The sequence below is a fragment of the Hetaerina americana genome, unplaced genomic scaffold, assembly GCF_022747635.1.
Source record: "Hetaerina americana unplaced genomic scaffold, ioHetAmer1.1.p SCAF_2, whole genome shotgun sequence".
NCBI classification, from domain to species: domain Eukaryota; kingdom Metazoa; phylum Arthropoda; class Insecta; order Odonata; family Calopterygidae; genus Hetaerina; species Hetaerina americana.
Window position 1 is genome coordinate 53,853,534 of NW_027286763.1, and position 72,089 is coordinate 53,925,622.

The 72,089-nt window shown below is 36.0% G+C and overlaps 3 protein-coding genes across 5 annotated transcripts; 1 reads left to right on the plus strand and 2 right to left on the minus strand.

Annotated features, from left to right (window-relative positions):
* Positions 1-8,021: 8,021 nt before the first annotated feature.
* Positions 8,022-26,259, minus strand: pdgy (acyl-CoA synthetase family member pudgy). 3 transcript variants are annotated; one of them, XM_071584963.1, is made up of 9 exons: positions 26,169-26,259; positions 24,924-25,234; positions 24,468-24,684; positions 22,401-22,760; positions 18,820-18,974; positions 15,120-15,294; positions 12,827-13,008; positions 11,251-11,406; positions 8,022-8,899 (listed from the first exon to the last, which is right to left on the minus strand). In XM_071584963.1, exons 2-9 carry the CDS (start codon positions 25,188-25,190, stop codon positions 8,546-8,548), a joined length of 1,866 nt encoding a protein of 621 aa, XP_071441064.1. In that variant the 5' UTR covers positions 25,191-25,234; positions 26,169-26,259; the 3' UTR covers positions 8,022-8,545. The 3 variants fall into 3 exon arrangements, with proteins under 3 accessions (XP_071441064.1, XP_071441063.1, XP_071441062.1); XM_071584962.1 differs by lacking the exon at positions 26,169-26,259 and adding an exon at positions 26,073-26,161; XM_071584961.1 differs by lacking the exon at positions 26,169-26,259 and adding an exon at positions 25,877-26,157.
* A 4,243-nt stretch (positions 26,260-30,502) lies between these two features.
* Brms1 (breast cancer metastasis-suppressor 1-like protein) lies at positions 30,503-36,260 on the plus strand. The gene is made up of 5 exons (XM_071585107.1): positions 30,503-30,666; positions 30,823-30,973; positions 31,048-31,138; positions 31,315-31,522; positions 35,512-36,260. Exons 1-5 carry the CDS (start codon positions 30,655-30,657, stop codon positions 35,890-35,892), a joined length of 843 nt encoding a protein of 280 aa, XP_071441208.1. The 5' UTR covers positions 30,503-30,654; the 3' UTR covers positions 35,893-36,260.
* Positions 36,261-36,351: 91 nt separating this feature from the next.
* Positions 36,352-52,173, minus strand: LOC139687550 (ADP-dependent glucokinase). The gene is made up of 9 exons (XM_071584762.1): positions 51,839-52,173; positions 51,566-51,756; positions 51,342-51,438; positions 44,845-44,981; positions 42,523-42,686; positions 42,252-42,358; positions 41,994-42,162; positions 37,118-37,390; positions 36,352-37,071 (listed from the first exon to the last, which is right to left on the minus strand). The coding sequence occupies exons 1-8, from the start codon at positions 52,162-52,164 to the stop codon at positions 37,142-37,144; spliced, it is 1,440 nt and encodes a 479-aa protein (XP_071440863.1). The 5' UTR covers positions 52,165-52,173; the 3' UTR covers positions 36,352-37,071; positions 37,118-37,141.
* Positions 52,174-72,089: the final 19,916 nt, after the last annotated feature.

Consider the following 72,089-nt stretch of genomic DNA (forward strand, 5'->3'; position numbering starts at 1 on the left):
GACTGATGTCGAAGATCGTCATGACAACATCATGATGCTGAAAGATGTTCTTCAATTTCCAACATGCTGAACGTTTTCTCAACTCACTAGAGAGTACGCTATTCAATTCGAACTACCAGCTTCTCAAATACATCAGCTACAAACGCAAATAATTTGACGGAATACTTAGAGGCTGAAGAAACCACTACTTTACTCTATGCTTAACACTAGCAGTATAGTACTCATAGAATACGATGAACCAGATGGATTATTATTGTTGGCACTCTATGGGTTATCGACCCACATACACCCACACTTCAACAACCCACAATCCATGCCCATCATCTTGTGTCAACAATCAGGTTTCCAAGCCAATAAAAACCAAGCCCCTCACCAAATTTTTCGCTATTCTTTTCTAAACACCCTTAATTAACATCCCTGTCATCAATACCTTCCTCCTTGTGAATGCTTATTTGCCTAATGCAATTCTTCTTGTAATATTCTACTACTGTGACCACCTTAGTTCAAGGCAATTCATAGATATGAAACTGTTCCATTTGCTCTAGTTTTTGCCCTCCAATTTTAATGTTTAAGTTAGCATTCCTTTTCTTTGAAAACCACAATCTTTACATTGCTTCCATTGTTCATGTCCTTTACCAATCACATCAGTTTTCTAATGCTGACTAATGATGGTGGTCCCTTGGTTGACTGGCTAACTAAAACTTAATGATCCATAAGCTTAATTTTATGCATTCCCCAGATTTTCATTCTGATTCTCAGTTCCTCCATACCTTTTAACCATTTCCTCTAAACATAAGTCGAAAAACGTAAGTGATAATGGCCATCCCAGTCCTATTCCTCTTCTTTACATTGCCCACCCTGACTTGCCTCCTGCCACATACATATCAACAGTGTGACACATGTACAGGTTACGGATGTTGCCTATCACTCCAATCAACTCCTACCTATTGTAATACATCAATAAATTCTTATAATTGCCTAAATAATAACGATTACAAAAATAAGGTCTGGTTTAGCCATAGAAATAATTCACAAAATCTGGGAATCAGTCCCTGGCCACCTCATCCTCATTTTTATAATGAGGTATTGACTGGCATGTGACTGTTAAAGAAATTAAACCAATAAGTTAATGAATACAGAGATGGTCATTCAGGTAGGCATGGCAGTCCCGTCAGATTTTCATAAGTGTCAAAATCAATGGTCAATTAGTGCCACATCAAATATATTTTCATATCAAAGTATGTAATCACTACAATGTAGGGAGAAACAAGTTTTTAAATATATATTTTGTCCATTGAGATTTAGATAATTTAATAGCATGACATGTATTTTCAATATGAGTAAATTATAGCTACAAATTTTTTTTTAAGAGATGCAACTTTTTCACAGAGTCTTCGGGGATCAAATTCTAGACAAGGTCCTGGGTCTACACTGACATTTGTTCTGTCTTGCAACACTCAGTATTTATTCCCCTCCTTCAGGAGCAGTTTCCTGCTAAGAAAAGAGTTGCGCTAACCCTAACAGAAGAGAAAACACAAGCCCTTTCTGCCTATTCTCAATGTGTGATGTGGAATTCTACTGTTGGACAACTCCAGGTGATAGAGGACACTGAAACATCACATTTTCAGCCAAGAAGGTAACATGGAATTAGAACTAGCTGGGAAGGTCCTTCATTTGGGTTCATTTTTGCTCTGGATGCGCAGAGTAAATATCATTAAACTGGTAGAAGACAAGGAGTTTAGCAATCCCTAATTTGAGAAGAATGTCAAGCAGAACGCACCTCAGAAGTCATACCCTAGTACAGCTTGAGCTTCAGTGGTCATACCGTTGCTTCTACTTCAAATTTAAAACTGCACAAAAACTAACTGTGCAACGTGCTCCCTAGTTAACCCTCTCTTGAAATGTGCATATTTCCAGGTTTTCACCATGTTTCACTTGGATAGATAGTTTGGTTAGCATTTCAGCTGACATCATCAAGTTGAAGGTTGACCTCAAGATGCAAGTGAAAATTCTCATCATAGAAACTTTCAAATGACCATTAATTTTCTGTCGAATGTGAATTTTGCCACTCACAGGGTTATTGGGATCAACTGACCAAGGAAGCCTTTGAGATCTGGCTCCAAAGCAATAATTTACATTAGGATTCTACTAACCAACACAGTGGCAGTGGATACTTACACATATTGAAATGTATCCAAATAAACAGACAGCAAACTAAGAGGTAAATAAGTGATAAACACTATGTAGCCCTATCAGAGGGAACTTCTTGAAGGGAACTCTTGCACAGAGAGAGAGGGTATACTGAGCTGACATTTTTCAGCAAAATACCAAATAAATCAAGAACTGAGGTATCCTAATGGAAAGTGTTTTCTTATTCTCATGTTGAGAATTTGACTAAAAGCTTTATGGTATTTATGGACTTAGGGATCATATATTTGCAAAATGTTATTCATTTCCATAAAATTACAGCAAATTTTTCTTGAGTAAGCTTCTATTCAGATATATGGTACCAAAGTCTTGGACTAAGCTTGAGGGTTTCAGCCAGAACTACTATACAAGTATTTTTGTTTGAATGGAATTATATGCATACATTTTTCCCTTCCAGTTCAGGCTTAAATGAAAAAATCCTGATTTTATTTATACCAGGGGTTTATTCCCTTCCACATATTCCCTCCATACTGCACTGCCCTGGCATACATCTTTTATGTCTAACGCATTCATACCTTGTGAAATACATGCTCTTCTCAATTCCTAGTAATAGTATTTAAGGGAGATGACCAACATCCGTCATTTGCACCATAGGGGATGGACAGGAAAGGATGAAGGGTGGAGAGAAACCCAGCGTCGGCATCAGCCTACTCTTAACAAAATGCCCCAAGGGGTCCACAGCTTAACGTCCCATCCAACGGACGGTGTACTCACTCAAAGTACCCTCCAAAATGCACCTCGAGAAGGGATCGAGATACCTCTGAAAAATATTCAACACTGCTGGGATTTGAACCCGGGCCCTCTGGGTGGAAGCCAGTACGATAGCCACCGCACCATTTTGATCCCCCTCAATTCCTCCTCCTGCTGATAATAAAAAAGATAAACTTCTGATATTTATTTTTCTGAGAAACTCATCAACTACATTCTCCCAAGATGTTAACAGTCCAATCATTTCCCAGTCAACCTCTCTAACCATTTACCCTTCTTTCTTGTGTTTAATTATTTCACTCTCATACATTCTCCCAACAGGACCAAATCAGTGCAATGCACTCTCATTTACTGATTCACATTCATAGCATCCAACATCCAATCCACATTCTTTCATTCACTCATATCTTTATCTCCACCTCTCCCTATCTCTCCTTTTATTCATGAGTTATGGTTGTCTTAGCATATCACTTACATTTCACTCCTTAGCAATTACATGGAAAGGAGTTCACTTATATGAAATTACAACCAGCTGCCTCACAGTAAACATTCATTTCTTGATGCAATTCACAATCTTAATAGAAGAGCAGCATGAAGATGATGACCCAAGAGAGTAGTGCCTAAGAGTATAGCAACAAGATCACAAGACTTAAAAAGACAATGAAGCAAGTATAAGGTAATGCAATAGCCTCATTCTATTGAATGTGCCTACTGTCAGTGTAAGAGGACATAATTTGGAGCTTGAAAAAAAGATAAATAAGAACTGTACACAAGAGAGGTATAAGCCAAGTTTTCATTTGAGGAAAAAAAATCAAGTATCATGCATAGAAGCATGTGATAGACATCGCAAGCCAAAAATCACAAAGAAACCAAGAAAGAAGAATTTGAAATTGAGGAAAGGTTAGAAAAAAAGAGGGTAATTGAAGTTTTGGTCAACAATATTGCCATCAAGAAGAGACCTGTGCTTTACCTGTGAATAAAAGGGGCTAAATTTCTAAATACGAGGGTAGGCTGAAAACTAATGCACACATGTTTGTAGACCACAAACAAAAACAAATAGCAAGATCGGGCAAAAAACACCTTAAGGTATAATTGCTAAACTACAAAACTATACATTTATTTTTCAACATAGTCGCCTTTAAGGCTAACACATTTCTCCTAACGTATATCAAGTTTTTTCCAGTCCATCACTGAAAACTCTTCTGACTTTTCTCAAATCCAGGACTTGACAGCTGCCTTCACCACATCGTCTGAGGTGTAATGATTACCCTAGGGGTGTTTCTTGAGTCGGGGAAAAAAATAAAAATTGCAAGGCACAAGATCGGGGGATTAAGGAGGGTGTGAAATCGGTCCAAATTTCAGATTTCACTGAGCCTCTCCAGTTGCACGCGAGTTGTATGGACGAGCGTTGACATGTTGCAAGATTATTGACGCCAGGCTGCCTTCAACACAACAAACTTGACGTCAGAGGAGCTTTAGAGTCTGTATATATTGAGAAGGATTGCCCATTGCCCCTCGTTCCGGAAAATCAGTCACATAAGCTCCATGTACATCCCAAAACACAGTCAAATAAAGTTTCATCAACACTTATGGCTTTACCAGGTTCACAACCATGAAATTTTACTACCCATCAATTTACAGTAGACCTATCAACAGTATCTTCACCATAAACAGCATTTAAATGACTATGAATCTCTCTAGGAGTCGCTTATTCAGCTGTTAAAAACTCGATAACAGCACGCTGTTTAACTTGCACTGAGATAGCACTAGAACACCTCCATATTTCCACTTCTCAAAATACACTGGATGAATGAAACGACCTCAAACCTGCACATGCATGTTGAGGAGGAATGTTACTTCCACATACCACCAGGAGTGCTTCTGAAGGTCATTTTGTTTGAGATCTACAAGCATGTGTGCATTAGTTTTCAGCCTACCCTCATACTATTGAAAAGCAGCAGAGGGGAAATAAGACAAAAAACTGAAGAGAGCATTGATGACATCGGCTACCATGGTAAAAATTGTATACAAATGTCTGTATGCAAAGGCAACTAAGAGTGTAGTTGTTGTATGGCTTCCCAACTTGGTTACCTAATATCATATGATGCCACATGAGGACCTTATCCAGATATTCATACCATTAGAGCAGCAACAGTCAGGTGATAGAGCACAGCTTGCTAAAGAAGGGAAAGGTATTCTACTATTGCATTTATTTGAAGAATGTGGTGGATGGGAGGTAGATTCCAAAGATTTTCCGTAGATGCTCAAACTATAGGGCAATCTAATATCTGTGACTGTTTAAGGGGAAAGGTCTGCAAATAATAACTTACAGTGGTACATCATAGATATTGGAAAGTGCATAATGTTTACCTTCTCTCATAATGATTATATTTTATCAAAATGAGGCAATGAAATGAATGGAACCTTAAAGAGAACATCCATTAAGAACAAAAAGATGGCATTGCATGGGACTTTCTCCAACTGTCAAAATAGGTAACATTACCCACATTACACACTTTGAAAAAGATTACCTCGCCAACTGCAGATGGATAACAACACCTGAATGAACATTGAATTCTATGCAAACTGAGTAAAATGAAACTATTTTCATTTCCAGATCATGGCGGGAAAAAGAGAAACAATAAATTGACGAAGTCATCAAGAAGTGGTTGACCCCATCTCCCTTAGCTCACTGGGTGATTTGACTAGATTGTCATGGTAATATGTTAAATATATTCCAATCTGGAGGAAGAGAAACATGTTTGGTAGACCCAAAAACTAAATTGTTCTGAGGGAGTACGAGACTAGGTGAATTTTTAAAACATTTTGGAATTAAATTAAAACTGATTAATTTACCCTAATTTCATTCTTTCCATTGCTTCATTAAACCACCCAACGCTCCCAGTAGAACTACTGGGCTTTCAGTCAGCAATACTAGAGATGGACAGGTTCATTCATACCCTCAATACTCGCTAATAATAAGCAAATTTGTTTCACACCATGGGTTTTTTAAAATGTATCACCCAATGTCCCAGTTAATTTTATGCCCACTGTACAATTTTCATCCATCACTTAATAGCATTCAATAACTGTAAATTCCTTTCATATTTTCTAAAACACTTCCACAACTTCCCTCTTCGTACCTTATTGTATGCCATTATGCTTTCTCCAATTAATATGATTAATTTTCTCTTCCGCATCAATAAAAAATTTCTTCATATGAACCTCCTTGCATTCATTTTTTCCATATAATGAATTTAATTACGAACTCCACAGCACTATTACATACAGTATATCCTCAAAATACTCTGTCTACTCCCCTCTAACTCCGTATTCATCTCATTCAGCATCACCACTCATTCTTTATTGCGGGCATTCATTATCCCTTGCCTTCTTTCTTTGGCATATCCCTTGTTAGGATTGATTCTAATTTTCTTCAAATACTGGATTCTTTTTGTTTATTCCAAAAACAATTTTTCCACACATTTTCCATGAAAAGTATGTGTTCATTTTGCTTATGCCTACATGTATCATAAACTATCTTCTTAATGTTGCTTCCTCATCTTCAGCTGGACTGATCCTCTTTCTTGGCAATCAAAAAATCTTTCTCTTCTTCATTCCACAAGGTATCACTTTTCATTTTCCTTACCACACCATTCCCAAGTAAAAATTCAGCATACTACCTTGATCAAAAAGTTCCCGGAATAACCACCGTGTGGCGCTCCCATCGTTCCGATTTGAGTTCTGTTTTTTTTGTTAAATTGGTACATCTGTTGTTGATATTCCCTTTAAATCTTAGTGTCATAACTTGACATTTGCAAAAGTTACGTAGCCAAGAGTACATCTATCTCTGTGTGTGTTGGCGATTTTTTACAATTGCAGAAATGGATTTAAATTTGCAACAACGAACTTGTATTAAATTTTGCGTAAAAAACGGATTTAGTGGCGCACGGACGTTGGAAATGTTGGAAAAGTGTTTCGGCAACGATTCTCTAAAAAAAACGGTCGTTTACCAGTGGCACGAGCGGTTCAGAAGTGGTCGTGAGTCAATCGAAGATGATGAACGCAGTGGCAGACCATCGACATCGAAAGTCGGTGAAAAAATTGATAAAGTAAAAGAAATGTTGGTCAATAACCGCAAATTAACCATCAGAGAAATAGCGGAGGACTTGAACATTGCCTATGGATCCGCCCAAGACATTGTGGTTAATGATTTGGGTTTCCGTCGTGTAGCAGCAAAAGACCTCAATTTCATGCAAAAAAGAGACCGTGTTGACGTCGCAAAAGACATGATTTGCGAGGCTGAATCCGATCCCACATTCATCAAAAGGATCATTACTGGAGACGAGGCGTGGGTTTATGAGTACGACATGCAATCCAGACATCAGGCAAGTGAATGGCGTTCACCAAATGAGCCGAGACCAAAAAAACCACGTTGTTTTCAGTCAAAAAAGAAGGCAATGCTGACGGTTTTCATGGATTACAACGGTGTAGTGCATCATGAATTTTTGCCAGAAGGCCAGACAGTAAACAAAGAGTATTATTTGGGCGTTATGAGACGTTTGCGTGAAGCAATTCGCCGAAAGAGACCAGAAATGTGGGCAGAAAACTCGTGGATTTTGCACCATGATAACGCACCGTCGCACAGTGCTATCATTATTCGTAATTTTTTGACGAAAAATGCAACAAATACCATCCAACAGCCACCGAATTCACCTGATTTGGCTCCCTGTGACTTCTTTCTGTTCAATCGAGTTAAAAAACCATTACGGGGAACGCGTTTTAGCAGCCGAGAGGAAGTAATGGAAAAATCGCAGGAAGCACTGATGGACATACCGAAAACCGAATATAAAAAATGTTTCGAGGATTGGATCAAGCGCTGGCATAAGTGTGTTGCAGTCGATGGGGATTACTTTGAAGGGGACAATATAGATTTAGATGAATAAACTTGTATTTTTAATTTTCTGAATAAATTCCGGGAAATTTTTGATCGAGGTAGTATTCAGTGATTAGAGTGGAATTTCAGCATTTATTAATCTGTTTGGAGGAATAAATCTTTTAATGCAGCCTGGATAAAAAAAGAAATAAGAAATTATTCAGATATATAAATTATAGCATTTACTATCACTATGTTACATATTATAATACCGTAACATAATAACAAGCTGGGTTTTGAAACAATACATCTTACTGTGGGAAAATATTCTCTTACCACACAATTAAGTAACCATGCTCTAACTTAGCAGTGTTTAAAATAATGGCATTTGGTCCAAATTCTTTGAAATAGTGCAACTTATAAACACATTTAATAATCATACCTCCTACCTAAAGAAGTATGCTCAATTGATCACTTTTCAGAAATTGAACATTATTTATGAACTTTACGATTAATAAAATTTATTTCATTAAGATATCACAAGAAAACAGTCTCTAAAATGATCACATTTTACTTTACCTCCTAATTATTCTCACCTCATACATAATCTCATGTATTAATATAAGTGAAAAAACATACAAAAATATATCAAAATATATGAGTCATGTCAAAAAATACCCCTTTCATTTACTGTGCATGGTCTTGCCAAGTTACTTGAAAGGTATTACAAAGATCTTCTGTTGCAAAAACTCTTTATGAGTCTCCCCAAGCGCCAGGGCCTGCCCCAGCTGCACCTGACCCAGATACAGCCGCTCCAACAGCATCCCTGAGCTGTCTACGCAGGATCTTCCCAGAGGAGGTGATTGGCAGGGAATCCACGATAACAACACCCCCTTCATCCAATCGTTTGTATGGTGCAACACGCTCGGCGACCCACTTCTTCAGAGAGCTTTCGCTGGCATCTGAGGCTGGCCCATCATGATTTTTCTTCAGAACAACGAAGGCACGGGGGACTTCCCCTGACCTATGATGAGGCACGCCCACAACGCCAGCATTCTCAACTGCTGGGTGTGTCCTCAATATCTCTTCCAACTCCACAGGTGCAACCTGCAAGAAATTGTAGCATAGGTAAATGCTCTCTAAGCCCACCTTAACCTAATAATAACAAACTGTTTATGATGATGGACATTTTTGACAACAGGCACTGAATCAGGGTTTCCATATGTTAAATTAAAGAGATAATTTCATTGCATGATGGGAATAAAAATCATTGTACTTTTATAATTTCATATTTCATCAACCACTGATCAAAGTTATAGTATATAAATACCATTCCCAAGGTATTCTGAACAGCACTTGTCCATTTGCTTAAGACATCCTTAAATAACTCCAGAAAAATAAAGAGGAATTTGACAGAAAATGGGATTTCAAAGAAACTGCAGGAGATGCCGCAGCAGTAACTTTTAATGGAGTCATCGGCTAATATGCATTTCAATACAACAATTTCAGAGGGTAAAAATCATTTGCCTTGACCAGGATTTAAACCAAAAAATTTCAGAGTTTAAGAGGATGCCTCGATAGCTTAACTGGCTAAAGCACTCGACCGGACATTGAGGGATCGGGGTTCAAATCCTGGTCAAGGCGAATGATTTTTACACTCTGATATTGTTGCATTAAAATGGGATTTGTTTGGAAAGGGCCAAAGATAACTTTCTTTAATAAGAACAAGGCTTTTCTTTCTTGATCGAAAGAAGGAAATATGCCAGGAGTGGAAGGTCCCTGTTACAAAATAAGGTCAGACACTATGGAATTTAAGTAATTTCAAAATAATCAAACTTTATTAATTTTTCAATCTTAGATTGAAAAGATTCCAAGATTTTTCCTATTTAAAATATTTTTTGGAGCATCAAAATGCTCCAAATTCAACTTGAGGCATTTTTTTCAAATGGTATCTAACTGATGAAGGGGTTATCTTTCAGGCCTATAAATTAGGCTATAAATTACAGAACATCACACAGGCATTTTAAATATTAGTGGAAATCTGGCTGTAGTGTGTAGTGGAAAAGTCACACACTTTGGATACATTAGCTGGAACATTAGATTTTTCCTTTCACATTAATTATTTCCATTGCAGACTTCAGAAGTGGCTTATAATTCAGCTAAGTTGAACATTTTAGTGGCACTCAAATGGGAAATGCCTCAAATAACTGCAATTTATTTGTTCTTCCTTCAAAAAATATCTTCACGAAGCTCCATTCCATCTATCTTGACCTGATTATGTTGTTGACCACATGATTTGGATGCATCCAACACATTACACTCCTCTTCATAAAACAGCTAAGTAATCTTTTCCAGTTATCAGCATATTAGGCTATTGCTTTGATAAGCTCATCACTCTAAATGAAAATTTGCAAAACCAATTTTAGGATAAGAAAGTCAACTTATTTTTTGAGCTTCATGTATTAACCTATCATTAATAATTATAAAATTTTAAATATGATCAAAGCCAAATCTTTCATATTTAGAATTAAAAAGCTGACAAACATTTTACAAGACTTGTTATCCCTATAAAATCTTTTGAATTTCAGAATGTGTGTCATTAAAAATTTACCGTATTTCCCAACACATAAAAGACAGCCTGATTTTTCAGGTCAGAATCTAGGAAATACACTTGACAAACAGAGAAGATTAAATTTATGTTGTTGCTAACACATTATGAAGAAAATGGAATTATTGCATTAAAAAATTAGCAGCTGCACATGTCAACGTTTATTCATCATAAAATCCCAGAAATTCATCATCACTGGGCCAAATACAATATTGTGACAATCTTCTGGGTTTAAAAATCCCACTGGGTTTTCATGATGTTTAGTTATTATTTGGATATTATGGATTTGGATTTATTATTTGGATTATCCATATTATTAGGATATTTTCAAAATTTAAATTAAATACCACCATTTTCCATGCCTTTACGAAACTCTCATAATACTTAAGGTTAAATTCCTGTTGACTCCGCATTTCTTGGGGGAGATATAATGTATGTATATGCTAGCAGAGGGGCGACATCCCCATTAGCCCAACACATATTAAGTTCCGCAACAGCACCACACGTGAGATATAATTTAACGCAATATAAAACTCTGCTGCTTATTACTGACTCAAAAAAGTGATACTATTGACATTTGTAATAATGACAAAATTTTTCTATGCCTGGAGCAGGAAAAAATACATAATAGTAGGAATTTTCTGGCAAAGTCGCTTCAACTTTAAGGTTGATATTATACCCATGTACCCCCAGCCTATTAGATGCAGGTTGATTTTAGAACACATGTTAAAATTAAGTGTCTTAGGACCTGGGGAAATATGGTATATAATAATTCTATTTTGAATGAAAAAGTGAAATATTGTGAGAGCTAATGGATGATGTGAAATATCAAACAATTCAAAATAATTACCTGAAATCCTTTCACTTTAATAAGTTCCTTCAAGCGATCAACAATGTACAACTGCTGTGCCTCATCATAGTATCCAATGTCTCCACTATGAAGCCATCCATCTTTGTCAATTATTTGTTTAGTAGCTTCCAGGTTATTTAAATAACCTTTCATCACCTTTGGATTGAAAAAATTACAATTAACAAAATATTTTTTGACCAAAGCTTGGTTATTATATGCTTGGTTACACCTCTCACTTTTCAATGAACATTTTGTCCTTTTTTCTAATTATACAAAAAATTTAGTCACCAAAGCATTCAAGATACATTTTTTATTGGCAACGAGTCTTAAATGTATCAATATATTTACACCATATAATGAATTTTTTAAATTTCTTCATATTGCTGGGTTTTAAAGCCAAACATCATCATAACCTGGAATACAGATGGTCTAAATTTCACATTTTGGATGACACTGTGGAATACTCAAATTTGAAATTCAAGTGGTGCGATAAGGAAATGATCTGGTTTGGAGAGCTCCAACCTCGCATATCAAATTAAGTTTGGATTCATTATTTCTGCCCTATACCATTTGATGCTGGAAATATGGGTTTTTAGCAAAGAGAAATGAAAGAAAGCACAATGAAGTAACTAACTCATTACTACCACTCAACAGAAGCCCTCATTGTTTTGCTCCAATGACCACACTCACTCGAAATTGTAACGCATTAAGCGATAAATTTTATCTATTGCAATCAAGTCTCGGTCAGGAAAGCAATTGATTTTCAATTACGTTCATAAGTCTTAGATTTGACAAATTGAGCAATGCCATATGTTCCACCAGTGAATATCATACTATTTACACTCCTCCAACCATAGAACATTTTAGTCACCACTTTGTGCAATTTTAATCAAATTTTGCCATGCTAAGATGAGAATATCATACAACATGATCGCCCTGATGAAACCAACATCGAAGAAAACCAAGCCTATGGCATGACTCAGCCTGGGATCGGTAATAAAGGAGGAATTCCACATATTTCAGACAAACATTCAGATACAACATTTATGAGTTCCCAATTCTCCAAATGGTAAATTTCATTAGAACTCAGTGAGTTGGAAATGTCCACCGAGTTATTTGGAGCACAAACTGCTGTTGTTTTATTTGTTCTAGTTTTCAATTAGCACAGATGGAATCTGATTTAAGCCGCTCTTGTTGACTGACAAATTGAAACCTAAGCAAGCAGCCAACCCCACTGAAAAAAGCACTCATAGTCAAGTATAGTCAAACCTATTTACAATGCCACTGCTTGAAATACCTTTATCTTGGTCCATGGAACTTTACCATAGAGAAAAGCAAATCTACCACTTGTGTCAGATCCTTCTATTAATCCTACTAACAACTTATATCATCCTTTTTTTTCCAACCCTGAGGTCCATTTCTCAAACTTACAAGACCATTTACAAGACCTCTAAATGTAGTCTAAAAGATAACACAAAACTGTCAACTATGCATAATGTAAAATGCAGGCAAGTAACAAGTGTTGCTTGCCATGCCATTGATTACCAACAACTAACTCTTCTAGTTAATAGCAGACCTGTGGTCCCTTAACACACAACTCTCCCCTCTTCATTGGTCCAACACTAGCACCAGACTCAAGATCAATGAATTTCACAGATGTATTGGGGAGTGGATGACCGACTGATGCCATGTTTCTAGGAATCTTACTGTGAAGTATTTGATGAGCTACCATTGGTGAAGATTCAGTCATGCCATACCCTGCAATCCAGCAAAAAATTTAATCAAATCAAGGCTAAATGAGAGACATCTTTTACCCTTCATCCAAGATTTCCATCGCATTAAGCTGTATAAAGGTCCTTCTTATTATGATACAGCACATCAAAAATTGACTATTCACCTTCAAATTAGAGGATTTATCTTATAGGTTAGAATCCTACACTCACAGAATATTGACAGGCATATTATTCACCTTCAAATGACTAGATATTTTAAATTTTGAATGATAAACTCATTTATTAGAGTTATAGATAGCCTATAGTGCTTTATTAAAACTCAAACAGTAATGAATAAAGATTCACTGCTAGCATACACCCAAGGGAGTTTAGTTGTGAGTTAAGAGTTGCAACAATCACATCCAAATGGAATAAATGATTTAATCAGTTTTCCTTAATAGAATATTATATGGTATGGATAAAAATTATCAGTAACAACTTTTTTCTGGCAGGAGTGTACGCCGCAGCGTACTTGCACTATGCAGGCTTGGAGGTAGGGGGTCTGACCTTCAACACCCATCGAGCACCAATTGCCTGCAAGCGTTCATTCAGGCTAGATTGCGTTTTTAGTGGACTCCTGTTGAGTGATTGAGTGCAACTTCAAAATGCAGCAGGCAATTGCACAGCAGTACACCATCAAATTTTGTGTTGGACTGGGAAAATCGGGTACAGAAACATTGGGCATGATTCACTTAGTGTTCAAAGATGAAAGCATGTCACAAACTGCAGTTTTTAAGGGGCACAATCTCTTCAAAGATGGTCGAGAGAGTGTGGAGGACGAGCGCACACTGAAAGGCTGTCGATGTAAAGATATAATGATAGCAGGCAAAGTGTGCCTGAAGTGCTCAATTCAGACTGTTGGTCAAGTGTGCGCATGATCATAGATCATAATGGAATCGATAAGATGACAGTCCACACCATTATCATTAAAATTTGGCGACGCAAAAGATCTTCGGTTAATTCGTCCAGAAGGCACCTAGCCACACCTGTTCCAAGGAAACCAACTAACAGACAAAAACCAGCATCGCGACGATTCTCTAACCCCCTTACAGTCCCAACTTGGCACCAGCGGGCTATTTCCTATTTCCAAAAGTGATATCCTCCCCTTAAGGAAGCCACCATGGGACCCAAAGTGTCATCAAAGAAGCTTGTCCCCTTAAGGATCTTCCAGAATTTGCCCACCAGGGAGCCTTCTAGTCGTGGAAAACCCACCGACAATGGTGTGCCCGCACACTAGGGATGTACTTTGAAGAATTTTGAGGCATTGTAGCAATACATGAAATAAATTTACTCTTCCAAAACTTTTCCCGATGCTTCTAATACAAACCTTGTATATATATATACACACAACAGAGAAATCATAACTTTAGTCGTTGGTGAATCTGAAATTATTTTACTTGAATGATTCCTCTTTCAAAGTGAAGCAAAATATTTATCACATAACTTATTTTTTTTTAACAAAAAGAAAAAATTATGAAAAACTTTATCCTAAACCACTTTTTGCAGAAATACAAAATGCAATTAATACTTAAAAGTGTATATCACTAAGAACCTGAAATTTTAGGCACAAATTCAAACTCAATTTTGATTTCCGAACATAAGACACCAAATTTTAGCTGTATTTTGAGTGGAAAAACGAGCATCCTATATTCCAGCAAATACAGTAATACCTTTCAGTCAAAATAGAGGCAAAAAGGAGATCTCTGTCTATTGGCCTAAAGCTTTAACCCCTGGCACGCACTTACAAGATTACCACCTTTACATACATAGTAATGGCTTCTAGAATGGAAAATATAGCAAATGGAATTTATTATTGCAAAGACATTTTCATTTTAATGTTTCCTTTATATCTTAACTTTTAAGATTTCCTTGATTTTTAACTTATTAATGGTGACCTCTACAAAAATACTTAAGTTTTGCTGCATTATTTTTTTCATACAATATTGAGAAATTTTTAAGGCCAAAATTTATGCATAAGGGATTAGCGAAATATCAAAAACGCAATGATACCATATGTAATCACATTATTTGACTACATTAACTGCAAGAGAATAAGATTACATAATAATCTTAAAAACTATCTACTTAGTAACTTACCTTGCAAAACTTCAACTTGCTTGTTTACTTTACGTGAGAATCGTTCAACATCCATAGCTCCAAGTGGTGCAGCTCCACTCATTATAGTCTCCAGATGTTGAAGTGTTTTATCACTAACTCCAGGATGAGATGTGAGAAACAACAGCAGAGGAGGTACCAGGTAGAGTAATGAGATCTGCCCAGAAAAATTTTTAATTTATCAACAATCAAAGAATTTTTAAAACAGTTAAAAATTTATTGCTCATTCCACAAATTTACACATTATTCAATGCTATGCTTTTTTCATTAAGTCCCAGCTAAATCCTAATTAAACAATGCTATTGGCACAATCTTACACTTCCTCAGTTGACCATCTTCCCTTAATTCACACCTCATTTTTAAAGTTCTGACTACAGTACTTATTCCAATTCACATTATAGTGAAAGTCTCAGACTACAGTATTCAGCATACTATGCTATACAGCAGATCCTTCACTTAAACTTAAGCAATTAACTGTGTAGCCCAGTCAGTCAAAATGGTACTACAGTAGCTGCAGACAATATGCAACACAAATTCAGCATAATAATAACAATTTATCAATACCTTTACAAAAAAAAATTTTCACCTCACAAATAAAATCGGACAATCATGGATAAGGTACTCCACAATGCAATGTTAGTACTGATGTTAAACACCTAAAACAAAAGTCGGCAACGTTTTTCATCTTGAGCTGAACTACCTTATTCTGAAATACTGGCTGCCAGCAACCACTTTAATTACTTTAAAATTGTTTCATAAACAGAATAGTACCTTAGATCCAAGGGAAAATTTTCCTACAATTCATAGGTTGAATGAAATGGCAATTGTTTCCTGGCAATGGTCTCCTGGCAATGGTTTTCCAATCTTTGGTCTAAAATTTAATTCCCCAAAATTCCTGACCTAAACAAATTAAGAGTGATTTGCACCACATTAGCCAACAATAGAAAGTAACAAGTGACTCATTGTTTTATTACTATTTTCAGGATCCCTGATTTTTTTCTCACATTATTCCTTTTTTTTCAAGGTTTTATCTCGTGTAAAGATTTTGAAATTCATGAACACAACATATTGAGGAGTCAATACTCCAATGTACATGTTAAATTAACATTGTGCAAGCTTCACTCCACTTCCCATTCGCCAATCAGATTCACCATTTAAATCTATGTTTCCTGACAGTACTCTCCACTCCCTTGCTTGGTATTGGCAGAGAAGGAGAGGGGAGGTGGACCTCCTGCGGGAATAGTTGCATTCCCTTTAACAACTCGAATAACTGGCTGAAGATGACGGAGAGAGGAAAAAAGTAAAATGGGTGAACATTACTGAGACCAAGCACTCCAAACATTCCTTAAGTCTGGGATAGTATCAGTTCAACATTATAACTTTTCAATGCTTATTATCAAAACGATCCAATCCTAAATAAAAAATTTGGGAGACTAGTAGTTTCCCAAAGGACAAGTGAGGAGTTCCTAAGCATGTTCGTTACCATCTCCACCAACATAAGAAATTGCTTTTCATCAGTGAATAACTGATCAAATGATCTGATCAAATATAAGAAAAATGTGATATGTAATCATACTATCTCTTTTCCTGCCATGTATTTTCTTCCAAAGCATTTCCCTGGATTTTTGGAGGTTGAAGAGCATCCCTCACTGTCCTCATGAAATTCTTGAGGATCTTATTGATGATGTTTGGATTGTAACCATTTATAGCTGTGATTCGTTTCATGCACTCCATTTCTGATTGAAATTTTGCTTTGCTCAACAGGACGTTAAGGAGTCTATTGGCTAGGGAATGAAACTCTGCTCGTTTGTGTGTATCATGTTCAAAAGACTACGGATGAATGCATTTGTTGGTGTGTGTAGGTTTTCTGTAAATGTCGAAGAAATGTTTATTTGTATTAGTCCAGTTTACCCTGATATCTAGGAAGGGGAGAGATTGATTGGTTTCTATTTCATAAGTGAAGTTAATGGTAGGGTATTGGCTATTGAGGTTTTCCAAGAAGTGTTCTAGCAGGGCTTTGTTGGTAGCATAAATTGCAAAAATATCAGTGACATATCTTAGTCAAAGGGCAGGGAAATAGTCAAAAGTGGCTTTACAGTTATCTTCAAATTTGGTCGTGAACAGTTTGGCTAGGGAAGGGAAAAGTGAATTGCCCATTGTAGTACCAAAGTTTTGCTTGTATACTTTTTTGTTGAGAGTGAAGTAGTTTTGATTCATAACCAGATTTGTCAATAGCACATACTCGCCGATAATTTTGTTGGGGATATGTCTGGAATGGAGCCAATCTTCCAAGAAGGTTATTTTGTCTAGGATAGGAACATCAGGGAATGAGGACTCGACATCAAGGGAAATGAAGATATCAGAGTCTTTCAGTGTGATGTCTTTGATAATATGAATGAAATCAAGGCTGTTTTCAACATTCGACGTACTCTGGAATTTGATGTTGGTGAATTGTTGAGTGAGCCATTGCAAAATATTGTACATGAGAGAGTTGATCGTGGAAACAATAGGACGCATGGGACAATCTTTTTTGTGTACCTTGGGAAGGCCATTAAGGCGTGGGAGGATTGGATTAGATGCAGCCAAATTAAACTTAAATGCATTGTCAATAAGGACCTCGCAATTGGCGATTGTGGATTTAGTATATTAGACCATTTTGTTGAGTGGATTTCTAGAGACATTGGAGTATTGTCCATTCTCAATGAGGTTGTCCATTATTTGAGAGTAGGTGTCTTTGTCTATAATTACACGTGTATTTCCATTGTCAGACTTTAGCTAGAAGAAATCGTGGTTTCGGAGGGAGGGTATAAGGGTGAAGTAGTGGGAATCCTAATTTTAATTTCTAAATAAATATTAAAATTAATAATTAATTTTTAAAAATGCATGATTACGTGTGATTGGTGGGCCGCTGGTGCAGGGAGGAATCTCTTGCAAGCCATGTCTGGGTGAGTGCTTGATAAGGGCGAGGGTCAATGCTATCTAGCACACCTTAGCCAGTGCGTTTTTGTTATTTTATTTTGGTTTAATCCTTTGTTCTGTTCTAACCCCCTATATCATTTTATTTTTTCTTCATTTTATTTATTTATTTTCCCCTCAAATTTCCCTCACCATATTCTTTTCCCATTATTAAGAGAACGGCTGGGATTGATTCTTCCCATTATAATGGAAATCATGAAATGGACAACATTATTTACAAAATAAGATTACAAAATAATCACAAAATTACATTAATGTATGGATGTACCTCATGATAAATAACATCAAAATAGAACTGTATTTCCACACACAAGATAAACTTTAATGTGAACTAGGTTTTATTGTGGTTCAACATCATTAGGCCTGATGAAATTTTGTTTTTATTTTGACGTTTTTCATCATGGAACAATTTCACAAAGTTATGCATAACACGATTAATTATATAATTTGCCTTATGTGTACAGTTTTTATATTTAGTAGCATTCCTTTTTTGACACATTTATTTTAGTTTTTCCTTTCAATCTCGCAACCTAATTTTACATTTCCATTTGTTCTTATTCCTTTAACAGCTATAATATATGGTGGCCTTTAACTTCTTAAATAAAAAGGCTGAAATACCAAATGAAATATTTACTAATGGACACAGTATTGTTTCAGTAATTAGGGCTTACAGCACCCCATCAACCTGAGTCCCCATTGCATTTACCTTGTGTGACACCAAACCATCGATGAAGGAGTTTGGTTCAAACTTGGGCAAAGTGACAATTTTGGCACCAACTGCAAGTTTGCTCAACAACACAACCACCATACCATATATATGGAAGAATGGAATCACAGCCAGGATTCTTTCCTGATATTGATCTAAATTCAAAATGCAGCATTAAGGAACTGAATTAGTCCATTACTTAATGTATTTTGCAATACCACTTAATTAAATAAGCATAATTTTAAAAACACCAGTACATCATTACACAAAACAAAAAACTGCCATCACTTCTCAGAGTGCGGTACACAATGAAAAAACAAAGTCCATTGCAGAACACTAAACTAAAAAACTATTTTGCTTCATTTTTAATAGATACAGCATATTTTCTTTACTTATTTTTGTATTCAAATATATATTTTAAAATGAAATACTACAGCTAGCAACAAAATTACCGCACTATTTTCAGTCAGGACCACTTTATTACTTTTTGAACATACTATCACATGAAATTTGCAGCATTTAAAAAATTCAATAAAATTGTAAGAATATTAATTAAAAGTTTTAAAATCAGCTAAACCAAAACTGAAAGAAAAGGACAAATGACTATGGTGGCAAAGATCTAATATGGTTGAAGAAGAACAAAGGGACATAAAATGAGGCAGGCACAACCAAATAACAAGAAGAATAACAGAGAATATATTACATAATAAGGATAAGGATTTGCTTCTTGGAATTCAAGGAGGTATATGACTGAACAATGCGGAGACTGAAGGGACTAAGCAATGACGACAAAGTTAATTTAAGTAATAGAGAATATAAGAATATAAATGTCTTTCAAAACCTAAAAAAGACAAGGTAATAGTAAGGGATGGAGAATCTGAAAGGGTGGTGGCAGTTGAGTAGTCCATTATTTCCTTTATTTTTGTACTTGTACACCAAGAAAACAGCAAGAGAGGCATAAGAAGAGCGGAAAATTGGGTCAGATTTGTTTGCGATCAAGTTTTAGATATCCAATCACATGAGGGATTACTATCATTTGCTTATTGCAGTGCAGATTTAGTTTGATAGGTATGAGATGAACAAAACAAAGCAAAATTAAGCTACTGAAATCAAGAAAAAGGGTTTCACAAAAGGCTGATCAAAACAACACAAGGAAAGTTTGTTTTATGAAAATTAGAATAGAAGGAAGGAATAGATTATAAATCATTATTAAGTCCAATGAGAAGAATGCATGAGTAAAACAATCAGGGAGCTATAATGTAATAATTATATGCAGCATTAAGTTGAATGGCTATGATAATTATAATTGATGAAAGGTGTTTTTGAGAAATTATATTGATGGTTAAGCTTGACAAGAGGGAAAGCAAATGGGAGTGGTTAAAGAAGAGAGGACGTTATTGGGATGAATTATAGAAGAAGAAAATGTAGATTGAGGAGTGGTTGTAGGATACTAAAGGATGTTATGCAAGGACAAAAACTAGGAAAATAGGGAAGAGGGAGGTAAATAAAGAGGGCTTTAGATGGGGTTATCAACATGTAATGAAATCTGCATTGTAGGATATCATAAAAATAACCGTTTCTCCATTAAAAATACAGAATAGCATTTCTGTAACTACCATTAGAAAGGTAATTGAATGCACTGTTACATTTACTAGAGACATTTTTTTTCTGTGGAATTGTAAAAGTTATGGCAAAAATTAGGACACAACTAGAGAATAAACTGATGGCCATCTTGAAAATGGTGAACATTAGCCAGAAGATATCCATTTTGTTATAGACATTCATACTTCCTGGGATGAAAAACTGTTAGTTAATTTCCAGGAATACACTTTTCAACAATTTAGCATCTCTATGGAAATTAAAAAAGGTTTTCTATAAAATGCTTCCATTGCCTCAGCTCCATAACAGAGTTTCCAAGCATGTGTTCATTGGAAAAACATTCAAGATCACATTTCTGATCACCTGCAGAAATATTCCACTTTCCTCCTGAAAGACCCATCATAAACCTCACATTATTTATGTTCAACCCGCTGATGCTGTCGAGTAATGAAATATTAGTTGAGTCAAATAAATATATGTGCCAAGGACCCAGTAGGCATGGGTTGAAGGGATTTCAAGGAAATGGGATTTTGAATTGACGAATTAAGAGTAAGATTGCATGCCTCCAACCAAGCAATCAAAAAACATTTCCATAAGGAATTTCCTTTCAACCTTTCACAAATTCATGTGAAATTTATTGATAAAAATAATTCTACTTTTTTACTTTCCATCCACGTCTTACAAAATTCCCCCCTCAGAGGGCCTTACTTCAGAGTCATAAGCTTGCACAATTTAACTCATATTTCTGGCTTTGGCAGTCTGTAATAAACTTTTGCAGACTCTACCTTAGCCAGGTTTCACTGATAAAGTAATACAAACGACTATTTAACTCTAACTTGATTTATTGCAATAAATCCAAAATTATTGGCAGAGCGACTTCTGATAACTGCCTTCATCAGACTTCTAATTAAGTTGCAGATTACTCAAATTAATGAGGTTCACCTTTAGGAGTAGAACACCTCACAGGGAATAGATTTGATGGCATGGATTTAATAGCACAGAAGTGAGTTTTTCTTTCACTTGGATCCGAGCTAGGCAGAGTTGGTTCAATAAATTATATAATTAAGTTATTACTCTTCTCCATGCATGGAGAATAAAAATTAAAAAAGGTTATTCGGGTTCCCTGGCGCTTTGAAAGTACCCAATTAGAATCAGAACATATTAATTCATCAATGCTCAAGATGAATATAGATTCCCTCATTTCAACAAGGCAAGCAACATTTCATTATTGACAGCAGACCATCAAAATAAGAGGCTTAGTCCATTGAGGCATTTTACTTTTCAATTGTTTTCCAATGAAAATTATCCTCCGCAAAACATTTCCCAAAGAGCCATACCATAAAGGTTGCATTAATAAATGCATGTGGTCACAAGGAGATAAGATTGCAAATAAAAGTGCCCATCATGTTATCTCCTCAACCTCTGCAACACAGATAACAAAACCTTTCTGCAAACTCTTCTAGCAACGCAAGATTTCCTCTTTAAAGACTTCCCCTCATTAATTTTTTCAATTGCACCTCTAGAGGCAGTCTCACTCCCAAGAGATGGAACAATAAAGAATTCAGATACTGAGTCAGTAAATTAATACACTCACTTTCTCCATAAGTCCCCCTCAAGAGTATTTACCCATTATTGGACTCTTATTCTTTGAAAATGATAAATATTTTGAGTTTGATTTGTGTGCATGAATGGCTGCATTTATTCTGAATTTTCGGGAGAAAAGTCTAGTGCATATTAGATCATATAGTAATTTTCATCTGACTTACAATTTATTATTGCCCATGTTTTTGATGAAAACAAAACAATAAAAATCCCCATTTTTTCAAATTTGCTGGATGAAAATTTAATGATAAAAAGATATGGCACTAATAACTAGATTAGATTTGTTCGGAAGATAAACTTATAGATCAGACTTAATGGAATGGCTTGATGACATTGCACAATACCCTCTCATTTGTGTAATTCTCATATTCAACACTCACCAGTGGTTGGCTTCGCAAGTGTAATAACCTCGTGACATCCTTGCATTGTATTGGCAACAAGATTTTTATGACTAAGCATGGCTCCTTTAGGAAGGCCCGTGGTTCCACTTGAATATGGCAATACTACAGTTTCTTCCATATCAAAATCCGATGGTGTTCTAATATCATCTGTCTTTCCAGTATCAACCATTTCCTCAAAACTGATCGTTCCATCTGGAATTTTTGAGCCAGTAACAATTATTGGAATTCGTTCAGTTGAACTTCCTAGTTTCTTCAGGGCTTCTAAAACAATTTTGTAGTTATGAGCATCAGTAGTTATGTGTGTTGTGCCACTGTCCTTTATTTGTCGGCTCATCTCTTCTGCAACATGTAAAGAATAAAGCAATTAAGATAAAAATAACGTAAGGCAGGGCTTAAACAATTTACACTTCCACTGCTTTTACATATCACAAACACAAATTTCCAAAGAGTAAAAATTCAACCAAAAAATGTCCATGGGTGTAGAGGTAACAGCTGTTTTATGAGATTAAATAATCATAAGTAATCCATAAAATACATGAAGGTTTTGAACAGGCCTCGTAAACTGTGACAATTGTCAACATTATTTCTCTTCTTATGTCTTCATACATTCAACTTCTCTTAATCCCATTAAAACTGAATATTCTCTTTCTCCTTCTTTCCATTACCCAACATGCTCCTTTCTATCACAACCTTCAACATCCCACTGCCTCTCCATACCTCTTCCACATTTTCTTTCACTTCAAATTGCTATTTAATTCTTCTACCACTAATTTGCTAGTTCATTCTACCCCCCTTAGTCCTCCATTTCTTTCAACCCAAAAAGCTTAATTTTGCACTTATTATGTTTGCACAAGAACAGGTTTTAGAAGTATAAAACCATTAGCTCCCCATCAAAAAGGGGTCATAAAATAAAAATTTTATGAAGTGGAAAAGTCCTACGATCAGTTCCATTATGTTCGACTTCCACCACATCACACCTGAAGTGACTCAGTTAGTTTGTTTAAGGTATGCAAGATGAAAATATTTTGCCACTGAAGCCCATATGTTCATTCCATTTAGGGCGGACAAAAACGATTGTGTATTATATTTCACACCACGAAATGAGTGCTAACTTCAGCACAGCTGAAAATGCCCCCATGAAAAGCGAGAAATACAAGTTTTAAACTGGAATGGTGTGGCAACTCATTTGTGATAGTTGTATCATACTATGACAGATTATTACGCCCAATTGGCTTCCCTTGGACACTTTAAATAATGTGCAATTAACAAAAATTTCAGTTTTTCTAAGACAAATAACAATATTTCACCACATTTTAGCTTGAATTTGACCATTCCTGCACTAAGCAACATCTGAGCTGGTGTAGGGCTTTCTTCCCACAAAAGAAACAATTTTGTCAGAATAATCATTAGGTAGACAATAACAGGCTTAACCAATAACTATGTGTCTATAATGTGAGGGCATGTGCACTTCCTTGATATTCATATGAATGAGAAAAAATGAACATGAGAAGCTAACGGTGGGCTCACTTCTCAATAATTTAAATTATTTCAGAGTATGATTTTACATCTATCAGACCTTTCTCTGAAACCCTTTTAATTGTGGATTATTGTTCCTCCCTGTCGTAATTTCCATGATACCCTAAAAGTGCATGCACGAATGTGCAGCAGATGGGATTCAACAAGGAATTACTCTTTGTTATACATGTAGTTGTTACAGATTCCTTCATTCAGTGAACACTTAAACCTCATTCTATATGACACTTCATTCACTACTTAAGTTTCCGTCATTACAATTTGTACAATTACAATTTGTACAATTACAACTCTTACAATTACAACCATTACTCTAATAAACATTAATTAATTACTCTAATAAACATTAATTACTCTAGTACAATTACAACCATTACTCTAATAAACATAAAATTATGTTTTCCATGATTTACAATGCCCTTCGAAAATGTTCATTCCAAACACTATAAAATGTAATGAAATTGAAAGATATGGCACTTTGATCCATCAATAAATAAGACAAAAATAAAATACCTGCTGTGTAACTTGGATTGACTGTGGTGACGACCATTCCAGCACGGGATGCCCCAAGGAATGCTGGTGCATATTCAGGGCAGTTTTGAAGGATCAATGCCATAACATTTCTTTTTTCATTTTTTCCTTTGGTTATTTTACTAAGAGCCCCAGCAAACTTGTATGTAGCAGCCTTAGCTTGGCCGTAAGTGTATTTTTTCCCAGTTTTTGCACATTCCTAAAAAGATAATTCATAATACCAGTGGATTTCATTATGCAAATCTTAAATTTTGATCGAAATACCAATTAATCTCATTCATGGAGTTATTTAAACATTTGGATTATTAATATTTTTCCTGGATGGGGGGTTTGACATTAAACTCTATTCGCTATATAAACATAACCACCACATACTTTTTTCAAGTGTTCTAATGAAGCAAATTTTGCATAGCAGACAACACTGAATGGGATACTAACCAAGGCAATTTTATTTTCCCATTTACCAGAATTACTCCATACAAATTCTGTAAGGGAAGTATTGGGCCATGTGACATCTTGGTATGTCGATTTTATTACATGCTCCAAAATTCCGGGCGTTGTGTGCCGGTATCTTCTAATACTCTTGAAAAATGGCAATGGTCGAGAAATCACCTTCACTGGAAATGTTCCACTTAAACTGATAAAACGATGTCCGTAACCAATACGAACCAGCGCTGGTAGGGAAACGTGCATATTCCACGTCATTGCGAAAACCGCCAGTACTCAATCAGTTTTCCCTCCAGAGAAACCTGAATGAAAGGTATGAAATCGTGCAAAATCATTAGATTTCAAGTAAACTGAACCTCCACAAATTTTCTGAAATTATTTTATCGTCCAAATGTAACCAAGCTTTTCACAATTTCAGAGTTCAGATCCTTTAACAGGATTTTTTTTAAATTTTTAAATGCCTCATTTATAATTGTATAGTAATTAAGACTAAAAACAAGAGGTATGTAGGAACACATCAATCACTAATATATTTAATTTACTGCATACGTCTAGATGTGTATTCATCATAATTCCTTACACTTAAGGTCATATGCAACGGTGTGGTATTTTCGATAACCATAAACTATGACCTATTAAAAGGAAAAGGTTAATGGAGAACGCGATTAATGTCGAAAAGTACATATTGGTACGTGAAGTTGGGAGTCAAAGATGAACATTCAGACAAGCAAAGAAAAACGGAAGAAGCAAGCAAACATGACCAGCCGTACAAGAACGAAAATTGTGTATTTCCGTAAGTCAACAACAAATTTGGATTAAGCTCTGGAAAGAAAAGAGGCTAAAATAATAACATTAAACCTCCAATACTCGTTAATAACTTGAGTATAACCACTATCACAGCAAATGATTACATCTAAGTAAGCCAATTCTTACTTTAAAAATACCTTCGATTAGGTTCCTTAAGACGAAACGACTTTCTGAAATGTTTTTCAATTATTCATGATAAATGTGCGAAACTACTACAATCACTCACTGATTCATTCAACAAGTCCCTTTAAATGATATGGATTACATTCCGGCAATACATTTAGGCTAATCGGAAATTTTCTTCGAGTGACAAGAAGAATAAGGCAAAATAACCTTGAACGCTGTTGACAACTACTTCTGTGCAAAGTTCATGCTAAGTTTACAAGAGGACGCGATCACATTCTATTGCAATAGGAACCCACTCCCGACCTTTTAACTCTTTTCTATTGGAAACCCGCTCGAAGAGGGAGTTTTTACATTGAAACTACGGCGTAGTTAGATTCTTGGTTGATAGATGGCGCCGGCATCACATGACTGCGCCGTGGCTCATATTAATTCCAGAAAATTAAACAAAACAAAACCTTAGCATATTCTATGCCTTCTCCCATATATTATAATATTCTACTAGAAAACGAAGCGCTGACAAAAGGAAATGATTAAGTTCATGTTTACAGGGAATAAAAACATTGCGTTGAATAATATTGAAAAAAATTTCAATGGGGTCTTGATTATGGTTTCTTGTTGAGATGCCAGAACTGGTTAGTTTTCAGTTAAACCTACAACAACATTGCCCCTCTTATGTTTGTTACACACCCATCCTGCAAAGGAGGGCGGATTACATTTTTCTTTCCCTAAAACTCCCATGTTCCAGAAGGAATTCATTAATTCATGAATCAAACAAAGAAATAAATCACCAGCAGGAAGAATCGCTATGCTCACTAAGAACTACCACGGGGTAATTCCAAAGTGCCCAAAATTCGTAATACTGTTTTGACCTAACATCTTCTAATGTTTATACAGCATGAGGTTCTTCATGCACTATCAAAGCCAATAAAAATTTTAGATTTTTATCTCATTTGTGTTTATATTGATTATTGAACGTTTCTATAATCTACATCTATGGCTTTAGCACGTAAACTCGCATACTTCATGCTAGAGTTGAGATAATTTTAAGATAAAATTAACTTTTTTCAGAATTGCACAGGCTTTTTTCATATATCGCAATACTACAATAGGTTTGTAGTGCTTCAAATTTCCAGGTTCAATTTGAAAATTAATTCCAAGGAAACATATGCCCCCCCTCCCATGGACTACAACCTTGATGTGGTGGAAGGGCTCGTGCATTCCGATGATGCCTAAAGCTGCACTGGTGGGAATAATGATAACTGCTCCTGGTAGGATCACCTATGCTAGATAGGTCAAAGGATAGGAGCCAGATGAAATTTAGTCTGCACAGCGACTGTTTCTTAGTGAGGCAGCTACGATGGCATCTGACCCCAGGGGTAGTTATTTAGGGATGAGTTCACATTAAAAATACTATTGAGGAAGGCAAAAGGAAACCACCTCAGTTATTATTCTCAAGATTTATATGATGGACAGTACAGAGGAAATGGTATTTTAGGTTAAACTATTACACCAGGAGCAGGTTATAATCATCTTGAGGGCATTAGAAAATCAGAGTGTAAAATACATATTGGACGAAAATCAATGTAAGCAAAACAAAGATTACAAGATTTTCAAGAGAGAGGAAGGCTGAGTGAATCATTAAAATTGGAGGAAAAACCCCTAGAGCAAGTAAAGCAGCTAATACTATCTTGGAAGAGTTTTGGAACAAGTTTTCTCACCTTAAGTCTCAGATATGTTAACTATTGCAAATTTGCTCATAAAAAAATTCAATTTGCTAAAACTTTACTTATTTGAAAGTCCATAGTGGGATAGCAACGTTTATTTCTTTATATTAGTTTATATTATATAGTCTTCATTGAATGAAAAAACTGAGACAACAGAAACTGGCAAGATATGATTTGTAATTGCATCAATCGAAATGGAATGAACCCTTAAAAGATTATAGAGGATCTGAAAATTACCACAAAAATCTGGATTTATAACCTACCTAGATGAGAGATCACACTAATAGGATAGTCTTTACACAATAGTTTTGATGAGGTGATTTCACATTTGACACAAAGAAATAATCCAAACCTACTACCATACTGGCAGGCGAGGGTTTATTGAGAAAATGAAAGAGACAATCTACTTCACAAGTCTGCTCCAATGATGGGCTCTTTCGCTTTTACTCAAATCTTGATTGAAAAGAAAACAATAATATTAAAAAATATCAACATTATTATATCATTCCCCTCCTCTATTTGAGAAGCATTCAAATTCTCTTGCCTTATTACCTCACTGAGACTTGAGAGATATTGTACAGTTTTATGACATGCTGAGCATGTAGTATATAACAACAATGTTTCGCATCAAAAGAGAGGTTATAAAATAAAATTTAAAATTACTTGTACAGAAAAATGGGTCTACTTCTTCCAAAGACATTGTAATATCCAAGAGGAACAGAATGCTAATTTGTATAATACAAGCAAATTCCACACAATAAATTTACACCAATCATTTTAAACACATTATCAAGTACCAAGTGTCATAATAGAATAATGTTGGTAAATAAATTGAAGCATATAAAATTAAAATAATAATTATCTCTTGAACTGGGGAATACTCCTAAATATGTATTCTGAAACAATTATAAATATCAATGCATATTTTATGAAAAACTTGCACTAAGACTAAAACTGACATTAAGAGTGAGTCCCGCAGTTGACAGGACTTATTTTCTCTACACTGTCCACCATATAAAATTTGGGAATAATGATTGAGGTGCTTTCCTGTAGCATTCATCAATAGTGTTTTTAACGTGACACCATTACTCAATGGCCGCCCCAGTAGGATCGACGTTTTTGCAGCCACAGCATTGAAGAGCAGATGCTGCATGGCCTACCTTCCATCTGGCCCTTAACCTTTGACCAGAGAACTGGCATGGGTGACCCTACCAAGAACAATTATCAATGTTCCTGCCAGAATAGCTCTAGAGGTCATCAGAATGCAGAAGCCCTTCCACCACGTCAAGGTTGTAGTAGTCAATGTGTGGGAAGATACGTCATATAAAAACAAAAAATGTATACATACATTTTGAGAAATGGTTATAATACTACCACCTGTCATACCTCGACAAGAAATATTCATTTAGGTAATTGCAACAACTCTTGATTAAAAAAGATTTTAACCTAGATTTAAGTATCTGATATATGTTGGTATCTTTTATACCTCCAAGTAAATGATTATAAATTTAAATGCCAGCATAACGGGGTCCTTTTTGAAACAAAAATGGAATGTGGTATTACATGCACTTTCTTTCTTTGTCTTGTGGCATGACAATGGATACTCTAATATTTTAAATGTTTTCTTGAACATACACGATATAAGTACCAACATGTTACAGGTAAGATTTCAACATCTATAAAATAGGGTCTACATGACTCTCATTTTTGCCATACATTTAATAGATTATTGTCTCAGATGGTTTAATAACTGTAAAAATGTAAGAAACTCTTGCTATGCAGAAGTAAAGATGTAGGTATGGGATTATAATTGGAAACAAATAAAGATATTTAGCTAAACTATAGCAATTTAACTAATAAATTGAGGAATCATGCTGTGGCTATCCAGAAAAGTTCCAAAATCAATGCTATCCTTGCTAATGCATCAAAATGCTATCCTTTCTGCAGCTGTTCGTGGTTTCATTGACAACAAATCCCCGTTTGTGATAAATCGGCGAAAATCTTGGGGATTTGGCTCACTGTTTTAAATTTTTTGAACGGAAAGAGAATTATTATATGATCATATCTTGAGATAAATTAAGATAGATATAGTTCAGGATTCACATCTACATCTACATAATACCCCGCAAGCCACCACAAGGGCGTGTGGCGGGGGGTGTTAGGTCACCAACCGTAAAAAGGACAAATACCACATGCAAAAAAACAACACGGAAAATTACACCCACAGCAGCGCACACACTCATGCAAAAATCCAACCAACATAAGTTTAAATAATTGATAATTGTGGCTGTGTCATGACGAATAATAAAGCAACTTCGACCTTCTGCTGAGTTTTTACATATTACCGTTTCAGCGTAATGGCTCTCACATCACTTTCTCCGATGAATGAATTCATCGCACAAAAAAATCAACGCATATGTCTTAGGTCAACGACTATCATGGTACTGCAAAAAAAAGATTTAGCTTAGATGGACGGCGTTGCTTAAAAGTATTAAATTGAATTTTAAATAATGATTATCTTAATTAATCAAATATAATTCAAGAAAATTTTATTTTAACCCAAATATAATTTGAAAACTTACCATTTAAACAGCAACACCAGCAAGATAGCTCACATAGATAAATATCATAACATATCGATACCATATCCCAAAGCTTTGGAAAATAGGAGCTCAAGGGAAGAGAATTCGGATTTATAAACTTAAAAACTCGCCAAATAAGCCATTATATACCTTACATAAGAAGATGTCAGAAAAAAATATCAATATCTGATATTGTTTCCATTAAATTCGCCACGAAATTAACCGGAAGAAGCATCCGACGCATCTCATTGGTTTCAGGCCCAGGACGCTCTTATTGGCTAAACTGTTATCTACGGGGCGCAACTTCCGCATCAACAAGGCAGAGCAGTCAAGAAGCTGGCGTTGCTTCTCTGGAGGAGTTGATGTAAATGTATTTTAGATGTTTTATGTTAATACTTCGACTTAATAAGTGTGCCACGTAGAAGAAAAGTAGCGCACTATATACTTTTAAGCTGGAGATCTTGACTACCACAGCTTTGCGAAATGAATCATAAAGTAAGTTTTTTAAATATTACCCAGTTCGTATTTTGAAAATATTTCGGATAGGAAAATTGGTATCTTAGTACCTACCAATGTTATTTCATTTGATTATTTGCTCGTTTTAAACTATTACTACGTAACTAATATGCTTACGTTAATTCATAAAATTAGGATTCGAGAAAGGCTAAAACAATGCCTAGTATCAAAGATGATCGAGAGGATAGTGAAGGTGAGGAAATGGAACACGAATCCGGAGAGACCGACAAAACAAGTTCGTGTTCGGGTGACAGCAGTGATGGGACAGATTCCGATGATAGCTCAGGTAATTGAGAGTGAAATTTTGTTGAAAAATTATTTCATCTCCTTTGGAGGTACTAATAGTATACATCTTTGCAGAGATGGACGAAGAGGAGTGCGAAAGAAGAAGAACCGAGTGCATGGAAAACCTAGCGGACTTAGAAAGACAATTCACTCTTCTTAGAGAACAGTGAGTTATGAGTCAGATCTAATTTGGGCATATTGTTTGTCATTATGATATTGCAGTGTACATTGACGTATTCAAATTAAAAACTAGAATATTTTAGTGTTTATTCAAATTAACAATGATGTGTGGTAAAGTTTTTATTAAGAGAAGAACTTAATTCTTGATTGCTCAAATTTCAGGCTTTATAGAGAGAGGATGACACAAGTCGAGTCTAAACTAGATGAAGTTAGGTGTGGTAGAGCTCAAGAATACCTGCAGCCTCTGGAAGAGCTTCAAGAAAACATGAGAATCCGAACAGAAGTGGCTGGGATTTTAAGGGAGCTGCGGCTTACAAACATTCGCAATAAATTTGAGGCGGAGGAGTTGGCTTGCCATCAGAATTACGAGGTGAGTTGTTTTAAACTTAAGCATTTGAATAGGTCGAGTTGAAAGCACAATTAGTTAACTGTGTATTGGAGTTTTTCTTCCCACTCACCTGTTGGCGAAACATTTTGTGTGCATGATATTATTTCAGACATTTATTTTGTTTCCTTATTGATGGAGTTGAGTGGTTAGTTGATAGATTATTTACTTCGTTAAGCCACCCTAATTTATGTAGTTATCACAAAAATAAATGAATGGTACAGTATAGACGTGCTTGCTATCTGATTAGATGTATTTTAGTTTCTTAATTTATTAACTTTGGGCCACGAATTGGATTAATTGCATCACAAGTCAGTTAATAGCTTACAGTAAATGTCTCTTTGCAGAAATTCATGAGTAGGGTAAGCATCAGTACTAAGTGTATTTAGTAGATGTTAAAATACGTTAATCCTTCCAAAGACACGGGAGATGCCGCAACAGTAACTTTTAACGGAGTCATCCGCTAATATGCATTTCAATACAACAATTTCAGTGTAAAAATCATTCGCCTTTACCGGGATCCCGGTCAAGGCGAATGATTTTTACACTCTGAAATTGTTGCATTGAGACGTTAATCCTTTATTATAAAAACATAACAGTGAGGTGTATTCGAATTAAATAGTAGTCAGTGTACAACTGATCCAGAGGTGCACATATATCATTTTCTTAAGTGGATTATAGGAATATTATAAAAGAAATAGTTAAGTAATGGCAATTCCTAGAGTAGAAGCATAGATTGGAGGCTTTTGGGCTGTGGATGGGGAGAAGAAAGATTAAATAAAATGGAGAGATGGGAAATTTTATAAAGAAATGCTTGGCAAAATGGGGAGATAGAAGTTTATTATTGAAGTTAGGGCAAAAGCATTCAAGAGTTACTGAGATGCATTGGGATGCTAATGGCAGCAATAGGAGTGGAAAAGTTTGTGAAAGTGAGGTAGAGTGAGGTAATGTCATTTTGAATGGAATTAGCGGAGACAGAAAATGTGCAGAGGTAGACAATGGTCAATGGCTATAAGGACATTTTGTACCTAATTAGTCATGGCTTTAGATGTGCAATGTGCAGTGCCTGGGTCTGTCAGAAACGTACCTTGATCCAGTGGACTGCTTTTGATCAAGATGTAACTTTTAAAATGTGCTCAGCCTAGTTTTGGTCCGGGCTATATTATTATTCCATTTTGATGCAATCTCTTCATAGTGAAAACTTGGTATTAAATACTGGTACAGCTTCATGCTGGTAAACCAAATCTTGATATTCACAGCGTTTCTGTCACCGAATAGATAAAAAGGATTAGGTATCCTCCTGGATACTTCCAGAACACTACTTTATCCATCACCATTTCCTATATGCTGTATGTAATCACTAAATTGAAATACTTCCTAAATTCACACAGCATTGTATTCATGATATTTCCATTTGATACCTCATCCTTTAAGAAACTATACATATGCCACACAAATGGGATGCAATCCACTCCAAATAATCCATCTCCATTTCTAGCAATGTTTCATCAATATCTTTTAAGTCAATTATATCCCATAATCATGGTCAGCAATAACACAAATACTCTAATTCAATTGTCACCTATTTCTTCTTAGATAATAATGAACACCTCATCATTATCACTACATTCAGCAGTAAGGCAACTTTAATTGTAGGTAAAAAAAAATCACATTGAAATGCATCTAATTAATTATCTACTTATAGATATTAACATTGTGTCGGCATGTATATCACCACAGAAACGTGTGTTTTCTTGGTGCAACTTTTGTGTTGGAACATACTACTGTGATAGTTATGAGGATTTTTGTATCTTGTAAAAAAATCTCTAAATGCCACACATTTAGAGTTCCTCCCAAATATATGTTGGCGCAGGGAAAACTAGGGGTAAATATACAAACTGTGACATTAAATGAGCATATTGCCTTAGAAACCATCAGCAACGAGTCTTCATGTTGTCTTATCAGAGTTACCACTGGCAGTTCAGTGTTAAACTACTTTCTAGTCTCTCCTAAGAAAGAATTGAATATTTTTATAAAGTAGATATCTATAAAGCGCTTCATCTTGGGTAGCAGGAATGTGTGGGTAGTGCATTTTTCTATGAAAATGGAGCTTTTGGTGACCAAAAGAAATACTGAGCAATGTAGCAAAAAGAAAACTCGTTCCATTTTAACTCTCTTTGGGAATGAGGACTCATGTTGGCTGGAATATTATATTATTTACATATGTGCATTATGAATGATGGTCAATTCTGTCACCAAATGTATTCATACTCAATGCAAAATATGAGGGTGACATTTTTCACTTTGAGAAATTACCTAATGGAGCATATTGTTAATAATTGCTAATAAAATAAGTTTAAAAATATTTATCTTGTATCGATAAGTGGGAGATACTCTATATGAATAAAAACTAGATTTTCAAATAGCATGGATTGAGGATTATAGTATTCCATCGAACAAGAAGTAGATTAGAGTGATTTTTTCAGGAAATGCTAAATAGCTGTAAGGTAAAACACAAGGAAGAATTTCCATTCAGTTAGAGTTAGTTATAAAATAATAGGCTACAGAGGTTTTCAAAACTTGATTTTAAAAACTGACATTGCAGGCAAATTTAAAAGATGAAAGTGGTGGCACTGTGAATCCATGGGAGCAGTTAGTATTTCATCTGCATTTGCATGTCTTCTTGGATGCAAATAAATCTTGCATCAACTAATTTATTGGCTAATTATGGTACTAGTAAAATTGATATACTTAATATGAGTAAGCTTTAGCAAAATAGGGAAAAAGAAGGAAAATAGTTTACTTCTGAAGTTCTTTCTAAGTGAAATATATTTCAAGTTCCTACTATTATTGTCTGACTAACATTTTTCTTAATATTAACAACCCAAAGAACTATCTGCGAATGAAATCAACATTGCCTTACTGTCTTCATTATAATTTACCCTGAAAATAATTTCAACAACTTCATACATGTTGAAAATGCTGATTTGTGTGACATTCAGCGACTAATTAAATCATAAAATATACATTCTGTTTTCAATGCTATGGAATCATTTCTAAGTCCATCCATATCAGCTTTAAAGATTCACGGGGGCAAATCACCACTAGATACAATCATAAAGATGTTTTCAAACTTGGAGCATAACCAACTGAGCCTAGCACACAACCAATCAATGTGAGTTGGGTTAGCTTTCTTGGCTCCCCCAAGAAATCTCTGTGACATATCTACTCAGTACTCCACATCTCTCTTCTTTCTCACCGCTCCCATTTTGTAAGACATGCTTTCAAATGGCCATTCAAAGGCAGCACCCAAAAGTTCATGAACATTCTTTTTGGGAACATCATAAATCATATTTGATGACTGAGAAAAGCATCAAAACCAGTGAGCTACCTCAAATAGTTCAGAGCTCTTGGGAGGTTGAAATATTATTGGCTTCAGAAACAATCAATAGATGGTGCTGCATGTGTACAACTTTGTTCTGACTTGTCAGTATTTAAATATAAGAAAGCGGTTCTTACTTTTTGCCTTGTAAATAACTCATTTAGAGTGACCCATCGCACCTACTGCTTGAATTCCAACCTTGTATTCAACAATGTATCGTCTACAATGGCACTTTGATTATTTTTGTATGAAGACCTCTTCCATATTTATGATTCCCCATGAAAGTAAAAGTAATTCACCATGAAAAGTGTTAGATATTTTGTAATCATGGTATAGTTGCTTATTTTGTTTTTGCTATTTTGGGTCATTCACATTCTTAATGATAATGCATGTGTGTAGTGTGTACCTGGTTCGATCTTATCGTTTAAACACCTGTGTAGGTTACCCTTTCATTTTCTTTAGTTGGGTTTTGCCTATCGTACAAATAGTTTTTGTGGCTATATTGTGTGGGGATTTATTAATGGTATATCTCTTTGTTCCCATTTTTCCACACATGATAATAAACTTTTAATATTCAATTCTTTTATTACAGAGTGAGAAAAGTTTGCAGAAAGATTCAATTCATCGAGATCTGGAGGATAAAATTAGAAGGTTGGAAGAGGATAGAAATAATGTGGACATTACTGCTAACTTGTGGTTAGAGCATACTTACCGTAAAAGTAATGTACGGGGTAGAGGAAGAGGTGGTGTTGGTGGTTCAGCTCTGAATAATGATTTCTCAAGTGCTTATGGATGTGGAAATGGTGGTGGAACTGGTGGTGAAAGAAAGAAAAAACCAGTGACTGTGTCAGGACCTTATATAGTGTACATGCTGAGTGATGCAGACATTTTAGAGGATTGGACAGCAATTAAAAAAGCAATATCAGTATCCAAGAGGAAAACAGAGAGGGAATATTCTCATTATAGGCATTAACGTACAATAATTGTTGATTTTATTTAATACCCAGTTTAACTGTAAGTTGAAATCAAAATGGTTTTGATTTGTTTTGTGAGAGTGATTACTTTCTTACTGTGTTTTTCTGTGTAGTTTTGATAGTTCACAGTTTTTAGTTGTGTTTTCCATTTGTTGCTGAAACATTTTCAGCAAAATCCTGCTTTTTGGAGTGGTTTAAGTGTTGGAAAGGACTACTTTTTTAAAGTATCCACAACATGTACCTGAAACTTGATCTTAACCAACCCTATGGGTTACTTTCTGTAAATACATTTCTTGTGTTGAAAAAAATCATGTGAATTGTATTTGTTTTGCTGTGTGATCTTTATTATATTTTGTAAATATGTAATATAACCTTTTAAAAGAATTGTAAAAATGAAGGTTATTAATGAAAAATGTCTGAAAAAAATACCTTTTAACAAGAAGGTAATCAGTGTTCATTGCCGAATAAGCAATCCACTTCACCCATCAATATTTGGAAAGTAAAGTTGCTGGATTAATGTATTGTCAACACTAAATTTTACATAATGAGAACAGGAAAGTACTCTACCCAAAGAAGTTTAATAGTAATGAAATAAAACTTGTATGCATAAGCTGAATACATTCACAAAATAAGTAGGATAATCATAAAGGCATAAAATTATCAACTTCAAAATATATTGTCTATCAAGAAATATTAACAAAAGAAAATGTTAAAAATGATATCAATTGGGAAAATTCAGTCAACAGCCAAGTGATTTTTTTATCACCGAAGCTTGTCCAATCTGTTCTTATCACAATAGAATGTAAATGATGCTTAAAAGAATATGCTGCACTTATAACTCGTTCTCCAAACACACAGCTTCACAGTTTCCACATAATCAAGTGAAGCATGAGACCATAGTATAAACTGTATCTCAACATACCACAGATAAAATACAATGTAACTGCTTGTGTTCCCCTTGGTAATTCAAAATGTACATAAAAATCACTTTTTTAAAATCACTGCAGCATTTGCCAAGTAATCATGGAATGCACAATTATATCACAAGCTCTTTAGCATGACATGGCTTTTGAGCCTCACATTTTTATCGACAAGAACAAAAAGTGTCACTTTTAACTCCATTGAGCCAGTTGATCCCAATTTTCTTTCCATCGTGGAATTAGAAGTGACGTAACAAGTATATATATATATATATATATATATATATATATATATATATATATATATATATATATATATATTATTTTTTCATATTTGTAACACCAACCCAGCAGAGGAAATATTGTCACCAGCACCTGCAGTGTGTTTAGCCACCGTACACACAAGAACGGGTGCAATACACACTTCAACTGTACACTTTTCATTGTGCATTAGGGGCAGCTCCTCTTGCCAGCAAGTGACAGGTTTCTTGTTATCAAAATTGATTCTTCTACTTCCTGCTGCGGCAGATGTTGCAAAACTGTCATCCATTATGAGGGAAGATTTAGAAAGATCAACCTATATCAAACCAAAAAAGATATAAGGAAAGAATAACTATGTGTTTGCTCTTGTTGTGGCCTTAAGCATATGCCATTTCTGCAAAATATAGCATCACTAGTTTTCATGGTTAGTGTTCACCTCAAAATATGACTATCTGGCTACTTCATTTTTTACACTTCACAAAAAATATTGGAATTAAGGTTTCTCCAAATATTAAATAATCCACTTCCCCATACATTATGCTCTTAAACCTACACATATCTTTGTCAATTTTGATTTTTAATATTAGAACTGTCAGTGGAAGAGTCAAATGGCAACTAGTATTAAAAGTACATATTAACATGGTCATACATTCTAAATATCACATCCTAACTCCATTATAATGTGAACTGATTTAGCATGTTGCCTATTATATGAGATATGGACTTCAGCAAGGGAACTAATGATAAGATGATCTTCAAATCAATTTATAATATTTTCCATTTACACTGACCCTATTTATTAACATATATGATTATGCCTTTACTCCAACAAACTTCATTAGTTCTTGATCAAAGAAACAGCATAATTAGAATGAAATATAAATTTAAAAATTGGAGACTTATTTTCTCTGAGAGTATTTCAATGTTTCTTTCACAGGAGTGAGTGAAAGGTCTACTCCTAAGTTAAATACTTTCACATCCTGTGAAATGTGAAAAGAATTCTTATTTAAGTCATTTGCCTCACTTCATACTTTCCATACCCATTTGTGGGATAGTAATAACTGGAATCAATGAAATCTTATGCAGTACAAACCAACCTGTTTTTTCTTTTTTCAAATGCTAAGGTGCACCACATGAGCTAAAAAATGCACTTTTTTCCTTTCTGTATGCATGCCATTGTCCTCTTCTTAAGTTTTGCTCTTGTGAAGGACTGAATCACCCTCTTGACCAAAATCCCACTTTTAATATGTACACGCACAAAATCAGATTTCATCAAGGACATGGCATCAGACTTCAGCATTTTCAAAGTTATAATGTTTCAATTCTTTCCCTAAAAATATCCTTTTTCGCTATCTGCATTTCCAGCTTTGATTTAAAAGGGTTACCTCAGGAATGCTGCAAGGCATTAATGCAAAAATGAGTTCTAATAAATGTTTTCCACTAAATGATCACACTCATTGTGACATCGCTGCCATTAATTAACGAATAGACCCTGTCAGTTTTATGGAGTATCATAAAGTGAAACATGAAAATCCAGCACATAAGAGGTGAAAGAAATCTCATAAATTATAAGCATTATATATAGGTATACCTCATTATATAATATTGGTAGGAAGAATCTCAGCAAACATAGAACAAGCAAGGGATAGAATAATACTAGTGGAGATAATAGCAGAACCGATGAACTTGGTCACTGTCCAGGTATATATGCCACCAAGCAATCATATGGAGGAAGAAGTCGATAGGATATACAATAAGTTAAGAGAACATAATCGTGAGTGTTTGTTCAGGGAAATTTTTGATAGTGATATAGGATTAGAATGTGATTGTAGGTGAAGGTAAAGGTGGTGATGAGGCAGGGGACTATGGTTTAGGTACGAGGAATGACCGCAGGGAGAAAGCAGTTGAGTTCTGCAGGAGACAGGGGTTAGTCATCACCAACACTTGGTTTAGACACCACAAAAGGCATAGGTACACATGGAAAATACCAGGTGACTCAGAAAGGTATCAGCTAGATTATATCCTGGTTAGACATAGGTTTAGGAACAGTGTGAAAAATTCACACAGCCTCCCGGGATCGGATGCGGACTCTGACCAAAATTTTGTTGGAATGAAGTGTAATGCCCATTTAAAAAAGATAAGGCAGGGGTGGTGGATTAGGAAATGAAATGGCAAGGAAGGAGTATCAGCAGGCTGTAGAGAAAATCATGGATGAGGGTAAAGAGCTGAGTACTATCGAAAGCAGCAAATGAAACTATACAGAAACCGTTAATGGGGAAAAGGACAAGGAAACCCTGAAATATGGGTGAGATGATTAGAAAGATAGATGAGAGAAGAAAATGGAAGTGTAAACACAGAGCTAGGCAGAAGGAAGTACAAAGAGTTAAATAGTAAATTGAGACTGGCAACAAATAAAGCAAAAGAAGCTTAGTGGAAGATGCAGTGCGAGGATATGGAAAGTTTGAAGAATACGGGTGAAATTGGTGCACTATACAGCAAGGTTAAATCACTAGTAGGAAGTAGTTAAGAAGGGAAGATCTATGCGAACAGTTAGAGGTAAGTCAGGTAAGATAATAGTTTACACAGAAAAGAGAGATGAAAGGAATATATAGAAGATGTATTATATGAACTTATTCCAAAAAGGTTAGACATAGAAAGAGAAAATGACGTACAGGTAGAGGAAGATAGCTTAGGTTCAGGCATACTGAATGATGAGATAGAAAGGACATTAAGGGAGATGAAATTATGAGTTTATATGGACTTATTTGTAGCATATATGAGTAAGGAATCTGGCCGGAAGACTTAGTGAGATCAGTGTTAGTTCCTATTCCGAAAAAGATAAAGGCTACATCATGTGAGGACTAGAGAACGATAAGTTTGATTTCCCACATAGCTAAAGTGGTTCTCAGGATCATCAACAAAAGAATGGAAAGCAAGGCAAATGAATACTTAGGGGATGATCAGTTTGGGTTTAGAAAGGGGAAAGGAAGGCGGGACGGCATTGCAATGATGAGATCACTTATCAAGAGGAATACAGAATACAATCAGGACATAAGTATTTGCCTGTTTCGTAGATTTCGAAAAAGCATTTGATAGAGTGAAATGAGAAAAACTAATTAGTATATCGCAGAAAATAGGAATAGATTGGAGGGAAAGGAGGCTAATCCACAACCTGCAAATGTCTCAGATTGCTCAGGTGCGAGTAGGGAACAGAGAGTCCGGATGGGCAGTGTTAGGAAGAGGTGTAAGATAGGGTTATCCATTGTCACCAGTGCTGCTCAACGTATTTGCGGAGGAAATGATTAAAGAGGCGTGGGAAGAAATGGAGGTAGGAATGAAAGTGGGCGGGGAATAGGTGAAACCAGTTAGGTTTGCTGATAACCAAGCTTTAGTTTGTCAGTTAGCCTAGGGGTTGCAAGCATTGCAGAGTGAATTGGAAATTCAGTGCGACAGATATGGGATGAGAATCATTGTAAATAAAATAAAGGTTATGCAATTTTCCAGAAAGAAAAAGGCTAAGCTTAACATTAAAATAGGAAGGCTAAAACTAGAGCAGATAGAACAGTTTGCGTATCTTGGAAGTATTTTGGACCAACACAGTCAAAGTGGTAGGGACGTAAGGAGAAGAATTGCACTAGGCAAAGAGGCTTTCACAAGGAGGAAGGAGTTGATGACAGGGATGTTGAGTTAGGATGTTAAAAAAAGACTCTTCAAAACTTTGATATGGAGTGTAGTCAAGTACGGCGTGGAAACGTGGTCACTGAAGCAGGAGGATAGGTGTAGATTGGAGACTTTTGAAATGTGGGTGTGGAGAAGGTGAAATGGACCGAAAGGAAAACAAAGGATGAAGTACTAGGTATGGTGGGTGAGGAGAGGAGTTTGTTGGGAGAAATCCCATGGAGGCAGGAAAAATGGATGAAGGGCATATAGATTGGCAGTGGGATGTTGAAAACTATAATAGAGGGGAGAATGTTAGGCAAACGAGTAAGGGGCAGGAATAAAATAGGGTTGTTGGACTGGATGAAGGGAGGAAGGAAGTATACAGAGATGAAGAGGAGCCTGTTGTACAGGAGGACGTTGGGTTGTGTCTTATTAGAAGAAACAAAATATTTGTTTGGTACTTGTGTCCATCCAAAACCTACATAAAACCATAGATTACCAAATAACAATAATATAGGTATTCATATCACATACCCACGTACATGCACAAGAATTCTCAAGCCCAGAATGTCCATAGCAATGAGATGCAAAACAAAGGAGTGGAAAACATCAAATATCCATACCTGAACGTTCATATTTAAGTAAAATTAAGTAGCATTAAATTGATGAAAACTACAGCATATGGGCACATTTCATCACCTCTGGCCCTTATCACCAGCATGCCACACTAAACCAAAGCCTGGAATAACCTAGTCATTTTTTTTTTCTTCCTTAAAGGAGAACTTTGGAAATAGTATAAATGAACATGTTTTCTAATTTATAAAATTCAACTGCTGTAAGGTATGCCCCCATTATAAGTGACTTTCATGGACTGTGGCTGGCAGGATTTGTGGCTGAAATATCATTTGCCCTGGACAATTTCTTAATATGATATTGTTAAGACACTGAAGCACCAACAATTTCAGTGCATCTCGATTCCTAAACAGTAATTGGGGAGCATAAAACAAGGTTCTATGTTACAGAGGAGACATTTCTAATTACTGACATTTTCTTCAATCACTTTCACTAACACGATGCAATGTATACACACACACGCATTGCATTATATACCTAGATGACTGCAAATGAGTCTGGTTAGTGCCCAAAACTTAGGGTATTTCTCATCAGGTTGAGCTAACCTTTAAATGCAAGCAAAAAGTAAATTTCAATCTCACAACCCAACAAATATAAAGCATTATTTAGTGAAACTTGAAGCTTACTTCTGATGAACCGCAAACATGTCGATGGGCAGTCAGAGATGCCTTGGCAGCAGCTGCATTAGAAAGCTTCCAAGGTGATCCCACTAGGGTCATGATTGCCTGGTATGCTAATGTATGCACATGAAGTCTAGTTAACTGTCGTCCATTTTCTTTACGAGACAACAGATTCCTAATTTCAATAAAAAATACAAGCATATTGAAAACATCACAAATGAACAAATTTGATTTACAGTCATTATATGTGCACATTCTACTTGCCTGAAAACTTCCCTCATCTGGTCAAGGACAGTGGCCACTCTTGGGTTAGTATCAGACACTAGGGTTAAGTTTCCATGCAGCAACAAATTGCACAAATTTGGTAATTCCTTTCGAGCATACAAACAAAAGAAATTAATTTGGAGAAGCAAACAATGAAAATTTAAAAAGTAATAACAGATGCAAAAATAAAATTCAAACAAGAAATATATTATCTTTTAGTATTTTCCATCAATTTATGTGATAAATAAAACCTTGCCGGGAGCAAGCATACCTGCTCATTCATACCGAGAGAGTCAGCGAAAGGAACAATGTACTGAACCAATTGCTCCATTAACTCAAATTCTGAAAAAGATGCCATTTCAAAATGTACTCTTGTATCCTCAGACACTGATAACATTTGGTCCCTTACTCTCGCCAGTCTCTTCTCTCTGACACCTGAAAAAAGAAACATTCCATCTGACAAATTATAACAAATCACTCAAGAGTGCATAGTATTATAAACTTTTTTATGACATGGCCTAAATGCCAAAACAAAAGGCAAAATGACACTAATAATACAAGCAAGACAATACGAAGACCTCCATTTACCTCATTATTTTTACCAAGATTAAAAAACTACCAGTCCTAACTGAAAATTTTTCACTTAAGCATTGGATGAACGACGTCTAAACACTCTTAATCTAAATTCTCTTCCAAGGTGGTCTTCAGGCTAATGTACCAGCTTCCAGCACAGAGGGCCTGGGTTTGAATCCAGGTGGTGACAGAAGTTTTCAGTGCTATCCCAATACCAACAAGGTCTGTGTAATAAATTCGCGAACTGGTGCAATCTGGCGGCCATGATGGAGACTATTGCCCTACCCACTAGCGGAACTAGTTGCCAGAGATGTAATGAGCCATCTGTGCTTGGCAGATGGTCGAGCTGGGCATATGGTGCCAGTTATGTTAGTTTCTGTTGTCTTTGTTTTTACTGTTTGTCGAAAATGGAAATTGACTAAATCACTGAGCAACAAATCAACATACAGTTTTTTGATGAAGTGTGGTAAAAGTTATCAAGATATTACTGAAATGTTGACACCTGTTTACAGTGATAATGCTCTGAAGAAAACATCTGTTTTAGAGTAGATTAAGCGTTCCAAAGATGGCTGGCAAAATGCCACAGATGATGCAAGGCCGAGATGACCTTCAACCACCTGTGGTCCTTTGTCCTTAACAATCGTCAAAAAACTGTCCGAATGATAGCTGATGAACTGAATTTAGGAAAATCAACAGTGCACACTATTTTAACCAAATTTGGCTTAAGGCGATGGATGGATCCTTCACCCTGACAATGCACCTGCACATTCAGCATTAACAGTTCGTCAGTTTCTGCCAAAAATTCAATCACCATCCTTGATCATCCTCCTCATTCTCTGGAGCTCGCCCCCCTGCGACTTTTTCCTATTCTCAAAACACAAAAATGTGATGAGGGGACATGAATATCAAGATGTGGACACAATAAAGCAAGAAACAATGAGAAAACTAAAAAGCCTAACTGCCGAGGACTTTCAAGGGTGCTTTAAACAATGGAAAAAAAGATGTAAAAAGTGCATCGCAAGGAATAGAATCCTTTGAAGGGGACAAAATTGATGCAGACTAAATTTTGCAAAATAAAGTTTTTATGGCCTCAGTTCACATATTTATTGGACAGAGTGGTACTTGGGGTGCCAAGTGGAGTAAGCCATCCATCAGATGGGACACTACATACCCCCTGATGCCTTCTATAAGAGTAGTCTAATGCCTATGCCAGGTATTTTCTTAGTTTCTGATGCTCATTTATCCACTCTCTGAACATCCTGCTTCTAACAAATACCTGCAGATCCCAAATGGCAAAAATGACCTCAACTGGAGGTCATCTCAAATACTATGATAGCAGAAATATTCAAGCCAGAATTTTTTTATGACAATCTTAAAAAATTTCAAGTTTACTGGTTTACATTCCTTTATCGGAATTTTAATTCTTCGCTCTGATATCAAATTTCATAATAATATGATTTGACATTGATTTATCAGGGAACAGGAAATTTAAGAACCAGAGAATTGGCACTAATTTAGATGGCAAATGAAGTTGGTAGTACCTCAAAATAATTCCTCTCATACAAATGAGAGTATGATGTAATCTTTCTCATCAATTTAAAAAATAGAGATATCTGTTTCTGGGAGGATTATGGATGGTAAGTATCAACTAGCATTATTACAAAAATATTTTTCTTTTTAATATTTAAAATGTTTACAATTGCCTCCGCCTGAACTCTCCATATCATTCCTTGTTCTTTCATAAAACCTCCTCTCTCTTTTTTGTTGTTTCAGGCATAAATTTATGGAATTTACATAACATATTGAAATTAAATGAAATAAATGACTTTGTAATTCCACACAAAGTGTGTGGAATTACAGTCAATTATGTCATTTCAATATCTCCTATTAACTTGTCATTTTACCATAATTCCAGTAATGTACCAACAAAGAAATTAATGTTGAAGTACACCATGATGTGAAAGCAAGGGCTTGAAAAATGTCCCACATTATCCTTTGAATTTGTGGAAATAACACTCACCTGGTTTAAAAGGGTAGTTGTCCATCATTTGCAAACCACTTATGACCAAGAGATTTGGTTTATAAGGGCCAAGAATGACACCAAAGCTTTCCAGTGAGCTCACTAACGGATTATTTTCATCATTATGAACTATAAACCTGAAAAAAATATGTAGCAGATATGCCAAATGGTTAGAAAATTAACATTGTTCGCAGGATACGAATGAGAAACTTTTGCTTCACAGATAATAACTGCCAAGTAATTAAATTTGCATGTATAATAGTGCTAATGTACAATTGTGTTGGCAAATAAAGTAATTAAAAAAGTAAACATAATGGTTTTAAAATTGGTAGAAAAAGTACGATCAAATATTTAAAATGCTATTGATTTAAGATACCATCTTACCAGAAATATTACTAGCTTATGGAATACAGGCATGTACTACAGTGTCTTTCAAAATATAGCTACATTCAAGGGCTGTTCAATAAAAAGGAATCATAAATATTTTATTTGCAATATTCATTATGCAAAAAATGTTCCTATGTTAGCTTTATGTGTAAGGTACATGTGGTATAAGTTTCATTGATTTCATCATATTGCAAAAATAGTGGGTCGTGGCAGTCCAGGGTTAGAGCGTTGGACTGCTGATTGGATGACCCAGATTCGATTCCTGGGCAAGTCTCTCCAGTCACTCTCAGCTCCACCCTAGGAAACCATAGCCAGCACAGGGAAATGAACTGGCCCCCCTAACCGGAATTTCACATGCCATCAGGCTTAGTACTGGGTGAACTCTACCATCATCTAGCCAACCAACCTTCCAGTTGATTACTGTGCTTATGGTTTTTTTTATATCAGTTGTGGCAGTCATTACAAATAGAAACAGTTCACACACAAACTGCACGGGTAAAAACCCATGAGCATTGAAATCATGCTTTTTCCTGTACAAATTGTCACCCAAGGCCTAAGCAATGCTACAAAAGTCTTAAGTAGAGTCAATTCTTCCCAGGAAAACTACAAGATGGATTCAAATGTTCAAAGAGAGGAGATGATTTCAAAAGAAGGAATGGATGAGGAGCTCCAGTCATGACTTTCATGCAAGTAAACATGAACACCACTGCTGCCATTGTGATAAATAAGTGTGGCAAAACTTTAAGAGCACTGAAAATTTCATTGGCTCCAGCACCAATGTTGGTAACAGAAAAATTACTAAGGGTGCTGGGTTCCACAAAACCCACGGAAAGATTGTGATCATTATTTGAAAATCAATGCAAAATGTGATTATCATTTTTCCTGTTGTCCAGAACGAGCTCATGTCACTTTTTCCTGTTCCTAAATATAAAGAAACATCTTTTAAACAAATGTTATCCATTTTCAGAAGCAGGTGTAGATGAAATGAACATAATACCCTTGCAATGGCTGTCACTGTTGCATTACTAGAGTCAAGTCAATGTAACTGATATAACATATACATTACACATAAGGCTAAAAATACGACAATATGAAAATTTGACATGATAAATTCTTCAAAAAGAAATGTTTGATCACTATTTGATGAACAGCCCTCATACTATGATGCAAAAATATTGAAAAATAGCAAAAGATAAAAAAACTTGGGCGTGTACAAAACTGCGTTTTTACTACAAAGTGAAATTCATCAACAAAATACATTCTTTATTAACTTGAATGATTTGTTGAAAGTTATGGTTGATATGTGAAGTCATTGACCTAGATATTGTATGCTTAAGTATGAAATATTGACCTTACCAAGAGACTCAATCTTGTAAATATTTTGCTAAATATGGCAGGACCAAGTCATCAAATCATATATTAAATTGAAACTGGACATAAATTATTCCCCTGATATCCCTGAATACAGAAATACCCTATACGAAAAAATAGGCCATTAACAAAGCAAGGGGTGATAAAAATCAGCCCAAGCACAGCAAAAGTTGTACACTTGATTCAGTGGCATCATTTCAATACTTGTTCACCAGTGCAGGAGGGTGAGGCAAAAATTTTTTTCGGGAAAAGTTTTTTGAGTATATCACTTGACATACTCCCTACTCCTTCCAAAGTAAGAGAACTACTTTCCTTCTACATATATCCAGTTCATATACATAATTTTATTTCTTCCTACAGTTTACATTCACTTTCTTGCTGCTATCCTGACATATATTTCATTATCATCTTTTTTTTACACAAAGATGTTCAATTCAGGGGGCCTCCATTATCCCCTTGTTAAAATTATGTCTTTGAAGCAATTCATACACAAACTATGATGGCTCTAACAATTAGGCTCTCTTTTCCATTTAGCAAAACTTCATTTAATTTTTTTGGGTGGAACTTTCACTGTTAACTACTAGTGCAGCAATGCTTCAATTTTTTCCATCAGGTGGATGGAAAATTTTTGCTAGAACTGCAATCCTGTTTTTCCACTGGCTGAATTTTTATACTTCTTGTATTTAATTTTTTTAACTTTTCGGCTTCAAATTTTATCATTTAGTTATAACTGTAATAGCAACAAGTGTTGCCAGGGAATAATGGTAACACGTCCACCAGGTAACACTAGGACTGAGATACACAGGGCAAGGGATGAGAGAATTTTAACAAAGAGGCAAAAAATAAAGGAATTAAATTTGTTCAGCTCAAAAAGATGATTCATTTTCATGCCGAAAAAGTATGAATTGACTTTCTGGAGAACTATTGCCAAATGACATTCATTCACACGCAGGAATCTTTCGTAAAGTTCAAATACTGAAGGATGTTTCAAATGAAAGGTGTGCAACAGGCATTAATGCAATAACCCACAAGCAATGACTGGTATCTATATTCCGATATATGATTCATTGTGCTTAGTTTGCCTTATGCCACAGAATTCAGAGTATCACAGGGAAGAACTTTATATTTTCAATGAGAAGCACATGATTTTCCTTTAAGGCACACAAATTTGTGGTGCAGAGTTTTGTTTAGTGTCCCAAATACTAAAAGAACTCAAGTTTTTATTTAGTAATATGAGAATTATAAACTGATTACTAGTATTACATAGAATAAAATCTAGAGGAAACAAATGAGATATAAGAAGTAAAAAGATTCGTCAGTTAAAGAAAGGAAAAAATGAAAACACCAAATATCTGACAAATAACATGTAGTCTGTTGAGACAGACAAATATAACCTTAAGAAGTATGAATACTTGTACATTTTGTATTAGCATTGATTAATCCTTTTTTTAACATTCAAACACATCCTATAAACTACATGGCATCCTCACCCGACAGGAGCATGAGGCTTAGGGGAAAATGATTATCATGTTTTCATTGAATATCATCACCCATTAGCTGTTTTCCCCATAAGTACACCTAACAGAATGGTTAAAATCATTGCATGCCAATAAAATAAAAAATACCAAAGTATTGTTTGCAAAGTCTCTAATTTTGTAAATGTCAAATTCCTTGAATAAAATGGCTAATTCAGCTTTCACTTGATGGAAGTTTTGAATAACCATTGAAAAAGAACATTTATATTATTCCAAAGAAAATTTAATGATGCATGCTTGCACACTTTACCTACACTAATATGTGCTGGATAATGCTGTAAAGCCGTGAATCAAGGTACACAGTTAAATTTTTTATGGAATGCTGGAGAAGTTTTCTTTTTTTAAAAAGATATTCCCAACTGAAATATTTAACATAAATGGAAGAATATGCATAGAAACAAAGCTAAGTAATAAAATTATAAAAATTTCTTAATATGGTCCTGAACCTTAATTACTCTATGGTCCTTTTAAATATACATTCTGCACAAAATGAGGCACTGATTTTTTTACAAATATTATCACAGAAATTAAAAAAACTTATACCAGAGACATGAGAGCCCAGATTAATACTTTATCTACATGATTAACCTACATAAATCAATAAATGTTAATAATGTGTGCAAAAAGTTCAAAAAACTGGAAACTACAAGAATCAGATAACCCCCATATACACCATTCATTCTTTTCAGAATGTCAGAAAATATAAATAAATATGTACTGCAGCAGTATGTTATCACAAATCGTGCAAGAAACAGAGTTAAAAGTCTATGGGATGGTTAGCTGTTATTTGAGGAGGGTTCATCATATTCCAACATACTTATGACTGCAATGAAAATAAATCATTTTTGAGAGTTGAAGAAATGAGAAATATTTGGAATGTCCGCTTAAAAATCTTCAAAATATTGCATATGTGATATGTCCAGGCCTGCAGGTATGCCCATTATTTATAAATTGAAATGGGTATCTAATAATGAACTAGGATCTTTATAATGAACCCTGGCAGTGAATAACCACTGCCAATACAACAAAAAATATGCAATTTATTATTGACATTGTCCATTAATGACATTATGTTTTTTCGCTTTTTTGAATAATCCTCCCATTGCCAAACACTGCCATCACACAGAGGATACTCTCTTATCTCTTATAAAATGAATTCACATTGCTCCCTTAAGCACCACTGCACAATTTTTCAAAAGATCCTTTCTTTAGTCTAAAAATTTAAATTCAATCTATTCCCCCTGTGGAAAGCATAGCACTTCAAATGCATTAGTATAATGTCAACTGTCAGGAGAAAAGCAAAACAACAAAGCATTGCCAAAGAAATTATAGAATTACATATAACCTCATTGTGCAAAATTGTGCTTAGTGCAACGCTTGTGACAAGCATATAGGTTCAATATAAGATGCAGGTGATTATATTGTGGATCAATGACTATTTGTATGTCAACACATGACAGTGTGTGCCTTCCTCCTGCCCTTGCTGTAGCGTAATGAGCCGAATCTGGCTTTCTGGAAAGTGCACAATGTGTGCAGCATCCACCCCATATTATCTTAATGTGCAAAGTGAGATGTGCAATGAGTAAGCAAAACAAGAGAAGACAAATGCAAATAAATTGAAAAGGGGTGAAAAATAGACAACAGAATGTGAAGCTCATTACACACCATGCATAGTACAATCAACAAACTCCCCTTGAGATGGATATTCATTCCACCATAAAATTCTTATCTTGGTTTTCAAGTAGGTAATGCAAGCACAATTTTCTTCATTGGCATGGGCTTAAAAGACCATGCACTCTCTTGAATGTTTCAATATCAATATTTTATTGGATTTGAAACACTTCTGTTCAACTCTCTCTGTTAGATAATGCTCAACTGAGACAATCATCTTCTTAAAAATAAAATCGTTCAGGCCTGCTTGGTATACACAGTCATCAGGAAGCTGGGCCTTTCTTGCAGTAATCCTTCTAACCTATTACAGATTCATGTACATAGAGATACAGATATCTCCAAAATAAAGTAGCTCTACAAATAATTAGAAACAAGCATTGGATTTTATTTTGACATAAATTGGGTTAAAAGGCTACACCAAACTAAAAACATTACTTCCGACCATGGCATGCAAAATTTTGAAATAAATCATTTCCTTTATTATATAGATATTTGGATTTCAGAAATTTACTGAACATTATATTTTATGGAACTCCCCATATTCACGAATATAGATATCAGACGAAGATTGTGGATTCAAATGAGAATAATGGACTGAAAGAGGCAATATGTATTCAGATTCAATTTTGGTCATCTTTAAGGAGCTCAAAGGGAGACTTTAAAAGCAAACTTCATAGTATTTGAGAGTGAATCATTAAATGAAGATTGCATTGAATTCTCCTCCCAATTAGATGATCATTTTATAGGATTTGCATTAACTAAACAAGCATACAAAGAGAATGATGATGATTGGGATCTTCAGTAAATATAAAGACTAGTGAATTTTGATAAAAGCATATCACTGATTAGTTCTCACACTTGATGGTAGGACAGAGAAGATAAGCATTGATTAGAGGTTTTTGACATTTGCCCATAAAAAAATGGCCAGAAAGACAAATGAAAAGCTTGGTATAACATGAAAGGAGAAAATATGGTTGGAAGGAATTCTCTAGAAGGAAAATAGGAGGGCTGTGATAGATGGAAGATTGTAAAGTGAGTAGGATTATGTGGACAAAGATATGGTGAGATGCATATGGCTTTCTGGATTATATGAAATCCTAACCAGCAGACTTCCACAAAAAACATGAAAACTAAATTTATTTCCTTATATTGGTAACTATTGAACTTCGATTTATAGCCCTACTTTTTTCTCAACAAAGATAATTTTGCTTCACACATCTTTCAACAAAGAAAGCAAGGCTCAACTAATACCTGATGACTGTCTGGATGGGTATCATATATAGATACTAGGCCAGGGATATGTTAAGTTTATCACTGAACTACGATCCTCACATCGTTTTATTCGACTTACATGAGTGATGAATGCTAAAGTAAGAATGCAAAACTCTAAATAACTTGGACGGACTGGTTGCCCATCCGACAGTTAAGCTAATATTGATAGTAAAGATGATTAATTCATATACTGTAAATTATTATAATCTACAATGAAGCCACCCACAATTTCAAGCAATAAAATGGTGAAAAACTAAGCACCTGTTTGCTCGTGGTGAAACAAAAGAGCCCCACTTCTCCCCAGCTTTGTACTCCAAGATCAGATGAATATCGTCCTTGGTAACTTCCCCTCCAACAACTACCAAAGCAGTGCAGGAAAGAAGACAGAAAAGTTTTCAGAAAGGTTTTACTGAGGCATACTATTAAAGAAATGCATTTCCGGTTAGTTTTCAAACACATTGTCGAGTGCATAATTCAGATATCACCTTTTATTTCTTCTGGGAGAGATTTTAGCAACTCTTGAGTCATTTTTGCAGCCAGCACTACATCACAGCCTTCACGTAAAAAACGGGAGGCCATCACAGGTGCATTTCCGCCAAGGGCATAATATGCCCCCGGCAACTGCGACGCCAATTCCACAATTTCATCGAAGAACGTACCATTGGACAAGTACCGCCTGTGTAAAGATGTCAAACAACACAATCACACACGAAAGAGTGACATAAGCAAATATTCACATAATTTATCTTTGGACCTACTCAGCAGCAGCTCCATGCCTAAAGAAATATGCGTATGTCTTCAACAACTCATCAGTATTATCTATATCACTAAAATGTTCCGGCTCGTTCGCTAAATTGTCTAATATTAATAAATCTTTTCCATTTACGAAAAGATCTTTACAAGCACCGTAACCTATTGCCACTTTCGGTTTTAACAGAAGCGGATATTCCTTTTCTAAATTAATTAAACCGACTAAAACATCACTTAATCTGTCATTTGAAGACACTTCATTGTTTCTATAGTAAATTACAGCAATAACAATAACTATAAGCGAAATTAACAGACTAATAGAATTTATAGCCATCTCGTCCTCTTGAACTGAGTTTCTACCTTCATTTGTTACTACCGGCTCAAGGTCTTTCCGCCCAGTTTATTTCAGTTGGTGCGCACAATTCAAACTTGATTTTTTTGTCAGTCTGAATGAACATGCTACGAGTAAGGAATAAAAAAGGCACGAGTAGAGAAACGTTAATTAAAACTATACATGATTTTATAATAGTAACTTTGTATTTTGTTTATTCAACCGTAGGATATATTTTTTTATTATTTCATTTGTTTTCTTCTGAATCATTTATTAAAACTCTTTGGTGCACATGGAAAATATGTTTGTGCTTCAAATTATTTACAACAGTCAACACTTACATTGGATAGGAATTGATGCATGGATCCACAGAAGGTTCTTAAAGCAATTACGAAGTTATGTGTAGGTACCTATTCACATCATGAGATTTGAATAAAAAAATAATCAAATAGATTTGAATATAAATCAACCATTGATTTATCAATGTGGTTTACTGGAAATTTTAGACTGCATCAAGAAAGTATGGGGCATATTCAACAAGATTTTTTTTTTCTAAAAATAAGTTGTAAATTTCACTTGAGAGGAGAAAATTGATGATTTTTCTGTGTGCATCCAAGGTATATTGGTGTACTGACGTTGTAGGTGAGGAAAATTCTGCACCTCAATATGCTATCCTTATGATTGATAAATTAAAAAAATAAAATGTTGCCTCCTTTTTTCTGTAGATTCCAGGTAAATGCGAAGAAACTTCAGGAGACAAAGATTAAGGAATTTCAGTTGGTAAATGACAACAAATATACAAACATTGGTTTTCATGAACAATCGCAGAAAACAATATAATCTCTAGGAAAAATTCATATGCTCAGTCCAATGTAGGATTGGTTGGCACAGAGGTGAATAGCAATGTGTTTGACAGGTACTGCAAGATGTACAATGACCTATTGGGTTCCAAAAGTATTCTGGGGGAGTCTGCCGAATTGGCAGGTTTTGTGAAATAGGTGAGCTAGGAATAAGAGATTTTGGGAGAGAAGCCAATTTTGTTATCCATCAAAACAGAACTGACTTCTACAGGAATCACATTATATTAAATATATTTGTGCAAAAAATTCTTAATTCTTTCATGGCACAAGTGCCAACAATGTCAATTAATACTACCAAGAGATCGTACCTCAGCTGATGGTACTGAGTGTTCCAGTGTATAATGGAGCAGTTGGAAGTTTTTCGCACTTCATCAAACAATTCAAGATTAGATAATTCATATACAGAGAAGCAACACAGATATGTAATGAGCCCAGATGTGATGATGGTGAAAAGGGATATAAGACTAAAGGCTTGATACTGAGTCCAGGAAGTGGCTTATTAGGAGTTCAATCATCACAGCAGGGAGGAGTTAGTTTTTGTAAGGAGCAAAGTTAAACTGCAAGGTCTGAGGGAATAAAAATGAAGAATTTCTTGACAAAATTGAATCAGCAAAATGTGAAGCAATTTTTTATGATAAGACTACCACAATCAAATTACAACTAAAACTGAGTGTGTTAACAAGATGTATAATAACATTGATATCATGAACTATTTATTGTGTAGTTATATAACGAGCTAGCAATTAAAGGGTGTATTCAGTTTGTATTGTTTGTATTAATTCTTCACTAATGTAGATAGAATAATTTCTTACTAAACATATTACATGTATTCTATTTTCTTGTATGTATTGACAAAATTTGGTTGCTATTTGGAGTTTTGATCTCAAGTAAATTATTACAGTTTTATCTTACCTGATTGTTGTTTTCTATCCTTCTTGAAACTTCAAGTTGGCTTAAAAATAAAAAGTTTGAGGAGAAACACAGAAATCAATGGGGACATTATTTTGCTAGCTGAGGCAAAGCTTATTGGATACTAAGTCCAGAAACGAGTGAAATTCATGCATCAGGATAGGAGGGCCAATTCCTTTCCTGTGTCATCCATGGTTTTCCAGGAAGATTTGGTACCTGAAAAAATTGCTCAGCTTAGGTGAAGCTGAGGGTGCCCAAAGTCATCACTGGGAATGGAACTTGAGCCCTCTGGAAGAGAGCCCAATGTTTTGCCCACTGGACCATGACATCATCCTCTGCGAGTTGGTATGATAAATAAATAAACAGAGTTAGTGAATTAATCTATCACTTTATTTATGTTTTCATTAATATACATATAAACACATTTGAATATTTTTAAGTCCAAAAATAAAATGATGCACCTACTTATGAGGGTCACAGACCTTCATAAAGTCAACAGTCTCAGGCTTAACCTGGCGGAATTCAGTCATGAAAATGGTTAAAACACTTTGCAGAAATTCTAAAAAAAACGTCCTATATGGATATAGGGAAAAGAGATAGAAACACATATAAAAGACAAACACAAGGCTAGTGGGGAAGCTAGAAGGGTGCCAATTTCAAGGAGAAAAAAGTCTTCTTGACCAGGACTTGAGCCACAGACTTTGAACTCACTGGATTGGTGTTTAGCTAATTAAGCTAGTGGGAAAAAATAATTATGACTGAAATCAATGGGATTATTTTTGATGCAACAAAGAATCCTGACCCTTAGGCCAAAATATGGAGCTTGCAATCTATTTCACCTACAGCCAGGGAAAATGGTTAAATAAATAAGAGAAAAAGATTAGAGGGGGAGCAGCCATATCTTGACTAAAATTAGACATTGAAAAACAATGTATTTTTTACGCTGCCTAATTTTTATCGGATTTGACCAATTATTATAGGTGCACCATACAAACACAGAGCAGCCCTTGAGAATTTAAACCAAACTGGAGAACTTGTTTGTATTGAGCACTGGGCACATTATTCATTGTCAAAAATGTCATCCCATCAAATGACTTGTACTGGTGATGGATTGAAGTTTATGGAAAGGGTAACCTGCCATATTCCAATTCCAACTTGATAAATTTATTTTCAATAATTCATCAACACCATACTTTGACCAAGGAACCAAAACTTGTAGTCGCATTGAGAACCATTGATTTGACGGTGCCCCACCCTGTGCCCCACTCTGTGCCCCACCTCACTGGAGAAGCCAAGAGTGAAATGGATGAATTCACACACAGACATAAGAAAATTGTGGTAACTATTAAGTGAAGAGGAACAATTGATTTTAAGATGGGAGCAATCAAAATGGAAAAAGTAACCGATGAAAAAGAAATCATGATCCTTCAACAAGAAAAATTGTTAATTTTGAAAATAACTTCTTAGAATAAAAAAATGAAAATTTTTAGAACCATGAATGTGAAATAAATCTTCATGCTACAGAAAATAAGCTGAGTAAACTAAGTGAGAAGAAACAATGACCTAAGACTTCAACATAGCAACTATTGGTTACACTTAGGCACATCACATTCCAAATTGAGCCAGCCCTCTTGGGTTCTCCCACTGGGATTCTCCATGCTCAAATAATATATTTACTCAAGATGTGACAGAACCAGCTCACAAACACAACAAACCAGGTCGCCACCAGGACCACAAACAGGTCACAGAACAGAGTTACAGAAGGGATTAATGCAGCAAAAAGGTCAAGTACAGTGGTATTTTAACTTAAATACTACTTTTTCAGAAACATGGACTTTTTTTTCAGATTCCATTTTGGCCTCTAGATATGAACTTGTTTTCAAGATTTGAAATGTGATAAATCTCTAATTCAGCATACCATAGGCTACTTAAATGAGAGTGTGTCTAAGCTTATATTTCCCAATTTAATTGTAATGTTTTAATATTTTTGTTAAAATTCACCTTTTTATCACTTAGTACCCAGCTGGTTCCCAGAAAGACCTGTGGTGCCCCAAAAATCACACAGCTGGGGTAAAGCTGAAGCAACTGGAATCACCTAAATTTGAACCAGGTCAGTCACTAGACCACCTACTCACTGAGCTACCACTCCCCAAACACATTTAACGTGCAAACTAAGGCCATAATAAGGGCAAACATCTAAGGCCATAATACTTCTCTTATGGCTTGATAAATAAATTACTCCATTTTGTAAAATTCATGGCACAAAGGTGCTCAGATCTAGCAACTGTATGTAGAAGCACTAATGCACATAATTAGTTGTGATTTTCTATTATTCAAGTATCAAATTTAATTCTTAACCACTTCTTTAATTATTAAGCCAAATGTACTAATTTAAATCTTTCCGCATTATTTTCTCTATACCATTCTAGTTCCAGTTCTATTCCTTGCCTTTTTGTCTACCATTTGTGAGTCATATGGAAATACTTGAAAATAATAGCTGCTCAAATTGAGTCTTTCTCTAACTTAAAAATTAGTTGCTTAAAACTTGTGGCACAATGACCCATGGGTAGATTGTCCATACTACCACTTTAATTTTTCACATGCTAAATCCTGGCACTACATGAGTGGCTGTAAGAGGCTTACAATATTATATCAACATATAATATATTGTTTAATCAAATAAAGGACTAGAATAATATATTTGAAAAGGAAAAATAAAAATTTTACCGAGCATAATTTTTTTAATGAAAATAAAACCATGCCTGCATATCACTTGGGATATGCTTTTCCAAGGGAAAAAAATTCTACCTTTTTCTTTCCTAAAAATTTGTTCCTCTTTAAAAAATAGCTAATAACTGTAAAAACAGATGCCTTTCCAAGAAACAAAACATCTGCCTTCACCTAAGTATGTTCCTACTCATCTTTTATAAGAATGTTCTGAAGACCTCTGTATCAAAATTGCAAGTGCACCAAGAACGGGTAAATATTTCACATAAGACAAATAAAAACTAAAGAAGGATCATACATCATCTTGAAATGATAGATAAGTTTAATAAAAAGTGGAGGAAAAGAGTGAATGCAGATATATGAATGAGGTTTTGGCTTCAATGACTTAAATCCGCCATGCAGTGTAAAGGATGCTGATCATCCATGTGCAATTGACTGAACAGAATTTGAAGATCAGGAAATATTCAGAAAGACAGTTGACAACATCACCATGCAATTTTTTTACATCCAGCTGGAGAAAAATAATATTGCAATCTCTCTGTTCTATGCAGAGAATGAATTAACACTGGAATGTCACCATGTTGTGAAATTAATTGAAGCTCTCTCTCTTTCTTTCATTTCCTCCTCCTTAACCTTTTACAACTCAGAATCCTAGGAAAAAGGATATTGAGGAGCTCTATCGGTCTCTCCCTCTCATTGCAAAAGAGATATGACATCATCATCTAATTATCATCTCAAGAGCACAGTACAGAATATTTTAACTTTTGTGCTGTTTGACTGTGCATTTCCCTACTTAGCATAAGAATATCATACCTTCTGGTAAATCTAGGGTTTGAATTATTTAAATGTCATTACATAGTTATCCCCTATGTTGATGTAGATTCAATACCTTTAGTTCAATCAAAGAATATTTTAAAGTTGTAAAACTGACTGAAATGCTACTGTTGGTGAATAAGTAGCTACATGATAACACACCAAGAGTAACATGGGAGAATTTCCATGTTCCAATTTTAAAAATAAATCTACAGTACATTTACCGTGGCTGTTGAGCTGGCATAAACAAGTAAGTACATACATAAGTTAATGAAAAGGAAATGCTATAAACCTTTGAGCTCCCTCAACCTAACATTCCACTATGCATAGGATTAAGAGCCAATAGGTTGTTTCTCAAGGTGTCCAAAATTTCTAGTAACCTGCAAAAGGGCATAGAGAATTGATTAAAACAAAAGACTGCTGCACTTTAAAACATATCATATAAATTATAAATAAATATTTTTATCATGGTGACAAATGTCAGTATATTTACTCATATAATGGAAGATCAAGGAGTATAAGTTTATTGTCCACATAAGAGTAAATTCTTCAATGCACATTACCTTAGTTGAATATCTAGAAATCCATTGCCATTTCTCTCTGTTGATGGATATTTTGATAGATTTTCAATTTCTGTTTCAATCGTGTGAACTGTTGGTGAATTGATTTCAACTTGTTCAAAATCATTATTCATACAAGACTGTTTTCCATTGTCTTGTTTTTGAAGCGCAGTTGAAGAATGGTCAATCTTTCCAACTTCATTAAGAAGTGAAGCATTGTCCAAAACATCATTAGTTACATTCATAAGATATTCTTTTTCTTTGCCTTCCTTTAAGAGTTTCTCATAGGAAGACATCTCATCTATTTGTTTGTAAATCCAATCAAAGAGAAGTCTCGCTTCATCAAACCATGGTGCTAGGGAACCCTGAGCTGGAGTCCTGATGACCGAAGCAGCTTCTGAAGGATATGGGAGCCCAACTTGACGTCTAGAGGCCATTAAGACTGTAGCCATGTGGATTCTTGTTCCTATTTCCTTTAACATAACCTGTAGAAAAGAATGATGCCCAATTGGTACTTGTGAATTTTTAAAATGAATATTTGGGATATGAATAATTTGATCAGCTCACCAAAATTACCATTCCATTGTCAAATAAGGGACTAGCAGTTCCAGGCTGCCATGCCATTATGCAACTTTGAATCGCCTACAAGACAATGTACCTGAAGATGGTTCTATGAACTGTATGTTACCAATGTGGAAAAGTGCAAATTTGTTTTTTCTCATAATGAAGAACTTCCACTACATCTCCCCTGAGTTTGTTGAATGTATTTGAATTACCTATACAATATCATGAAGAGTGGTCATAAAAGAATTTTATTTTCCAGTCTAACTTATAGTAATTTTTATTGAAATTAAATAAGTATTAGTGCTTGTCAAATAATAAAAAATAAATATCATTGATTCCATCTACCTTCCATGAATACACTTATGGGTACGTTTATTTTTAAAGGATAAGATTAATAGCCTTATGCTCAACCCTCATCCTGATGGACTGGGAACCACTCTTTGTCTGACTCCACCCATTTGTTCTGCCTGGCTTGGATGGCCCTACCAGGATCTTAAGCTCCATCTAGTATAACTCTCTGGGTTGTAGGATATCACAAACCTCCCATCATGATAATTTGGTGGTCTTAGGGGAGGCAATTTTTATATCATATTAAAAGCCATCAAAGGCTAAACAGACTAGGGAATACAGATATTAGGGAAGAGCTTAAAATATATTGCATTTCTGAGAAAATAAAAGAAAAAAATGATTAAAATGGAAGGCTCATGCAGAACAGATGGAAGACGGAAGATTTCTAAGGGAAGCTCTTCAATACAAATGTAGTGGTAAAAGAAATTCAGGAAAACCTAGGATAAGATCGGACTCACAAAACTTTTAATCCTGTTTCTGTTTGAGGCTCAGAGTCTAATCCATGAAGATATAAGATACAATAAATTTCCAGGAAACATTTCAAAGATATTAGTTTTCTGATGTTTGTCAGGGTAGAATAGTTAAAGGCAGTATTCAAAATTAAAATCTAATATCATAAGCAATGCACTTCCCAGATTTTGAATGGAGGCATGTTTCTTACTATTTCAATCAACACTTTTTCCAATATGCTAAAAATACTAATAGCTCTATAATCCTGGTACAGAGGTATAGCAAAGGTGATCTTTCCACCTTCAAGAATTTAAATAAGACTTGCTGATTCTCAACCTGACTAACTTTTTTGCCTATCTTCAATATTGGTTATTATAAAAAAGTAACACCAAGTTATAAGCAACTTCAGTGTCTCAAAATCAAGCAGGATGTTGCCTACAGAAAACTATATAAATTAATGAAATTTAAAACACCTTATTTTTCCAAAAATGCTAAATTAAATAGGTATACTAAAAATGCCATACCCATAACAGTGAGGAAATGTATGCATGCTGCTCCATTTTGAACTTTTTTGTTTGACAAATTATTCTATCTGAATTAGCAGCTGTAAAATATGGAATGCATAAGCTGCACATAAAAAAATGACAAAAGTGTAATGCTATGATGCTTAAATTAAAGAGGAATGCTGACTGATATAATAATGTTGCCTTGATGCCAAAAATATCTAACTATTCTTTAGATGGACATTTGTTCTATGCACACAACTGCTTATGCTCTGTGGGACCAGACTGGGCCCCAAAAGCAATAAACATGTATTTCAATTGCATAGCTAATTTTAAATAAAATTATGATAAAGAAATGTCATTTTTTAAACAGAAGTGTTGTGAATAAAATTACTTGTTTTCATGATTGGAGCATGTAAATAAAGTGAATAATTTTCCAAAGTCATAGTATCTCCTTTGGACAATGATTCAGCAATGAGTGGATAGCTACACATTTTTAGTATATGAGACAACCATGTCTTACCCTATATCCACTTTCGATGGAATGACAAATATCTTTAAGTCTTTCCACAGATTCAGAAAGGAATTCAATCCTCTGCTCAGATTTGACAAGTTTGCACTTCAAATCTTTGATGATGCTCTTCCTGGAGAATGGTTTGCGGGTCTGACTGCAGTTCTCTGCCTCTTCAGCAGATGTTATGTCCAGTTCACCCTTGCTGGCTCTCACTCTCCCCATTTCCCTCCTCCTTCGCTTGCGGTTAGGAGCATAAAGGGTCAACTTTGACCTGGATGAAGACATGTTACCTTCCTCAGTGGTCAACTCTGAATGCACCTTTGCTGAAAGAGATTGGGATGGGCTGTCTAATGGCACACACTCTTCCACCTGCAAAGATGGCAAACAAGAAAAAAAAAACTTTTCAGTTAAAAACAATCAAAGCATTAGTTATTTACTGAAGTAGAATTTATGGCAATGAACCAATCAAACACATTATTGCTGAAGATGATTGCACATGAATTACTTTCTCCTTCTAAAGTAAATCCAATTTCAGATATTGATTTTCTGTAAAAACTGGATCTGTTTGTTATCGTAAGACCATATTATTTTTTCATATTAACACAAAAGAAACTTATCGTTTTCAGGTCTGGGAGCTTCCTGTAATTATTATGGCAAAATGGTAGAGTCAATTGAAATTTAGTGCAGTATAGTAAAAATAACAGTGAGGAATACAAGAATCATCTATATGGGGACTATTAGAAGGTGTTGGTAGCCCTTCTGTTTAATGATTGTGCTTGATTTATGTTGTTAAACAATATTTTTCTATTCAATTGGAGGAACATTTTTAAAGTCAGAAGAATAGGGTTTGCAAACTGTCACCATTGAAATTTCCATCATGATTAATCTTCAAATATTGCAATTGTTGTAGTTGCATTAAGTATCAAATGAAAATTAATTTATTTGCAATGTAATGCAATGGCATATTTATTAAATCTAATGAAATGAGTGAAATGAAAATTTAAAGGGTAAGCTGAAAAAGTATTGGGATAACTATCACTTTGAGCTTTCAAAGAATCAAGGTTTATATTTTCTAAAGAAGACTACAATAGCAAATATGAAATATAACTACAGGAGCTACGCATATTATTTGTCAGTTTTTCTCCACTGGATACAGAGTAAAGATTCATACAATGAGTTATTGAATCCAGGTGAGTGGATGCAATCACCAATTGAATGAAGTTTTCATCAAACCGTAGTATACATTTTGAGGCAATTATCAAGAGAAACATGAACACTTAAGCACAACCCAAAACTTCCAGTATTATATTGATTTGAAGAAACACATCAAGTGACATACAGGCAACTACAGTGCCTATCAATTATTTCTACGAGGGTCATCCGGAAAGTAGTACCCGTTCGTGAAATAAAGACACAAAAGTAAATATTAACAAACATAAAAAATTTTATTTGAAAGAGGATACTTTAAACTACTTCTCAACATAATCTCCAAGCAAATTAAGGCATTTGTCATAACGTGTGACAAGTTTCTGTATTCCTGCTGCATAGTCCTTCGCCGCCAGCTCATTGAGATACGCGAGGGACCCATCTTGCACAAATTTTTGCATAATGCAGATGGTGTTTAACAATTTCATGAACAATTGTTCGAGAAACATTGGGAAAATGCTCACAGATGTCATCAATTGTGACGCGCCGATCGTTCCTCACGAATTCGTCAACTGAGCTCACCAGTTGGTCTGTAATGACAGACGGTCTCTCCGAACGCTCATCGTCGTGTGTGTTCCCCCTCCCCATGTTGAAGTTGCGACACCACCGCCGAACAGACGACTCGTCCATTACATTGTCTCCATACACCTCCTTTAATTGGCGATGAATATCACATGGGCGAACATTTCTTGCATTGAGGAATTTAATCACTGCCCTCACTTCACAACTGGCGGCGTTCTCAATTTTTTTAAACATTGTAAACAATCACAGAAACAACACAGGCAATGCTAGCGTCACGCAACTTGGCTCAGAGAAGGCAGACAAGCCACTGAAGCTATCTGACCTCGTCCAGCGGCTACTCGCGTCGTCAGCACTTCATGCGGCACGAACGGGTACTACTTTCCGGATGACCCTCGTATAACAATCAACTGTCTTAGGTTCTGAAAGATAACATATTCTGAAGACTTTGTAATGCGTACAAAGCTAAATATACAGACAATAGTTTCTTGGTGATGGCATTTTCATTCAATTGTATTAAATATACTAAGTTATAATTCAGAAATCTGAATTAAATTTAATGATGGGATTAAGAGCAAAGTCATCAAAGCAAACATTTTATTTCAATGATTGTCAATTTCAAAGAGTCGAACATTCTCTTCAGCATCAAATGCGTAAATAGCTGAGGTAAAAGAATGGTAGCCATAGTTATAAATTTCATTGCCTCATTTTAAATGTTAAAAGAATCATACCCATTCCTATCTATGTTGACAAATTAGTGGGGACCACAGGAGAAATTGTGCACATATGGAATAATGAACCTATTTTCATCGCGTTTTCTTCTGTTCCAACCATATGTGGCTTGGTATGGAAATATTAATACGCAAAATGATTCCATAAGAAACAAAGATAATAGGCAAATTTGTTGGAAGGGCATATTTGTAAAAGTAAAATAAAATATTGACCTCAAAAATGTCATTATTAACCTGAAACACTTCTGAGGCTTATTCAGGAAAGAGGTATACTAAAAAATTGGAATTATTTTATTCAGATACTCTAATTAGGTAACTTATTTGCTAATAGAATCAATTTGTTGATCAAGCATAATCAAACCTCCTTTGGTACCATAATCTGCACCAAGCAGTTATTGAAACAGTAACACCAAGCTTGCATAACATAATTATATCTCATTATCGATGCGAACTTATCTGATGACCTGAGACGTAGTAATAGTTATTATGGGAAGACCAGCAACAGCTGAAGTCATTGATTGCATTCAGAATTTAACATTTTCGTATTGGAAGGCCTTCTGTGGGAATAGAGGAAGGGTGGAGGGAAAACAGATGCCAAGCATTAGGGCATTTTAATGAAAGACATCAAGGGAATTCTTAATTGGTCACTTCTGGCTCAAAGAGTGCCCCAAAGGTGGTAAAGGAAGAAAATAAGGGTATTTTGGAGCATCAACCATTGGTTATAGAGGAGCACATTTACATCTATTATCAAATTAATTTTTTTCCGTAGGTCAGCTGACAACAGAAAGTGGTGTAATTTCCTCCAGTGATTTTCCAAATGTGTCAGAAGTTTTTTTCTTAATGAGAATATGGCTGAGCCACAGGCCTATAGAGAAATCACAAGTTTCCCTTGAACATTCGCAGGATCAAATTGCTTTGGATTCCATTGAATAGAAGGTAAACTAGTGATTTATTTGCCTGCTTTTTCTCTCTTAACTACTATTTTTGTGGTACGACACTGACGACCTCCAAACATGATGAAATTTGCAAATGACATAAACACATGTTAAAAGTTATCTGCATAATTATCCATAATTATCATAATTATATCAACTGCATAATTATCATTTTTACAGTTGCTCTGCACAGTTATTTAAATGATTTGCAGAAGGCCAAATTGACCCCCAGCGACGTTTTTGAGGATAGAATGAGGGCGGCCGTTATATCGTTATACGAGGATTGCTATTTATATTTTTAGCATAATAATGAAAAGAAAGTAATTTATTGTTCAAAATGGCTTTATTGTTTTTCGAAGTATTCTCCATGATAATCAATACACTTTTGCATGCGCTCGAGCCAATTTTCTTAACACTTTTTTCACTCCGATTGAGGTACCTCCAAAACAAGGTTTTCGAATGGATCAACGGTTTCTTCAGCCGCCGAGAAACGTTGGCCCCAAAATTTTCCTTGGTAAACGGGAATAAAAAGAAGTCATTTGGTGTTTAATCAGGGCTGTACAGAGGGTGACCCATCAATGCGACGGTAGTCGTTTCAACTGATCTGTAAGAGCTTGCATTGCCATGATAAAGAATGATCATTCGTTGCAGCTTCTTTTCCTGAATTTCACCGAGCACTTCTGGCAAAAAATACTCATGTACCATTCAGAATTCACGGTTCTACGTTGCTCTAACGGTACGGTTTCCTAATGCCCAATTATTCCGAAGAAACAGGTGGAAATAGCAACCTTCGTACTTATAATTACAGTGTAGTCCTGTAAATTTCGGTATCATATTTACAGTTACATTATCTTATTTTCAATTAAAAGAAAGCATTTAAAATCCTAAAAGACTGGTCTTGTAAAGATAGAGACGGACAAAAAACTTACGTGTTCATATTCCATTCATCAAAAGGCAAGGAAGTGTAAGTGTATGAGTTCTTGTTTTTAGCATTTTTACAACACTGATATTCAGACAGGGGGTGCTACAATCCACTGTACAGAGTATATTAAAGCTCCTAATCTGTTAATATGGTGTCATTCCCAAAGCTCCTCTCCTTTTCTCTCTCAGAGTTATTTTCAGGGTTTATTGCCCTGAAAATGAAATGAGACGATGCTGATGATATTGCTAAACAAAAAGTCCCCTCAGAAGAGGACCAGTGGTTGCGATGGACATGAACTCTGCATAGCAACTTAGAAACGCGTATAATAACATGGGCAATGTGCATAAAAACTTACGTAGGTAGTGTGAGTGAAGTTTGGAATGACAACTGAGATTTAAAGGCCTTATCGGAAAAAAATATGTACCTTGTTCACGTATTAGCTACATGTTTCTTATGACGTCTCAGAAAACAGGTATTATCCGAGATAAATCCGAGGGTAACTCGTTCAAGTACCCACCCACTTCAGTGAGTTGAAATCTTCCGATCTGGAATAATGACTGGAAAAAACGACGAGTCACTTTCGGCGGTCTCATCTTGCCACACTACATATTTTTTGCGATTGTACAACCTGTCTAACGTCTGACGTTAAAGTCCTCGATTTCACAAAAGTTAGCATTGAGTGGGTATGCAAGTGGGGATAAAGTACCATTTCAAAAATTCCTTTCTACCCGGAAAGCAGTCCGAAAGGAATATTCACCAATGCACCGTGACGCCTTAGTGCAATCAACCGGGGCAAAGGAACTCGGAGAAAGGAACAAACGGGTGGAAAGAGGTGAGATACTAATTCGCATCCCCGCCTCCAAATACCGAAACTCGTGACTTCGAAGTCGAACCAAATATTTGGAGGGGAAGAGAGGAGTTAATTCTCAAGGGGGTGGGCTAATAAGGCCTCTCCAAAATTCGTGATGTCAGGCACTTACTTCTCTTGACGGGAATGGATTCACCAGTCAAGCCTCAGGAATAAACGAAAACCATTGCGAAAACATCACAAGCAAATTCAAGAGACGTCAAAACGAATGTTAGTGTCGGTGCGGAGGTGGAAATACGCATCATCAACATACGCTGATCGTTCAACACGGGGAAAAGAGGACAGAAAGTATGCCCTCGCGATATATTTTTTGTTGACACTTGCCCGTGCGCTGGAATAAAAATGAGCACGGCCGAGAGATTCACATGCTGAACGAGGGGATGAAAAAAAATGTACTACGTAAACTCTAAAACTTAAAAAAATGAATAGCGAATAATGAACAAAAAACTTGAACTCCCGAGTCTCTCCTTACCACCTCGTTCCAAAGACAGAATTTGGAAAAGCAGCTTTCTAATCACTTGTTACACCATTTGAGTTCATTTTGACTTCCAAATATTTTTTAATGCTTAAATTTTATAAAAAACTTATATTGGAATAATGAAAATCTCCAAAAACAGCTCACTGTTGTAAATAATTAACGAATGTGGGAAAAATAAGGGAAACTGGAGCAATCCACGCATCTAAGCAGTATTTTAAACGAACAATGCACCGATTTTGGGGTGAGTTAGAAGATAACTTCTTTAGAAATAGAAAACTTTATGAGATTGAGATAAAATATGACTGGAAATGTTGTGTTAAGACAGAAAGAAGGGATTTTATCATGAAGTTGAGATTGGAGGTTTGTGAGGCGTTGGTACGGAGGAGTACGGATAAAATTAATTGGCTAGAGAGGAAGAAAAACGAACAAGTACTTATTTTAGCTGGATAGTTCATCTTAGTCAATTAAGAGACAGCATTGCTTCTTAGGATGGGACCCGACCTGCATCAGTCTTAAATTTACAAATGGCGAGAATGCTGATCACGCGGAAGCTACTGTAATTCAACTTATCATAACCATCAACTATGCGAAGTTGTATGTCATAAACTTCCGTACTAGTCACGGTAGTGGAAATGACTCGAGGAATTCAACGACGGCAGAAAAAGTGGTGGACGAGATGCTGACAGGTAGCGGGAAATTGGATAGGATAATAGAGAGCATATTATGTTAAATTGATGAGAATGAATTAAAAAGTCCATTGGTATATGGAATCATTTCACGACCCAAGACACTACCTTTACAAAGTATGGTAAACCACTTGTAACGAAAAAAGTACAAACTGTTTTCATCAAAATTTCCAATTTTAAGACTAGATTTATGTGTTGCAGTGAAATAAACACAACTGCAACACATAAATATAACATATAACATAACACATAACAAGCCCATATGGGCGGCACGGCGTAGCTTAAGTATACGCAGGGCGTGGAAATAACTTCAACTTAGTTTTGGGGAAATTTCTTTCCTTTTCTCGCTCTGAATTTTACTGTTATGATTTCAATAACACATCGTGAGGTATAAAACTAATTTATAGTGAAATATACAACTTATTGAGTTGTATTTAAATCTTAACAAAAGCTGCACTCTAGCTACCAATCTTCGCCAACTCGAATAAACAGTAGTATACAACAGGAAGTTCGCACTTTCGGGGTATTTGGTCATTGGTCGATTTTGCCCAAGGAAGAAATATAACACACGTTACTATAGTTCTTTGTTATTCCAGGCCATGATAATTACATTAATTGGGTATAAGAAACCATAAGGAGACAGATAAAATGGATTCAAAGCATATTGATTGGCTTCAATGCAACAAGTTCGGAGTGTAGAAATCATTCACCTTGACCGGGATTCGAACCCGGATCCCTCGAAGTTCGGCCGAGCGCTTTATCCTGTTAAGCTATCGAGGCGTCCCGAATTGTATCGACTCCCGGTTAAGGTGAACGATTTTTACACTCAGAAATTGTTGCATTGAAATGCAGATTACGCGTGGCGGATGACTCCGTCAAAAGTTACTCTTGTGGTATCTCCCGCAGTTTCTTTGAATATTGATTGGCAGAATGATGTTGAAGACTGTGATAGAGGGGAGAATGTTAGGCAAACGAAGAAGGGGCATGAATGGGATTAGGATGTTGGACGGAATGAAGGGAGGAAGAAAGTATACGAAGATGAAGAGGGATTTGTTGTAGAGTAGGATGCTGGGGTAATGGATGACGAGTAACCGCCTCACAAAGTGATAACCACTCATTAAAATGGGATATACGTCATCGATAAAAAATAACAGGTTAGAAGCATCACTACAGCATAAATTATCGAAATATTATATTTTCTTCATGCAGATGATCATACTTACCAAGATGTAGGGAGATTTCACAAAAACACAATTTCATGTAATATTTGAAATCAATGATTGGTAATCTTATGAATACAAGTTATAGATGGAATCGTCTATTTCTGTACCAGTCGCGGCATGGCTTTGTACACACATACATATAGGTAACATCATCAACAACAAACAAATAATATTAAGTTAAATGTAATAGAAAAGTCATATCATATATTCATAACAAATCAATGGAGTTACAATATATTTTACACATATGACTCGACAAAATTAATATCTTTATGGCAATGTGTAAGAGATGACGGAGGAGAAGAATGAGGAGAAGGGAGAGTAAATGTTATCCGCTTGATCCTCTGGGTAAAACGTTTTCGTCTTATTCGTATGGACTGTGAGCTTCGTGAACTTGTTCCGATATTCCTTCTCCGTGACTTTACCTGAAATAATTTATCAACAGAATTTAAATTAGAAAAAGAGAACACATATTTAAGAAGAAAAACGAATCAAACACTATATTCAAGTTATCAAATCATCAGCTTACAGCTTAGTGTGCATGGCTATAGAAAAAGTAATCGTTAGTATCCAAATCAGGATAATTAATTATAAAATTTAATATTGAAACACGAATTTTCCAATTAATTTCAATTCAACTTTATATAATACTTAGCCAATGAGATTTTCTTACATTGTATATACTTTGCGTTGATATTAGGATAAGATTGGAAAATTTAAATGATCATCAACAATGACTTTGAAAATTTAGTAATTATTAAATTTCCCTTCATAACGATCGGCCCAAAAACGATGTTCAGGGTATGAGAATAATAGAGGAAGTTAAATAAAAATTAACGAAATTTGACTGATATTCACCCGAAGTACAGCCCAGGTTTCTTAGAGGATTGGGCTACAACTGTGTTTACCATACATATATTGGACTGGAAAGGCTGACCAGCTCCCCCCCGGACTCCCTCGGCTTATAAAATACATGTATGATGCCAAAGTAATATAAGCAATATACGAGACACACGTTCATGATTTAAAGATGATTGATTCAATCAAGATATATTTTCCCCCTGTGGGCGACAGAAAGGGAGTAAATTCTGTTCAACTCTAGGCCATTATCAAGAAATATATCAACCGAGACCATCAATATTTTTTTAAATTTCGGTCTTGGTAAAGTTCCCCGAAGAGCGATCCAAATCAGGGCCATGAAAGGTGAATTCTTCTCGGGTATTCTTCTCACCGGGTCAATGGCTCCATAGCTGCCGACGTTTCGATTCCCGACTCGGTCATCGTCATCAGGGCCGATTGGCGATGACCGAGTCGGGAATCGAAACGTCGGCAGCTATGGAGCCATTGACCCGGTGGAAGACCCGAGAAGAATTCACCCAACTAATACGCCGGGAAAGCACCAGATCTTTCAGGGTCATGAAAGTTTTATACAGCTCTGCACCTCAGTTGGAGTTCTCAATACGTTCAGTTAAAGAGCTCTGAGGAAACTTATTGAACCTTATCCAAAATTTCCTTTCGGCGGATAACCGACCTGAGGGTCCGTCTTTTGCTATCTTTCCCGCTTCTTCGCCTGAGGATGGAGGAAGAGGCGCCTCCGGAATGGGAGGGTGGTGGATGACCTCGGGGCCGTGGGGCGAGCCCAGCTGGGAGGGCCACCCGTCCACCGTCGTCTCGTGGCTCCTGTCCTGCCGGCCCTCGACCTCTTTTTTCCCCTCTTCGTCGTCAGCACTATCCCATTCCTCCCACGGAATGGATTGGCCGTGCTGAGACCCTAGGTGAGACCCCACGTCCTCCACGAGCCATCCATAGAAGCTGTCGTCGTCCACCACCGGGTCCTTCTCCTTCTTGACCTCCTGGCCCTCCGCCCCACTCTCCCCCCCGTGTCCCCCCTCCTCCTCTTCTTCCCCCCTTCCCCGTACCCTCTTGGCGGTACTTTCCTCCTCCTCATACTCCTTTCCCCGCCCTCTGCTTCTTCCCTTGGGTTCTTCTTTGCCGTGTTCCTTCCGGGGCGCTTCTACCTCTTCAGGCTCGTTGCCTCCTCCTTTAGAGTTCTCTCCCCTACTCTCCTCGTCCTTCCCCTCTTCCTTCTTGTTCTGGTGGTGCTCTGCGCCTCCACTGGGATGACCGTCACCTCTGTACCTGCTTCTCCCTCTGTGAGTGTTCTTCCCTTTACCCCTCATCTTTTCCACAACTTCTGTCACGTCCTTGTCCTTTCTGCGGTCTTTAATGATTGCATGCGTTTGCTCCGGGTGGGAAGGTTCATTTCCGTCCTTTTTCGATTCCTCTTTCTCGTGACCACGACCTCTATACTTCCCCATACCTCTGTCATGGTGGACTTGTTCAGATGAACCATCGCCTTTTCCCTCCTTTTGTTTACCACCGTCACCATCCTTTGCTCCGCCTTTATGCTTAGTATCGTCGTATCCTTTTGATTCGTGGTGATGGCCCTCCCGGGAACCGTGTCTGGAGGGTTTTTCCTTCTCATGATGAGTTTTTTCAGGTTTCTTGTTTTCCTGCGGTTGGTCCTTCCCGTGACCCTCATCCTTCTCGGCCTGACCACCACCATGATGCCCGCCGTCAGTATGCCCACCTCCTTCGCCTTTCGCTTGGGTCTCATGACTGCCCTCGTCGGAGTCCTCTTCACTTTGTTCATGCTGAAAGTATTCCGGAGGGATGCCCCAATAAGCCACTTCGTCGTCATCATCGTCACTTTCTCCACCCTGCTGCCCCTCGTAAGCCCATTCCCCTCCATTGTGCTCTTCCTCCTCTTCAACTTCAGACTCTTCGTGGTGCTTGATCACTTCGACTTCCTTCTTGGGCAATGGGGTCGTGGGCGGGGGATACCTCGGCTTCTTGGCCCTCTTAGACCCTCCGGCCTTCTCCAGATCCCAGCCAATCTTGTAATGTTTCGCCCAGAGTTCCGGGTCCCACGTGGTGCCATGAGGCACTTCCGGCACTGGCCCGGATTTATCCCTCTCTTTCAGCTTAATCGCGGTCGCCAGGGTTACCACAGGGGACACGGTGAAGGGGGTGGGGCTGGGAGCGGGTGACGGAGCGGGAGTCGAAGCCGCCTGACCCTGCCCCCCATCCGCCCGGGGGCGGGTCCGGGGGGCGTGAAAACCCAGGAGGACGGCCAAACCACGGATCAATCCGTCGAAGCTTCTTCGAGGACGGGACGCCGAGGACTCCGAGGCTTCGACAAGTCCCATTTCAGAGAGGTCTTCAATGTCAGTATCACTGGGCAAATGGATGCCACCCCAGCGACCGGAGACCGACTCCTGGGGTACGATGGCTGTGGAGACGCCATCGCAACACCAGTTGAGGAGCAGAAAGAGCAGCAATGAACACCGTAAAGTAGATTCAATCAAATCCTAGAGTCGTGGACAGACGAGGAGAGACGACATTAATAGAAAATCCCAGAAAGGATCAGATCGTGTGCTTACTTAACATCTTAAGATCTAAAAAATATGTTGCGCTCGTAAAATATTTATTTTATACTTAAATACATACCCTTCACGACAGCCCCTTTTCAGAAACTCGCTGTAAAAGATCTGATTTTAAGTTGTGAGAATTTATTCCTCGTATTTCAGGGACCTTATTCCATTTCACGAACTTCTTTCATAATTCACTGTCCTTACATACCCATCCCATCACCGAAACATTCACACATGTTTTCATTCATGCTCTTATATTTCTGGGACTTCTAATACTCCTCATCTTGAGAATCTCTTCGATGACATTCACCTTCTCCATTAAACTCTTTCCCTCAAACTATTTGCTCTTCTCCCATAATATTTCATGATTTGACCCTGATCCTCTGTCTCCACAGGGTCAAATCAGCGTTGCACATTTCATTCGTACTACACCATTACAGGTTCATTAAATTCTCATTCATTCATGACTCACATGCTCCTCAACCTATTCATTTTTTATGCCACAAACACACATCAAGTACCCCATACTCAACGAATTTATGTTTGGCCTGATATACCTAGGTATTCTTCGCCATAATCCAGTTTGTGGGTGTTATAGTCTTAATAACCTGAAATATGTCCACCATCTAATGCACAAGGACCCAATAAATGTTTTTCAAATGAAAACTGAGAAGACTT

Bases quoted from the DNA above. Each gene is read 5' to 3' on its own strand.
- Brms1 (XM_071585107.1), top strand. The intron at 30,974-31,047 runs GTAATTGAGAGT...ACATCTTTGCAG, and splicing joins AGATTCCGATGATAGCTCAG to AGATGGACGAAGAGGAGTGC. The intron at 31,523-35,511 runs GTGAGTTGTTTT...CTTTTATTACAG, and splicing joins CTTGCCATCAGAATTACGAG to AGTGAGAAAAGTTTGCAGAA.
- LOC139687550 (XM_071584762.1), bottom strand. From the start codon at position 52,164: ATGGCTATAAATTCTATTAGTCTGTTAATTTCGCTTATAGTTATTGTT. The intron at 44,982-51,341 runs GTGCTTAGTTTT...TATTTTTTTCAG, and splicing joins GTTTCACCACGAGCAAACAG to GTTTATAGTTCATAATGATG. The intron at 42,359-42,522 runs GTATGCTTGCTC...TATGCTCGAAAG, and splicing joins CTCTCGGTATGAATGAGCAG to GAATTACCAAATTTGTGCAA.
- pdgy (XM_071584963.1), bottom strand. From the start codon at position 25,190: ATGACGTGGAATATGCACGTTTCCCTACCAGCGCTGGTTCGTATTGGT. The intron at 15,295-18,819 runs GTAAATGCAATG...TTTTCTGGGCAG, and splicing joins ATGGTTTGGTGTCACACAAG to ATCTCATTACTCTACCTGGT. The intron at 11,407-12,826 runs GTCTGCTATTAA...TTCAATCCAAAG, and splicing joins TGTGTGTTAAGGGACCACAG to GTGATGAAAGGTTATTTAAA.